This window comes from Scomber japonicus, chromosome 20 (assembly GCF_027409825.1).
Source record: "Scomber japonicus isolate fScoJap1 chromosome 20, fScoJap1.pri, whole genome shotgun sequence".
Taxonomy (NCBI): domain Eukaryota; kingdom Metazoa; phylum Chordata; class Actinopteri; order Scombriformes; family Scombridae; genus Scomber; species Scomber japonicus.
This window is the reverse complement of record NC_070597.1, coordinates 16,898,259-16,968,225: the sequence shown is the minus strand read 5'-3', so window position 1 is coordinate 16,968,225 and position 69,967 is coordinate 16,898,259. Positions and strand designations below refer to the sequence as shown.

Sequence of the window (69,967 nt, the reverse complement as noted above, 5' to 3'; positions counted from 1 at the left end):
CATTGTGAAAATAAAGTATTGTCAGACGTACCTTTCTCCGCCGGCTGTGCCATGTTAAGGGGAGAGAACAACAGCTATAAGAGAAAACGTCCAATTCTCATCCTGCAGTGTTGTTTACATGAACAAGCTGCAACCTCTACTCCGACCACAACAACCAAGCGGCTGGCTGCAGCAGTGCAGGCGCCCACACTTTTTTCACCTAGAAACTTTATTGACAAAATGTGGACGAGATTTACATTGTTCAGGGATTATTATAGAAAAGAAGTAAAATGATTTAAAGATTCAGATTCAGATTAAGACAACTTTATTTATCCCAAATGGACAATTCATTTGCAGCTTTCCTACGTACATAGACCAACAATCAATCCAACAATTAACAATTTTAAGAGACAGACATATGGACCATCAATAAAAGAATCCAATAGATGACATCTCAAATAAAATTCAATAAATAGATCCTCTACAAAATAAAATAAAAAATAAAAAGATAAAATAAATAAATCGATTTATCTAAAATGAGTGTGGTCTGTGTTTAAGAGCTTAGTAGCATAGGGAATAAAATAGCCTACTTTGCTTAATGACACATTAACCTATATAATTGTTTGTTACATTTACAGTTTTAACTTTCATTTTTAAGAAAAACAGAAAAGAAATTAGGTAATGTATAAATGTAAACATAATTGTTCTTTCAATAAATTGACACATTTGTGAACTTTCCAATAAGAGCGTGAAACTTATAATGTAGAAAGATATTTGGAGTTTTCAAATGCATAATAGGTCCGTGTATATATTTTGGTCATTCGATTTTCTTCTCAGGAATTAGTATTGAAAAAGGAAAAACGAGTGGTTTATAATAGCCTATATTCTGATTATGAAATATTTTAATTTCTATTTGGACTTTCAATTTTTATTATGACCAAACATGTCCTCCATACAATTCACATCAATGTAAGTGAGACATAAAAAAATGATTGGGTGTAAGAATTGTATAGGGATGAGTTTTACTCATGTTTTATCAATTCATTTTGGAGGCACAATTAACATGACTGAAATAAAGCACAAACTCCTTTCATTATTTACCAAGCCTCACTCTGTTTGATAAAACAACAACTGCATTGGCCACTTCATTATCTTCATATTCGCGTTTTTATTATTCAAAAAGACAGTAGCCCATTAGTCTTAAAATATGCAAACCCCGTATGCAGCGTGTTTTGATGATTTGTTCCTCAGCGGACACCGTAGATGATCCAAACAACGCTCTTACCTACAATATGGCTCTTACATTCTGATCCTTTAAGAGCAACGTTTCTTTTATAAATCATGACTTGTGGCGGTTTTGGCAGTTTTAACCATTAACAGGTGAGATGAATGTGTTGCGCAGAGCCAAGACATGGGAAGTATCTGAATCTGAGGACGATAACGAGGCTGAGACAAAATCTGCTTTAAAGCTCCACCATGACAGCAGTAAAACAGTGGCAGTCAGCACAGACCTAGCAGAGGAGAAAAGTTCACACTGCAAACACGAAAACCTCAAACCGTCAGCAACGAAAAGAGAGAAGACGTCTGCTTTGTCTCCTCCGCGGCCAGATGGACGTGGCACACCGAGTCCTGCGAGAAAACGCCGCTCCAAGGATGAAATGGAGGAGGACAGACAGAAAGCAAGGGAGAGGAAGGAGGACAGAGAGAGACAGAGAGCTGTCAAAGCCCAGGAGAAGGAGGAGAGGAGACAGGAGCAGCAGAGACGGAGAGAAGCTGCGGAACACCTCAAGAGTCTGAGACCAGAAAACTGTCTCAAGTGTCTCACTGTCTGCGTGGATCCAGGTGTGCAGTGCTGCTGGGTGTAAAGGGACAGTCTGGAAAAAACACATCACAACATAGTAGCAAAATGTATTTTTTGTGTTGGCATCCTTATAGATTATGATTTTGCTTAATAATAGGTTTACTTAACTATGTTTGGATGACATTTGCAAATATTCCTCCAGCTAATTTTTCATGTTTGCTACCAATGATGTAGGAAACACAAAAGTCTGAAGCTTCTAACAAGACTATTTAAATATACACAGCTTATTTTAACTGATAAATCACTTCAAACTTTAGGCACAAATTCTATTCTGTTCTCAATCTTCAATTTTTTAATTATACTCTACAGACTACAAAGTCTAACCCAACAAGTACCACTTAAATGCATCATTTGTCTTAGGTGGACAAGGTACAATTGATACATGTGCATAAGTTTGTCCATCTACAACAGAGGTGTCAAACATGCGGCCCGTGGGTCAGAACCGGCCCGCCGATGGGTGCAGTCCGGCCCACTTTCCTTCCTGTGTTCTTTTCCTTCCTTCCATCTGTACTTCCTTCTTTCCTTCCTTTCTTCGTTCCTTCCTCCATTTCTTCTTTCTGTTCTTCCTCCCTCCCTTTCTTCGTTCCTTCCTCTCTTCCATCTGTCCTTCCTTCTTTCTGTCTGTCCTTCCTACCTTTCTTCCCTACTTCCATTTGTCTGTCTTTCCTTCCTTCCCTTCTTATTTCCTTCCTTCCTCCCTCCCTTTCTTCTGTCTGTCCTTCCTACTGTTCTTCCCTCCTTCCTTTTGTCCGTCTTTCCTTCCTTCCCTCCCTCCATCTTTTTAATGATTCGGCCCACATGAGATCAAATTGGTCTCTATGTGGCCCTTGAATGAAAATGAGTTTAACACCTCTGATCTACAAGTCAATGTGTGCTTTTCTCCAGCTCTTTTGCAACAGGAGGGCTCAGATTTCTTGCTGGACACCCTGGCTAGCTTTGAATGGAGGTTCAGCGTTGAGAGCCAGCAGCTCCCTCACAGCATCACCTGGACCAGGGATTTACCTCAGGTTGAAACCTCCCACTTCTCATAAACAACAAGCCCTCTTCACAATGCCACAAATCACTGACTGATCATTTTGGTTGCAGTACTTTTACATTTTCCTATAGATTCTTACCAATATATTCTTTTTTTTTTTTCAAATTCTTTAGTGTGATCGTTACAGTTTTGTCTCCATCAGGGAGAAGACAGCAAGGGAACAGTGGAGGAGGAGCAGGTGGTGCTGGTGCTCAGTCTGACCGACTTCTTGGATGTGGTGATCTCTGTGAAGAAAGTAAGCAACTTTTGTCACTTGTGCTGAATTAACACTGAAGCTTATTCGATCAAGTCCGCTGAGTCCTTGCATGTGTTTAATAGAGCTTGTGCTGCACCTCATGTCCTCATCCATACTGCTTTGTGTCGCCACTACAGATGCTAGACAGTGAAGGGGACGAGACAGGGCGAGATTCTTTCCTCAGCCCTCTTCTGGAATGTCTCAACCGTGATGACAAGAAGGTGGTCTCTCTCTTAGTGACAGACTGTGAACCGGATTACAGGTTAGTGTGTAACAGTGATTGTGGCTTATAGAGAGATATTTTTATATGCTAACTTTAAGAATCTCTGATGGGATACAAGAAGTAAATATTCTGACTGACTCATTGGTTTAATGACCAACAGGACCGGGGCTTGTGGCGTGCATTTAATAGATTACACATTACAATCCAAATTGGGAATGAAGAATCTGGATACTGAGGAGGTCAGTTTTCTTTTTTTGTTTTACCGCTCAGACAGTTTTACAGTTAAATTCTCTTTAGTAACAGCAGGCATCTACATGTTCCTTATGTTACATTAAATAAGCCACAAAGTATATCTGATGAAATAATAGAAATAATCATTCTTGGACCTGCACTGTTAATGAATACCTTCAGGTTGGTGATATATTGTCCTTTGCTGCTGTCTTTATTTCCCCAAAGGTTCTTGTATACCTGCAGCTCTGCAAAAATGTCTCCCTGATTTTCCTGGATGGCTGGGAGGAGGTCACTAACCATGTGTGTGCTGTCACAAAGGCCTTGTCAAAACGCCCTTTCAAGTACGTATCAACTCCAGTTCAATTATTCCTTCAAGCCTTCACATTTGCTCAACGGGCAGTTGTGGAAATGTGATGATACCCAAATTAGTATTCTTTTTCCTCCGTGATGAAGCTTCCCTTCATGTCGTTGCAGGCTGCTGACAGAGCGGGCAGAGCTGCCCTTTTGTGTGGACGGTTCGTGGGCCAGCGGATTTCGGGTGGAGAGGGACGGCTCAGGCCTGAACCAGGTCTGGAGCAGGCAGATCCAACAGCTGAACAGAGTCAGTCCCGCTGTAGCCTCTACTGTGACTGCAGCCTATCCATCTCCTCAGCTGCTGCTGCAGGTACACCTGGGTGCACCTCAGTATGGTCCTATATTTTTTCTATTTTTTTTTGCAGGTGAAATATCAGAAAATGATCATCTAAAAATGTATTTTGCATAAATTATATAATACAGTATTACTAAAATGTTATTCAGAGTAGATTCATTACTTGATAGGTATGTCCTGTGGGTATTTTTTTGTTTTATATTTGATTTTCCATGTTGTTTTCTAGGCATACCAGAGCTTGGGATCAGAGAAGGATAGAAAGGGTCTGCTGGCTGGTCTCTTAGTCAAGAGCGGAGGTAAAGAGAGACGTATTGGACCAGAGATATCAGCCAGAGTCTACCGCTGCTTCACAGCCCAAAATCCCCAGCTGGTTCTGGACTAATTAGTCCAGTCCATTGATGGCGGATACATCTGGTTTCTAATGGCACCTCATTTCCACTTGGCTGCTAATATATTAATGTTGATGTTTACAAGCTAAAAATATGCCTTAGATATCATGTTCACCTTCCAGGAAGGCATTGTTTATACATATCTGAAGTTAGTCAGATTCAAAGAATAGAATATATTAATATATTTACCATCTGTTCATATGTGTAAATATTCAATTGTGTTTTTTGTTGATATAAAAATGAGCTGCAACAGATCTTTTCATTTTGATTTATTTTATAGAATTGCCTGAGTAAGAAAGTTCATAAACAAAGGGTAAATAGAAAAAACACAGATGAGTAGTAAACCCTGTGGTAAGCAAGAACACAACTGTTATATTATTCGAGTCAAATGCAAATTACAAAACACATTTACAAAAAGCCATTTCCACAGTATCAAAAAGCAACTCCCTCACCTCCCATGGAGTCTATCCCTGAGAGTAACAACTGTACACTTTCATAATATTTCCAGTATGTTTTTGTTTTTTTGGTCAGTTACCAGGTCTTCCAAACACAGTGACATATTTTACTGTAGCATATGTTAATAATGAAACAAAAGAGCAATATATATGGCTCATAGACCCATGATAGACATTGGCTAAAATGAGAATGAATATCTCAACTGCATTAAGTGTTTCTTAAGTGACTCTCTACATGCTCACTCCCCTCCTCCTGTTAATTGAAATAATAGATAAAAAGGAGAAGCAACAATCCACTTGAGTTTTGATTAAAAATGTTGGCTAAAAAATGTGATTGTGCTTTTCTCCATAATTTCTTACAGGAGACATTGATGGCAATGGTAGAATAGCTGCGTGTCAAACACGTACTGATTTGATATGACTACAAAGTCATGTCCAGCGGCATCTCTTACATTGATAATCTTCTGGCTCAGAGCAGCAGCTGTCATAGTCGCTGCTTTGAGGAGTTGGAGGGAAGTGGCAAGTGCAGGGTTGAGTTTGAGGTGATGTTTGACAGGGGCATTGATGCTGGGCTGTGTCAGGGATTGGACTGGTGCAGGGGCTCGGAGAGGCGCAGGCACTCAGGGTGGATACTGGGCTTGGGATAGGGCTAGGGCTAGGGCTCGAAGGCAGGCTCATCTCCTCCTGGAAATCCTCAGGCGAGTCTCTCTGCTGCTCTGGGACTTCAGGGCTGCTCTTAAGGGTGAAAATCCAGCCTAGCTGTGAGTGGAGGAGGGTGCGCAGGCCTGGGGGCAGCTCCAGAACACTGAGTACGTCCGGGCAGCAGGGCAACGTTTGGCGGAGCTGGGCACAGCAAAGGTACTGCAGGGAGGTGGGTGTATAACAGGCACGGATCACCTTCATACTGCTCTTGGCAGCTGTGGAGCATACCATGGGGTAGAACTTCTTGTTCCGCAGCCTAGTGGCAGCAACACCTGTTGAAACAGAACAGAGGACATGATAAACACACTGCTCATAGCTAAAATGCTGTTTTGCGTGACATAGTTAACAAGGCCTGCTTGAAGTACAGAGAAACACGTACCTATGCAGTGCCGATTCTTATAGAAGGTCAGGGTACCGTGCCAGGTGTCCAAGTGCATTCCTATGATGGAGCCTTGACCAAACCGAGAGGAGAACTTCACTTTTTCCCCTTTGTTCTGGAGGAGACCTTTAAAAAGATATACATAAGAAACATGGTTTTTCTTTTCTTAAATTACTGATTGACAGACTTGCTTTGAACCCTGTATTCTGACCCACTAACCTGTGTAGGAAAGTCCCCAGCTGTCTTCATCATGGCCCAGCAGGCTGCCAAAGCTGTACTTGAACTTCTCTAGGTTCATCTCTGAAGTTCCAATCCCAACCATCTACACAAATGAAAAAGTGGGAAACCAGTAAACATCAAAAGAGCACAATACTGTATCATTTGAAATAACTCTCAACATCCATCATTACTAACAGAGGTTGGTATATAATAGCTTCAACATTATTCAAGTAACTGCTACCCACCATATCAGTTCCATAGACAGGAGAGGTCATCTTGACTTCCCAGAAGTGTTGGCCCTCCGCAAGCTCCTTGGTGCCGCGGATGGCAGCTGTGCCACAGCTGTAGTCTGAGTGGAAGCTCACCTTCCTGTTGTCACAACTGAGGAAAGCTCCAGAGGACTTGCTGTTCTCATCCCATACCCAGTCAAAACCTGAGAACACACCAAACAGGAACTTGTTGTAATTATCTGTGTCAAGAAGGTCACATTTTTATCCTGTTTGTCTTTTACAATGACATCTTCACTTTATTATAATTTGATCACAATCAGCATGGGTGAAATTAGTTTTTGGTCCAGCATGGCAACAAGCCTAATTAATAATGACATCAACATTACACATTGACAAAAAACTAACTTGGATTTCATAAGATTTTTTAGATTAGATTAGAAGTTAGTTTTTTTCTTTGCCATATCTTTGAAACTAATAGTAAAAGCTGGGTAAAGAAACTGGTTTAAATTTGAAGTTACACATAACTTATGTGTTAAGTATGAAAGTATAAAAATCTATATTTCTATTCTTCAGTGTGTTTTATGAGGTAATTTCTGTGATCTGACTCATTGAATATGAATGGGGTCATTCCTCAATATGTAGTTATACCCTTACAAAAGCTATTATTAGCATTTTCCTATTATAGTATGTGTGGTATACTTTCAAAATACTGTATCAGATAATATGTTTATATAATTATGCCAGGTTTGAATACTACAGTAGTGCCAATATAGTGTACCCTGCTGTGTTCATGTTGTGTACTACTGTATTCATCAGCTTTTCCTCACCCTCATCCTCCTCCCCACAGAGGCAGTCACTAGTGACACAGAAGCCTGAGCTGAGCTCTTCCTGTCGGTCACACTGGCAGAAGGACTCCCCTATCACCGGTTCTGTCCGGGGCGACGCCACTGTCTCGACAACAGTCTGGGAACTCGCCAGGTAATCCACGTCAGACTCCAAGTCACTTATCTGGGTGACACAATCAGCACAAACAGTATCTTGTGAGTCCACAAATGTGGCCATGGCCAAGGTATGTTGGCTTGGAAGCAGGAAAAGGAATTAGATCCAGTGTAGAGAAAGCCTGATGGTTGTATTTAACGTTGTCTCAGGTCCTCTGATGACAGCTAATGCTTTTATAGAGGCAAGAATGAGCAACAAGTTGCCAGAAAAATTACAGTGTTGCACGCTGCAATCCCAAGAGCCAAATGAGAGTATCATCTCCCATATGACATGTTTGAAAGACTCATGGAGGAAGCCTTTTCCCTAAAAGCTGTTCATGCCTCCTATTGGTGGGAGAAGTCACGTGTGACAGTAAATTTAGACCCCTTCCAAAAATACTGGGCCTCGTTTCCTTTGCCTTTGGAGACCTGAGACATGTCTTACACATACATGACCATTTCAGACAAGGGGACAGTCCCAAGTGGAAAACTACTGGTATTCAGGTATAGATGTGATCTTTCATATGTGGTGAATTTCCCTGAATATTCACTATTTTACTCCACACTTCCCTGTGTTCCCTTTAGTTTTATCGCCACAAACTAAAATCTCACCTGTGTTGTTGTCTGGCTTTCCCACTCCTCCCTGTCCGATATCTGGATCACCGCCATGGCATCTGTCTCTTGCCTTGTTTCATTCCAGGCCACATGCCGAGCCCTGCTGTTCCGGCCTCTTCTCAGCATGGCAGCTCTGTAGACAGCAGACCCAATACTTTATGACCAGCTAGACCATCATGTTGAGTAAGGTCAGTGTTGAACTCCTGGTTTACAATTAAATAACTCTTTGATTTGTTTGTGGAAGTCAAACTAATTTATGACACATATCCGAAATGCACATTTTCCAGACCTAGCACGCTGTATTCAAGGAAGACACAGAAATGGCCTCTTGTGTCAGATTAAAGAGGGCTGTCTGGGAATTAGCAGCAAAATTAACATGACTCCAAAATTAGGTCTGAAACAAATTAAACAAATATTCATATACAAATAATGTATTGGAAAAGTACATATGACATGTATTTTGGAGTCTACTAAGTTTTCTTTTTTAAATTTAACTTCTGACATGTTATCCTGTGTTATTCAGCGGGTGGATTCTTTATTTGAATTAATTTCCTTGTATTTACAACTTGCTTTGCTTAGGAAATGTGACAGCCAATTCATATTTTCACCACATTTCTCACATCTCCTACAAACTTGTTGGATGACAGAAATGAGGAAACTTTAACTAAACAAAGCCACATTATTCTGTTCAAAAATGTGTTTGCTAACCATTAATTTCCTTATCAGCTGCTATCGTCAGTGTCAGTACCCTTCATGCTGAGCTTGTGTGCTAGCTTGCCTATTTCTATCTGTCCCATATCCCACAGTTGGCAGCAGGTAGTGTTTCCATGCACGTGTTGAACCTTTAAAGCCAACCCTCTGATTTGCCACTGTGGCAAGATTTCTGTTAGCCAGCGTCATCAGCAAATAGACACAGATAAATTCACCTAGCCATAGTGACTAAAGATGTGTAATTTGTAACACCTGTATGTTTACAGCTCTGGTTTAATTTTTATTCTGTACATACTTTTTTTTTTAAATGGTGAGATTTAAGAACAAGACCAGGCTGTTTGTCTCTCACACAGTGAGCAAAAGACAAGACAGTCAATGAAATTGATGCAGTCCCACTGACAAGAACAACTTTGACCTTTATTCTGCTTTGTATGCATAAAGTCCATATAACACATTGATGTATTCTTGTTTTTCTGGTAACCCTCCCTTGAGGTGCTTTGCCTTGAAAGACAGGTTATGTATTCACTCAAAACACAACTGACTAATATGTAATATGTTTTTTTTAAGGTACTGTCTGGAGTTGTTTACCACTTGAACAGTCAATGATCATTGCAATCAATTGCCTGGATTGCAATGTTTTGTTTTTTGGACAAGTGTCACTGTTAACAATTAACCAAGTTTAAATGTGTAGATGTAAAGTATTATCTTACTCTACATTGTAATTATTATACATGTACTACATGATGAAATCACATTGTATGTCTGAAGCTCAAGCAGAGTCTTTATTTCCTCAACATTGTATTTCAACCAGATAGCATGTCTAGGTTAATGCCACCAGCAGCTGGTGAGTGCTTTGTAGGCAGGTGCAGGAGATAACTGCCAATAATTTAGATTAGTTAGTCTGGAGCAAGTCTCACTTTAATTGGGCCTTACCCTAAATACTGCACATGCATCATCTGGACAACTCTATCAAGCAATATCATCAGCCAATGTTCTCATGGATGTGGCATGAATGCAATGGGACTGAGACAGGGAGATGAATAAGGTTTGTTTCAGATATTCAAATACTGAGAATCAAATCACTGTCAATGTCCAACCCAGAGTTCCTATTCATATACACCAGAATCTCATGCTCTTTTTTCTTTGCTGATCCACTTTACAAAACCTGTTGGTACCACACAAGTGACTGCATTAAGACTATCTATAACTCTCATTGTAAGTCGTTCTAGATACCCGCAACAGCTGAAGTTTAAATCTTAGCAAAAACTGTATGTATGTTAAACAAATGTTCCATTACAGCTGATGTGTTGCCCTTATTACTCTATGTTCAGAAATACCACAGAAACATGCCTATTTTAGAAGCAGTTATGGTCTTACCTTACAGTTGTCTTCTTATACATGGTCTTGCAGTGGCTCATTTGAATGTCAGTGTGTCTCTATGTCCAACTGTGTGACAGGTGCAGTTTGCACTCTGTCCCACTTCTCAGGAAGCTAGAAGTAAACATTACTTCTCCACGCCCTCTGATTGTGCTTATTGGATAAGACCTATATGGAGGAGGAGTTTCTGCTAATGTACTTAGTTGCCAGTGGGGTAATAACCTATGGGATAAAAACTGTAGCCTTTGAACAGGTGATGTGGAGACTTCATGTGTTGTCTGGGGACATGATAAGACAAAGAGAGGAATAACCACCTAGGACTCAAAAGCTTTTTACAGTATTACTTTTGTACACGCTATACATTCACAGGCCAGTTCATTAGGTACACATGTGCAATCTATTGCAATCCAATACAACAGATGTGTCATACATTCTTAATTAATAAAGCTTACATATTTTCTTTTCTATTGTCTTTGTTGACATTGTCAGAAAGGTAATAATTCTACTTAATCTTTATTATGGAGGTCGTAGTGGGTGGTGGTGGTGTTCTGGAGTGCATTATATTCAATGGTGCTCTTAATAAATATTCCAAACATTTGCTTTATGATTATTGCGTTCTTATACCGTTGCTCATTGTTTTGTTGAAGCAACTCTAAAACAGTGAATTCATTTTGAGAGTATCAAGATTTTGGGATAATTAGGCAAACAAGATCATGTTAGATATACACATATTAGCTCAGGTTGTTATCATCTTTATCTAGCAGCCAAAAACATAAACAAACGTAAATATTTAATTTACACAACAGCTAAACCAGTAATCTTGCATCATTTTGAGAATGAATGCGCCATGGTGCGCTCTGTCAACCTATTGGTGATTTTGGGGAGGAAGGCGGAACTTAGATGCACAATGTGATATGTGATTGGCTAAGTGGAAAGCGACGCTTTGCGGAAGTATTTGACCCCGGTGTTGCGTGCATGGATCATAATCCGAAGTATGGAGCAAAACAATGGTAGGTTACCGGTTAAATTACTAGTCAACCAAGTTACTCTAGGGGTTTCAATTTACATTGCGGGTTTATTCCTACACTTAAAAAAAACAGCAGTGTGTTTTATACTAGCCGTACAATGTATATGTAAGCTAACTGGCTAGCAGTAGCTTATTGGAAATCCGTTGTAAATATTGAACTCTGGAAGTTTCTAAAATGTCTAACATCTTTTACAGCTCACTAAATGATTACGAGTTACACGCAGACGAGTTAATGTGTACATAAAACCCGTTATTACATTGTTACTAGTGTGAAACGTTATTCAAAATGAACGGAAGCCTGCTTTTGTTAAACTTGTGAACTCGGCACATGAAATGTGACGCAATGTTGAGTGACCCTCGCTTCACACTACCTACTGTCGTACCGGTTGTGTCATAATTTACTGCAATTTACGCCTTTACTCCCCTTTTTAAAAACTATTTTTCATACTAGAAGGAAGCCTGGCCCAGGTCCGGCATGTTGTGTTGGTGCTGTCAGGCAAAGGAGGAGTGGGTAAAAGCACCATCACCACAGAGCTAGCACTGGCTCTCAGGCATGCTGGGAAGAAGGTGAGCTCAAGAAAAGTGTATATGCAAGAGAATACAGTATGTATATATTGACGTGATGGCGATATCCCATTCAAAACACACAGATGACATCTAGATATGATGCATGCACAGTATTCACCCACATATAATACCAGACTTGTGTTTACACTTATGTCCAGCCTAACAAAACTAACAATTCTCTTCTTTTCATCAGGTGGGTATCCTGGATGTCGACCTATGTGGACCCAGTATCCCCCGCATGCTGAGCGTGGGTCGTCCTGATGTGCACCAGTGTGACTCAGGCTGGGTGCCGGTCTACACCGATGCACAGAAGACTCTCGCCCTTATGTCCATCGGCTTCCTACTAGAGGATCCAGATGAAGCAGTGGTGTGGAGGGGTCCCAAGAAAACAGGTATTCTACGCTCCAGTTGTACACTGCTAGTCTGTGACTCCATTTTATAGACCTTAAACATTATCACAGAATTGGGGTAATAAGACTATTGTTTTTTGAAGAAGTCACACTATGATAAAATAAAAAAGTAATCATCATGATGCCTCAATATAGGATCTGAAGCAACATACCGAAATTTAATGATGTAGTCTACTTCAATTAAAATGTGATTTAAATTCACAGGTTGGGTTGTACAGTGATAGTAATATTTTGTTGAGTTCTACACTTGGTGCAGCACCACTTGGGCAGATTAATTCAAACATTTTAATTGACACTATTTATGGATTTGTTACTATCATTGCGCCTTGAAGGACTTACGATTGTCACACACAAACAGCTGCACTGCATGTTTTTCACTTGACACATCTTCTTCCCATTGTCCTCTGCCCCTCTTGTGTGTCCTTTTCCACAGCTATGATTGGTCAGTTTGTATCAGATGTAGCTTGGGGAGAGCTGGATGTGTTGCTTGTGGATACGCCACCTGGGACATCTGATGAGCATATATCTGTTCTGGAGAACCTCAAGAAACACAGAGTGGATGGAGCAATTTTGGTCACCACACCTCAGGTACATATTAGATTCATAGAGCCCAGTGTCTGGTATTTTTAAACTATATTAACCTCCTTATGCTGTATTATAGGCTGGACCCTACATTATATTCAGTGAAGGTTGTTCTTACTGGTCTTGTGTTGTCTTACAGGCAGTATCTACTGGGGATGTGAGAAGAGAGATCACCTTCTGTAAGAAGACAGGTGTACGCATCCTGGGCATTGTAGAAAACATGAGTGGCTTTGTCTGCCCACACTGCTCAGTGAGTAAACCTTCATGTTTGGACAGATCAAATGCAGAAATATTCACATCATACAGTAATGTTTGTATAATGTTTTAAATTAAAAAACTGCATTTTGTTACATTTTCTTAGTATCCAGGTTTAAATGACTTCTCTTCCTTTCCAGGAATGCAGCAATATTTTCTCAAAAGGTGGTGGTGAAGAACTGGCTAAAATGACTGGATCAGTTTTCCTAGGTGAGAGATCAGAGGTTGAATTACATGTGATGTTAACTTCCAGCCACAAGGTGTCACAACACACTGAGGAAGCTATCGTGTCACCCACCACTCGTGAGTGAGGAGGCATTTTACATCACTGCCATGCTGCTAAAATGGTCGATCCCCATATCAGCGTAGCAGAGGGTTTAAAATATCACTCACTAATCAATAATTCTGTGTCAAATGAACAGATTATTGATTGGTTTCCCTCAGCGGTTATCTACTTTGTTTAGATCAATCACTTGAGTAATGATGCAGCTAATGCAGTTCATCCTGTGGCAGAGAGAAGCCAGCTGTATGCCAGTGCTGTATTATAGTCTTTAAAGACAGGCACTTTATTGTAATCATTAACTAGTCATTTTGAGAGTGCTTCTTTCAGTCTAACAACAATAGTGCTTTTAATTGGTTCAGGTGTGTTAAGTAATCATTGTCCTCTGCATTTCAGGCTCTGTACCCTTGGATCCTCTCCTCAGCACCAGTATAGAGGACGGCAAAGACTTCATACAGTCATTCCCTGACAGTGCCACATTCAGTGCAATCAGCAGTATTTCTCAGATTCTACTTGACAGCCTCCAGTGTGAGCCATAGAATTCATTTTTACAAAACTCTGAATAATGTCCACATTTCAGCACTGTGAAAAGCATATTATAATGCAGACATATTAGTCATTGTGCAGATGTGATTATATCTATGTTGCACTTCCTGTACAGTTTATCATATAAAAGCTATTTACTATTATCTTGTTTTCTACATGTGATGTCAAATCAGTATCTGCCAATAGTACAGTGCATGAGGCTTTGTGTGCAGCAGTTCCTGAGGTCTTAACCACAGAGTGAAGATAACACGTAGTGCAGTATGAAATAACAGCTGAAATCTGTAAACCAGAATAAGTCAGCAAACTGAAAGATACCATTTTGTGATGAAAAATGCTGAGTTGTGCAAACTGTACAATGCTGAAAAGGTGTCACAGTAAAATAAACAGTACTGAAAACACTACATTTGGTATGTTTGTAAGCCAGTCACATCTAAGTTGGAATCTTCTTTAATTCGATTGTGAAAACATTCACGTCGACACATCAGGATTACTTCAATACCAGTGGTAATACAGGATTGTAGATTGGCTCTTTAGTAAATGCGTCAGCAGCAGTTCCATTTTCAGAAAAATACTCCAGATCAAATTGGACCAGTCCTTTTGAAAACTAGGCCAGACTTGGAACACTAATCTCACTGCATCCCTGCTGCTTGCTACAAACAATACCATCTTGCCTTCTTGTGTTATTTAAAACTTGATTTTTTGGATGATTTACGCCACATGAAGCTTTTGATCTGGATTAAATCTTCTGAAACTAGCCTGCTCTTCAGCTTCATATCCAACAGCAACAAAACACTGAAATCCATGCAGGATTTTAATGGCTGGAATGTGGAAGAGATGACGTACAGCTACAGATGAGGGGGAGGGGTGTGTGAATAAGATGGAGGAGATGGAATTTGGAAATTACACTTGTGAGACCCAACACGGGGCACACACCTTTAATGCAAACAGCAGTACTACAGGAAAAACACTGAAGTTTGAGAATGTTTGCGTAATGATTAGAATACAGCTACACACAAAACTCCCACCCACCAGCAACATACTAAAGGCAATCTTAATTATTAAACCAAGAGTTACATCCAGAGGAATTCCAACCACTTATCACAATTAACCAACAGTGCATTAAATCTATCTATATAGATATTTATATGTCTGTATATATGTATAATATATCCTGGGGAATTAAAGACTTTTGCTGCATTTAAACAGTTCAATGAACAATTTCTTACAAATAAAATCAGTGGAAAAAAATCTTAAGTCCATACACATTTCTCTTTACAAATAGATCCTCAAGATTAATGCAGAAATTGTGTCAACTCCCAAATCGATATGGGAGGAGAAAAAGCTGCGCGGCCCTTTGGTCAGCTCTTTAAGACCAGAGGCCAAGCTGCCTCAGCTGGCCTCAAGGCCTGAAATAAGTGGAGGGAAAAAAAAGAATCTTCATCATACAACTGTTTTGAAACACACACGCACACACACGCACACACAAGACGGACAAATCACTACATTGCGCATTTACAAGTTGACTATCAAATTGGGACGACTGTACACATTGTTGAGATAAGACCATATTTATGGAGCCATTTTAATTCATTTTTTCCCCCGCTTTCACTTCCTTCATCTTGTGTGGCAGAAATTTTAACAATTTTTTCCCGTTTTACACTTTTTCTCCAGCAGCAACATAAAGGACAGATCTTGTAGTGGAGATGTTTTGGGTGTTTATTTCGTGGACAGAATGAGGGCGACAATGAGCCCGTAGAGACCCAAGACCTCAGCGAAAATCAAGATGAGAATCATGCCAACAAAAAGCCTTGGCTGTTGAGCTGTGCCTCTCACGCCTGCGTCGCCCACGATGCCAATTGCGAAGCCTGCCGCCAGCCCGCTCAGGCCCACGCTCAGCCCAGCTCCCAGGTGGAGGAAAGCCCTGAACAAAAAGACAAAGTGTTAGTCAGCACATGAGGTGTAAATTATCTCTCTTGGATCGTTTAATCCTGGCTAACATTTGAAAAATACAACTGGTGCAGTATTTCCAGTATTTGTGCAGCCATTATTAAAGACAGGGATGAAGACGTGCACACATGTTGGGGGTTAAAGTTTGTGCGAGTCACCTCCAGATTTTCATCTCAGGATTTGGGATTTTTCCTTTTTGCTCCAAAAATGCAAAGGATGTGATTATTCCTCTGTGCCATGAGACTGTTACTTTCCAAATACTACTTGAAATGTCAGTATTTGAAAAAGATACGCCTTTGGAGATTTGCTGAAAAATGACTGAAAAGAAAACATATACAACAATAGGAGGTCTGTTGAACTCACCTGTAGAGGGGGATTGTCTGTGTAATTTGGTTGGCAATCAGCACTGCTACTACCAGGCCGTAGATGGCTATGATACCCGCCATGACAACGGGGATGATTGACTTCATGATGAGCTCCGGCCTCATCACAGACATGGCAGCAATACCTGTACCGCTCTTAGCTGTGCCATAGGCTGCTCCCAAGGCTGGTGGAGAAGACAAGAGAGAGAGAAATCAATTAAGTTAATTAAACAAGAAGTACACACACACACACACACACACACACACACACACACACACACACACACACACACACACACACACACACACACACACACACACACACACACACACACACACTATTATTAAAAAGGAACAATAAGCTAGCAGACAGACTACAGAAACCAGAGGGCACAGCTGAATAATGAAGCAGAAGTGAAATAAGAGATGCAGTAACAGTACAGTTCCTCTTCCTCTTTAAAAAATCCTGGATGGCTGCATTTGGGGAATTCTGCTTCAAACTGAAATAACCAATCACGTTGTCTTCTACTGACGCAAATGACATGCGACCAGAAATCTGCTTTGTCACAGTTTGCGTCTCTTTGAATGAAAAAACCGTTATTAGGGCAGACAGGGAAGTGCTGTCGTCACAAGGGGAGGAGGATGCCACATCTCCAGAGACAGCGCCAGCGCCAGAACAGGGTGCAGCTACTAGTCTCTGGCTGGCATCACTAAAGCAGCGAGGAAGGAGGAGAGCAAAACGCTTCGTCAGCATATAAGCTCCGTCAGACTGAGGCGCTGACCGAGGAGCATCGTGCCACCTACGTCACACACATACACCCAATTACATCTGACTGCAGGAGGAGAGCTTAAGAGCAAATCAATGATCCTTTACTCTGAAATCAGAAACAAACATCTGACTATAGAACAGCACCCATTCATAACAGCTGTTTAAAACTCTCCTCGACAACAAAGAATTGGATAGTTGCCGTGTATGATGAGCAAGGCGGTGAGTCATGAATCAGGGACAGGCTGGTTTGACAAGATTTCGTGCACATCAGAGGTGTGTGTGCACGTGTGTAAATATGTACATTTCCTCCTAAAGTCAACACGTTACAACTGTGAGATAGCTTGGACCAGAGCAAATGTACTGGCCTGTACAAGCGCTGGGAATTAAAGGCTGTCCCATTCTTCTGGAGATAATAGAAACAACAGCTGGGACACAAAATCACTTATTACAAATGAAACTACTACATCTGTGTGTCATGGTATACATATAATTTTAGGCGTTCAAAATTGAAACATGTGAGGTGTCACCTGCTATGTAAGAGATAACTGTAGTCAATCAGATGATACCAAGTCCAGCTGTGTGAAGAGTAGAATTAGCTAGTAGCTAAATGGGCTAAACAAGCCAGCAATGTCACTGAAAGAAGGAAAAAAAAAAAGTTGGCCCACCATAAACCAACTGAGGGTGAGGATGGCTTACGATAAGCTGGGAAATTACACAGGAAACAGGCGTGTGAGGCTACGGATATAGCACACAAAAGTAAATGAGCAATTAACAAAAAACTAAAGTGACAGGCAGGAAAAGGAGAGCCAGTCAGCCACCCTGAGCAGCAGTAGCAGCTTCAGTTAGCAATGTGTAACTGACCCCAGCAGGCATGTCTGATTTCAATAATGCAAGTGAATGGTCAGAGTAGATAAGACGTGTGTGCTTCAGAAAAGCATCAAGCCTCTGGACAAACAGACACACTATCAGGTTAATGTGTGGATGTACACTCTAAAGGATGAAGCTGAGGATAGGTTGAATGTTATAGTGTTAAATGATTATTAGGAGAAAAAAATCTTTTGACAATGTGAAACAGGCTTTTAGAAACAGTATAAAGAAAAGGAACATTATTGTTGAGCTTGCACAGCTCAACAGCGTGATCAAGAGGCAGAACAAGGCAGCGCTGAAGCGTTTATGACTGCCGTTACTAGCCTAGCTGACCATTGTGAAAAACTGTCTGAGTCACTGCAGTTAAATCCTGACCTCACATTAGTCAAAACTACAGCCGCAGTGTGTCACAGTGAGAAAATAAAGCAGAAGCAGCCAAACAATGACAGCTTAACTGAGAGGTAGCCAGAAGATTTAAATGTAACCAGTGCACGACAAAAGACCGAGAGGCAAAAAAAACAAACCACAAAATGATGAGCAGAAGATGTCACCTTTTTTGGAGAGGTTGTTAATTGAGATTGAGTGTTGAATATGCTCCCATTAAGAGTTTACAATGAGACATGTTCCATCTGCGTATACTGATCAGAAACGGAACTATATTTATTATGGAGAATGAAATAACTTTTTGGGGCAGTTGAAACAATTCGGGACAATTGCAGGACACCAAGGTAAAAAGTTCATTTCAAGCCCTGACTCATACATGCTTACTTCACTGGCAGTGCTTCCACCACCTAGCAGTATTTAGTTGCTTGAAATGTATTGTTAAATGGTTAGAAGACATTTCCTATTTCCACAAATGTACATCTGCTCTCAGTTTCAAATCTGTAGATTCTATGACATTAACACCAAAAGGAAGCTCTTTTCTCATTTCTAATCCAATATATTTATCTAAATACCTATCTGACAATCAACAAAATAAAATAAAAAGAGCAAAGACGCATCCATGTATGTATGAGGACCTGGCTGTGTGTTTTTCCTTTTGTCTTCACTGTTGAATCACACTGATGATGATTAAATATGAGACGTCCTCTTGAGAGACAGTCTTTTGCACACAGCCAAAGGCGCCCTGCCCTGTGTTTCCTCATTTCTTGGGGCAATGTGATGAGCTAGCATGGAGACAGAGCTGGTTAACTCTAAGATTGGCTGTGACGCTCTCTGGCAAATGGATCTGGAGGCAAGCAGGCCAATCTTCAAATGAGTGCATGGCAGCCGGCCACATCCCCGACTGCTTATATTGATTTATCACCAGACTGATGCCATCGATACAAGGTTAAATCACTCCTGCCCATCTACAGAGATGCGTCTGAGTATAAGTGGGCAGTGTTTTTGTAAGCTCTGACAAATGCACAAGATACTCTTACATTTTGTTTTGGCTATTGCTGTGCTCATCTCTTTAAATCCTACACAAACTATACAGGGTATCAAATCTAATAGACTTACACCTGCATAATGAAGTATACCTACTTCAACAGACGAGAAACAAACCTTGTACTTTAGCTATAAAAATGTTTTCTTTAATACAATATTCTGGAAACACTGAAACCTTTCTCTGGACAGTTTCTTTTAGTCTTTCATTCTTACATTCACAGCCAGTGTAAATACTACCTTCCTCTCACTACATTTTTCTTGGTAAGCTTCGCCTCCCTCCGGCTGACAGGTATGGGACGATAGAAAAACACTGACTTTGTGTTCTGACGATTAAAGGTTTGATATGTGGCAGGGCGGCTTCTGCAGTGGTGTGGAGGCACAACCTCTGGGTTTTAATCCTAATCCCTTCAGCTTAGGTAAAGAGCTTTTACCCCTTTTCTTTTTTTCTCCCTGCAGAATATTTGATGTATGGGATGCCCTTGTGACGTCTTGTGACGTCAGAGCAAGAGGTGCCTCCAGCCACGGATGATGGCGCCTGCAAAATGCCCACGCAACAGAAGATTGATTCACTGTGCAGTAGGGGACTAGGGAAGCACTGCGCTGGTTTTAAAAGAATAAATCACAGTATCAAGAAGGTTGTAGTTGTAAAAATGTGTTCCTCTATCACAAAACTGTAAAGATGTGAGGTTACATGTGGAATTTATGAGACATGCTGAAGCATGTCTGGACCTTATGCTGCAGTCACAAAACACACTGCTCAGCTGACGAGCGTGTGATTGAGGAGAGAGGGAAAGATAATGCTAGAGAGTAAAAAGTTCAGTGATTGAACACACTAGTGAAGTAGAAAGCCTATAATTGCACAGGGAACTGTAAAGGGAAGATAGAGCAAGAAATGCAGTTTTAAGCAGTAAAGCAAACATTTATCTTAGAGAAAATAGATCAAAACGAACTGTTAGTTTAGACAGAGAAAGCTGTCATGGAGCGGAGATACCAGTCCCATTGATAATGGCCACTTGTGAGTGTCACCTGTTCTGAGGCCAGGCATCACTAGAGGCAGTCCTCACAACACGACACCGTCACTAGACTACTGACACAATACATCATCATCACCTGACACCAGAAGATCACAGCAACTTACAGCCTGTAATTGATAATTACTGTAAACTGAATACATCTAGGGGTTTTTGGTATGTTGAACAGAGTGATGCATTTTAAACCAACCATTTTAGCAAAAACTTTTCCAGACTTAATGCCGGATCAAATAAGTGACGGTGGCAATAAGATGTTAATTGCAGCCATTGTCCTCAGCTTGTGTATACTACAGTGACTGATATCACACGCTCTCAAGCTGTAACTTCCTGTCTGCGCCTTCACACCTTAAAGCTGAAGCCTGAATCATCAAGTATCCCTGTCTACCCCACCACTACCCCCTCCCTTCTTTTTGCCAGTATGATTCCTCCCTACTGGCTAATTCCCCAGCTGTCAATGGTTCACCACCACAGACTACCACAACTACTACCCATGAGCCAGGGCCACCACCAAGCTGCTTTCATCTATCACTGCCCATTACAGCTGAGCTATGACAAGAACAGGTTTGGCTTTGGAATATACCTTCTCATTTTTACTTTCATTTTTTACACTGTGACCATTCACTGGTAATGTCAATTAAAGAAAGACTACACACCACCTATAAACATAGATGAGTCAGTTCTACCAAAAAGCCTCGAGCTACAGCAGGTTAATACGATCCCTCTGTAACATAGTCAGATACTAGCTTGATTTCCCATTTGAGCTGCACCCATTACACCAGTCAGTCTAGTAACATGTAAGCCTCAAAACACTATTGCCACATCAAGTAGCTCCTACCATGGATTAACGTAAGGCCAATAATAAACTAGGAAATTATCCATAAAACAAGAATGGATGAACAGGTCAATTTCAAAGTTCAAATGCTCAGATCAAATGCTGTGGTGCTAAATCAGTTTATCTTTTGTAAAAGAATGGCAAAAAAAAAATCAAATTTAAAAAGCCATACTTTCTTTTAACACATTTACATGTCTGTCTTTATGTTAATATTTCACAGATCAGTAGCCAAATGGTATTTCCAAGTCAGATGTCTCATCATGTGATAATCATGTGACCTTGTGTCATTCCTTTTAGCAATAAGGAAGTTAACCAGCTGTTCCTACTTTCAAATGGTCTATTAGGTTTTAAGAAAAAACGTTTTCAGCTAAAGATAATTTGTGTTAAATTAAATGTCACACCAACGAAATAACAGCTGTCAAATTGTTGCAGACCAGCAGATATTCCATGCAGAACGGTTTCTATTCAATCGTGCCTTGTCATTGGTCATCTCTACTGTCAAGCTACATTAGATAAATGTGTAACGTTATACAACGCATCACCTACTGCCAGCTGATAACACTCTTAAACCCTGCAGGATGTAATGTAGAAGTAGCAGAAAAGGTTGGAATCAGCCTTCAGTACTCCTGCTAAATACAGCAAGCTAGTCAGGAGCTAAATGAAAAACAAATTGACACTGATTTATGCTAGCTTCAAACTTATCTTCACTACATCGCAACAAGATGTTATGATCCGTTAGCATTTGATTCTTAATCTTCCTTTTCTATTGTAATAGAGCATTTACAGGTCCGGGCTAAGCTAACATTAACTAATGTAGTCGTCATCAGCTAAGTTAGCTATCTAGTGTTGGCTGGTCTTTGATGTCTGTCGTTGAAGCAGAAATATAACTTAACTAATTAACTAGTGCAAATTAGACATTAGCATGTTAGGAATAATACAAAGTCACTGGCTGTCCGGGATAACGCTAAATCTAACTAAATTACAGTTCAAGATTAGCATTGCAACGTTGACGTTAGCAAGGCTTTCGACTTGCATAGATGTTAGCTTCCATGGTTGGCAATTCATAGTAGCCTGTTGAGAATTATACAACTGTAAAAAAAAAATCGGTTAGCAGCAAATACACAATGCGACACTTAGTAACAAACAAACAACAATCTTAAATGTGTAAAGTGACCGTGTGATAGTTACCGCTAAACACCATAGCCGCAGAGGCGCCCATCACTGCGAAGAACGGAGAGTATTCGGGGCTTGAGGCCGACATTCTTTCTCACACAGTATAAAAATAAACTAAATATACAAAATTAATTATGGATGTCTACTCCAAAATCGCACTTTGCGAAACCTGTCGAAGGCCACTAGGTTGAAAATGAGAAACCGAGTACACTAGGAACCGTCTGACAACCTAACTAGCAGTGGAGACGGGATAGTCACGACTCTTCTGATAAATACCCGGCGCAGCAGCACAAAATGGCGAAGCGGAAAATATCACCTGACTGGCCGTACGGATCAAACCTATCATCGACTGGGTGTGGGGGGCGCACTAAACCAAAGTTCGTTAATGATATATTGTGCTACACAACGTATGTATGAAACAAGAAGTGCGACTTTGAAATGATACACGATTTATTCTGGGGAAAAGAAAGTGTTTTACATTTTAGTTTGTTTTGTTTTTTTTCATTTTTTTGAAGGTCACCCCTATCAAGCATCACTTTGGTGTGCTCCGCTGCAGGCTTTCCCTTTGATATCATTCGCCCTTCAGAAGCAGGAGGATGAAATGATGGGGATGAGCTAGAGATGGTGTGAAGACAGTACAAATTTGAAGAAGAAAATGGTTTATTTTATCCTATCTACCAAGGAAAGAAAAAAATAATAATCTAAATACATGAATGCATCACATTATTAACCAAACGATATCCATTATGAATGGTCATGCTCTAAGAGAACCTCATAATTAATCAATTATGAGGCAATTGTAATTGTCCTAATACTAATAGTCCTTATGTTAAATATGTCTAAAACACATTTCTGCATTTTACACCAGTACTCTACCATGCAGCGGAGGGTGGTTTACAGTCAGTTGTGATATGCAGCAACGTGAAGCGTGAGAGTGAGAGAATTTGAGTCTGAGTGTGTATGGTTGATTGTGTATGTGGTGGGGGGAGGGCCACCGAGAATCCCTATTCTACTGTATAGCTCCCAGCGAGTGCAGGCTCAGAGCTCCAGAGAAAGGAGGGGTCGAGAGAGCGAGGAAACCATGGAAAAGATAGCATGTGAGGCATGTGTGAGTCAGAGAGAGCTTGTGCAGTCCCCATGCCTCCTCCTCCTCTTCCTCCCTCTCCATCCATCCTTCCATCCTTCTCCATCTGCATTGCCTAGTCTAGTCAGCACTAGAGAAGGACCCCTCCCCCCTGCATCACTGTAAAGGCCCCTCACTCGTGATGCAATTTCTACACCAGCATCACAGAACTCTTTCCTTTCAAACACTTTTCCTTGGCCAACATCTTTACTCCAGCTGCCAAATACAAGGTTGCATTATGTAACTAAAATTCATCATTTTGAGACTGGGATGACGTGTGCTCAGTGGTGCATTGAAAATAAAAAAGGTCACAGCTGATTAAGATTAGACTTTTACTTCATTTTTGTCTTTCTCTGCTGACTGAATACTTACTGATCCAGAAATGCTTGTTTCACATGGATAGGGATGTATCCTTCCTGCAAACTTGGATTATGATATCCCTATCTAGGATATACACTCAGCAGGAATTTGCAACCAGCTCATACAACATGTGGTGATACGATAGCCTATGTTGATTTCCTGTTTGTTTTGTGTGTGTACAGCGACTATGACGTTCTTGTCTTTGAGTTGCACCAATCAAAGGGTTGAAATAGGTCAGAGTAAGCACACACCACATTTTAATGGCTCGTCTGATGCTGTTTAAGGAAGGGAAATGGAACTGAGAAATTCTCACAAGGACATGATTCATTCAAGACAAAATTGTCATTTGCTGCCAATTTCTTATGTAAAGTAGGTATAATGGGACTTTAGACATATGTAGACTACACTGTTGATGTGATTCCTACACCTTTCAGTTGTTCTGGTATTGATGAGGATTAAATTCAAGAACTCTTCCTTGAGTAAGATTTTCCCAGAATCCAAATAAAGGAAGTTACTGAACTTCTACTCTCCGGTTTGGTATTTGTTTCAATGAATGACCAAAAACACAACTATTTTTATTCTCTGTGGGATGAAGAAATCATGAATTTTCCAAATTTTCAAGATGCTAATGTGTAACTGAAAAGATGAAAAGGGCAGAAAACTGATTTCTACATGAAAAACAAATATTTGTTTTCTTAGATGCTTTTATATTGATTCTTATAACTCTCTTAATATAGTTTTTGACGGACAAATGTGAGCCCAATTTTTGGCCTGTATGGAGTATCACTGTGATCATATTACATCAATTGATCTGTGCATAAAAACTATCTTTGATCTCTTCTTTGCTTCCTAATCCCCTGTTCACTGCCCCTTGTTATCTGAGGTGATGGGGGCTGGTCAAGGAGACCCATCTCAGTGTAGGGTTAAATACTTAAGCATCTTACTCCTTGAGGCTGGAAAGCGTGGTTTTCAGGAGATGCGCCAGACCAACACCCAAAGGAGCAGCTAAATATAGAAGTGCATGTGCGATTAGCAAGTGTGAGTCCTGAATGAACAGCAGAGTCTTGGCAAGACAGTGTCAACGCCACTAACTGCAAAGAAGGAATTACTCTACCACTTTGCCATATAAGATACATTTCTCCAAATGCATTAGGCTGTGCTGCACCCACTGCAAATGAACTGGCTATACATTTGAGAAGGGCTATGATGTATTGACATTGATTGAAATGGAATGCATACTAACACATATAATGAAATGTCAATGGATAGTAGTTGCTGGTTGTGAGTTACTGAATCTATATTTTGCACAAATACAGGACAGAGTAGGGCTGGGCAATATATCAATATTATACCAATATTGTGATATGAGACTAAATATCGTCTTAGATATGGATATTGTAATATTGTGATGTGTAAGAAGTGTTGTCTCTTCCTGATTTTAAAGGCTGCATTGCAGTAAATTGATGTAATTTATGAAGCAGACTGTTCTAGCTGTTCTATTACTCGCCTTTCCCACTTAGCTGTTATATGCACATTACTGATGATTATTTATCAAAAATAGTCATCCCAACAATATTGTCGCAATATTGATATGGAAGCATCTGGTCAAAAGTATTGTAATTATATGGGATAACATACTAGTATTTGGTGCTGTCTTTATTGCCCAGCCCTAGTATAAATATACAGTTATATACAACAATATAAAATACTATCTGTAAGATGGTACTTCTTTTTCTGTTAGCTCTGATCCAACAATGATTTTAACATACCTTACAGTTAAATATAACAGGCTTCCTGAGATATATTTTTAAGTATATCCGACTAATTTCTGCCAAATATTTTCCAGTCATGCAGTTCAATGTCAGAAGCTTCCTCAAAGACATCCAAACAAAAAATAGACCTGCTGCTTCAAGCAGCATGTATGAGTCATTTAGTGGTCACACCAGTGTTTTAAATGCAGACCCACAGATATCAATTAGCTACAGTGTCAGTTCCTGTATCTATCATAAACTATTGTACATTTAAAACAGGCCCGAATTTGTAGTTTTAATATTAAAATCAAACTATAAGTATGTTTTTCTTTAAAAGGAGAGAAGGAGGAGAAAATGTAACTTAAACATGAGAAACACATGGTTTGAATTACATTCTGGTGCTAAAACGTTACAAAGACAAGAATCCTTTACAGCAACAATAAAGAAAGAAAGACGTGTTATACTGTACTATTGAAGGAAATATTTTCTAATGTAAATAGAAAAGAAGTTTCAGGAACTACAGTACTAGCTGTGACTACTAGGGGTAAAGAAAACACAAGATGGGGATTAACGGGTGGTCAGCTGACATTAAAAGGCATCTGGCACACTTCTGTGACAATCTGAAGAAAATGTAACCCTTTGTATGCAGTGATAGAGATGAGCCAGCAAGCAGCATTACAATGAAACAACAAAGAGGGAGTCAGTTGTTCTACTGGAAGCGTATTGCTGTATTTTCACAAGTAGAATACATCTTTAGTTACTTCATTAATATTTCACCAGAGCACATATTTGCACATACAAATACAAATATTCAAGGTTGTATAACCCAGAGAACACTTTGCCAAACAGGCCACAATTTTGGACTTCTTTTGTTACTATTTTAAGACTGGAAAGGACGGAAGTAACAGGGAAATGGTAATTGGAAGAAAGGATGAACAAACTGCATTTACCTTGATTACTTGTAAACCAAAAACACCTCGAGTTTTTTTTTCTTAAGAAAATGTTTGCACTGATATTCACCTGAATATTCATACGAAGGAGCCACTCACTCAAATAAAAAGCTTTGACATACATATGGTGCAAAATGGCAACACTCAAAATCACAACTGATATTCACAAACATTTACCACATTAACTCATTTCACAAATCTCCCAAATATGTACAATGAATCGAGAAGTTTGAGATAGTGTGATAGCTAGGACCTGACCTGATCTGGTGCAACTCCATTACTTCTTAATCTCTGTATTCCAACATTTAAAAAACACTTGACTTCACATATTTCATAGTAAACCTTAGTTTACAACATGGCCTGGAAAAGAATAATAATTTTTAAGGACTGCAAAGCTTTTTTTACTGTGAATTTGGCAGATTGAGCTTAACTACACGACATAGAAGACCAAATTTACATTCAGAAATTGAACAGTTTCAGCTCAGTACGCACATGTACACATCACAGCTGACATAAAAGACCCTTTAGATACAGAACATGTCTAGTTTATCCTGAAAACGTCCTTGATATTAGCAGACAACATAATTAGTGATAAAACATGATACAAATCTGTAAAATACAAAAATAAACAGAAAACAAAAAATATCACAAATTTGTTCGTATGCTGAAATCTGGATGAACTGCATTAATAAATAAAAAATACTTCTTAATCATATATGAATTTGCAGGACGGATATAGTTCTGATTGCATATCTGAGTTTTCAACCTCAAAAACCTTGCTGGACTTTTTATATCATAACTTTCTGCTTTGATGTGTTTAAGTGTTAAATTCTGTGTGCATTTCAGTGCACATATGTGTCCATGTCTGTATAGTGTATTGATGAACATTTATGTTTGTGTGTACAGCATTATGAAGCCATGGCATCCTGGAAGCCCCACACTTCTAGCAGAGCAACCTGGAAGCTCTCTGCACACAGGGGAGGGTTGTCAAAGGTGGCACACTTGCCAGTACGTCCATGGTTCAGCTCAGAGTCAATGTAGAGAGCGTTGCCTTCACCTCCCCCTGATCAAACAACAGAGCAGAGATTGTTTCAGTACAATGGCTGGATTTCTACAAACTATTTGCAGTATAAAGTATATTTTTATATCAATGTTTTCAATGTGATGAAAGGCTTCTATTAAAAATCCCATAATTTTCCATGTTTTATATGCAGTGTAACTAAAAATCATCAACATTTGGACAGTTACCTAATTCTACCTAAAAGGAAAACTACCATCCAAAAAAGGGAAACTAATGCATAGTACATACATATGTTTTCCACTCACCCACTATGATGGAATCAAAGTTTCCAGCCATGAACATGGAAGTATTCTTAGAGTTAAGGTTAAAGTGGCGGGCGGAGAGGAAGGGCGACAGCTCTCCGGCAGGTTTGTCTGGCTGCTGCAGGCTATTGCCATCTGAGTTTTGGCCCTCAGAGGGGGCTGTGTCCTCCTGGCCCTGGTTCTTGATGGAGGAGGCTAGCTCAGGGTGGCGGATCACCACCCACTCATAGCGCTCCATTTCTGGCTTCATCTATCCAAGCAAACAAAGCGGTTAGGCTATTACTGTAAGGCATCCATCATCCATCACACATTTGAACGTCACGTATTAAATACAGTTATAAAGTTCAACAGCAATACCTAACAGCTAACAACAATATTATGCTTAGGCAAATTATATACACCATTCATTCCTTTGTCTTCCCTGCCTATCCTCTAATGCACATCTGACAGACATCAGTCCAGGCTGATTCTCTCTTCCTCTGGTGTCAGGTGAGGACTGGGTCAGATACAACTGGATCAGGTTACAGGAGTTTCCGATCTGTGTGTGTTTAAGTATGAGTGCGTGAGGTGATGGTGTTTTCTTTTGTGCAGGTTCAGACAGCCTGCAGCTGTGTGTATGAACACAAATAGCCAAGTAAATAATTCATTCAGAAGGCATCAGAGACCAGACTGTTTTGCTATTTCTAGTCTAGGTGTTCTGAAGACTAAAGCTGAATGCTGCACTATGACAGGGAAGGAAGCATGACATGTATTTGTTTTTGCAGAGCAATATCAGTGTGGTGTGTGGTGTGTGGTGTGACCTGCTAGACAGACTTTTCAAATGGGAGTATAAGAAGCTAATTAAGGCCTGTGACACTGAAATCAAGAATAAGTGGAAATAGAGTGCATAGTGCCCTCTGGTGGCTGAAGTGTGGTACTGCTCAAAATGGGGGAAAATGCCTTGTATTGTATTTAACATATTTTTGTGCTGAATGGAAGCTAGTAAATTAAGAGAGTGAGAAATTAACCAACCCTGAAGACGAAGCACTCCCCTGTGCCAAAGAAGCTCAATTTGTTTCCTCCTCTCTTCCGCTCCTCCCAATCTGTGGACAAGAACGCTCCACATACCTAAGGCAAAAAAAGACTTTTGTCAGGCATGAATTCATCTCAGTGATTTATTCATCGGCATTGATTTCATTCTATAAAATCAATCTAAATTCTTGCAAGTGGAGGACTGGTATCTGTAAGCTGCCAGTGTTCGTGCTGGAATCTCTTTGAAACACCATAATCCAATCATACATGTAGAATCATGCCCTTCGACACCAATTCACAGAGGCCTGGACAAGAAGGCAACCTGAGATTATTTTGTAATGCACAAGGCGACTGTGGCTTGAAATTTTAAAAAAACATCACCAGGTGCCATGTGAAGGTCAGTATACAATAGCGTGTAGTACAGACCAGACACAGTGATAAGCTTTGCTACGGTGGATTTTGCTGGCCAACCATGAGTGCAGCTGCAGCCGGCAAGACACATTTACTATAATTAACACCATTTGACTGAAAGTAAAAGAGTTCATCAGGAAGTGTCAGACTATTTATGAGCATGATACTAATACGGTTCTTTGCACCTTAAATATCACAGTACTTCTGTCCCACCTAAGGCTGAGGCCATACTATAAGATTTATGTATTATTTTACATTTCTGATCTTCTGCTAGACCTCTCATGTCATTTGTCTGTTTTCTGTCCCAGCGTCAAAACTAAACATGGAGAGGCAACTTTCTGTTCCGTTGCAGATCTGAAACACACTCCAACAAAACAGCAGAGCTAACGCAACTCTCAGTTGTTTTAAATCAAGGCCGAAGACTTAAATATGCTGCTGCCTTTGGTTAAATCAACTAACTATTCATTTCTTACACTACACTGTAACTTTTATTTTATACCTTATTCTATTTTAGCTTATTCTTCTTTCTTATTCTCTTAATGTGCTAATTAATGACTATTTTTAATGTATTGAAATGTCTTTTTATGGTGTTTCTTTTATACACACACTTGATGCTCTTAATGTTTTATGTAAAGCACTTTAAAATGTGCTGTATAAATAAATGTGTTTTGCCATAACATTATAATTGGCTATCCATAACAATCAGGTGGAAAGACATGGATATTAAAATGGTTTACCAATCTGAGCTAAACAAAATATCTGATGTATCCAAAGTAATATCCTATTTTAAAATCATAATAATGCACATCCTTGATTTGCTCAAACAAAATCTTAAAGGGTTCAACAATTCTACACATCAGTTTGTTTACAGGTCATGGAGAGAAGTACTGCATATGTGAAAAAATGTTGTATAAAGTCTTTTGTGGCTCCAGAAGGAGCTGTGTAAAATCTGATATACTGCCTCAAGTGATCACTGAAAAAGACAAACATTCTGGGTGTGTGGACCTTAAGCAACTGAACTGACAGCGTTTGATTTGCATTGTGGCTTATGAAGTAAAATGCATCAAATGAAAACAGATGATATCTCTGGTTCAGCTGCATCGATTACAATCCTTTTTTTTTTTTTTTTTTTTTAAAGAACTGCCCACTGCGAGTCACAGGACTGCAATGCTGAATTAGTGACACTCTTTTAAAATGTAAGCTTACATCGCTATCTGTGGTCCGGATGAGGAGCAGAGTTGGTTCGTAGCCTTCACAATGTGAGTAGAATCTGGAGGAAAATGTAAAAGTTTAATTAATTGCAACATACTTATTAAACATCCAATACTGAATCTAAGGATGAAGCATATTTAATGGATCATAATAGCAGTCATGTCACACTTTGGATTGCTTGATTTAGTAAAGCAGATGCATGTATAGGGAGGAAGGCACTGGTTAAATATAGCACAAAACTCTGAACCAAAGGCTTCTTAATTACTTTATTAAAATACTTAATTACTTCTGTTCCATTATAGAAATAGAACCAACAGTAAGGTGAAAGAAGTGGTTAATGACAATATCTTTATATCCAGACATTCTGGTTACCACAGACAGAATTTGTTCTGTGTACAGAACAGGTTTAACCAAGAAAAGTCTGGAGTTTGAAATGTAGGTTAAAATTCAGGTGAGCATCGGTCAGTGTACCTGTTCAAGCTGCAGCCATGGTTGGAAGTGGTGAAGAGGAGCTGTGGTTGGCACAGGGCAAAACGCTCAGGGATCCACGACCAGATGTCCCGCATCTCCTTGGCACTGACAATCTCTGAGGAAAAGGTGTCCGGGTTAAGTGCCAGCTGCACGTTCCGCCTGGAGATACATGAGAGATACGGGCACAGGAGGAGATGGGGAGGAATGAGACACAGATCACACAGATGGCGATGCACAACTGTTAATCAGTAAAGCTTCAAAGCTGTTTGAAGCTTGTGAAAACTTGTCATTTCAACTTCATATTTATTCTGAGGATAAAATGTGCAATAATTGACAAAACTTAAAATGGATCTGGAGAGTAGCACAGAGAACAGAGAACAGAGAACCCACCTAGAACTGGAAAAAGAACCAATGTAGGAAACACAGGAGTGGAGTGCAGATGAAACAGAAGATGGTGGTTGGAAAAATGTGGCATACACCAAACAAAAAGGAAAAAAAGGACAGAATTTGAGACAAAGATACAAGAGCAACTAAAACCATTCGCAATATTGTGCCATACTAAATACTAAAACATTCTAGCCAAAGGAGCTAATGAAAGTGCTTGAGCAATGAATGTAACATGATCTCTCATGTATTCTGTTGTCCAAACATCCAAACAGGTCCTGTACTATTTTAACATTGCATTCCTCTCATTCTGTGCATACCACTGTGATTTAATTTATAGTCCAGGAACTGCATCTTATGTTTAATTATGTTCAACACTGTCCACTCTAACTGTAGTGACCACTATTTGGCAAGATAAAACTAATTTCATTTTGAATAATAAATCATTCTGTATTTGTCCTTGTCATCTCAAATCAGTGGATTTATGCGCTATATTCAAGAGCTTAATTTCCAAACATTGCATCCTGACAGTAAGTCGTGGCACCAAGACTGTGATTGGTCTCATTTTAAGAAATCCTAAGAATTCTCACTTTGTATTTTGAATAAAAAAACATCTCCTAAAGTCTAAAGCCTTAATCTCTTAGTTTGATATACTAATTCAACTGTATACATTTGCTAAATTCCTATCTGACCTGAATAGTTTTCATATGCAATAACACTAAGATTTGTCTAGAAGAATGATATCAATGTGATGGATTCAATGTCCTTACAGATGTCCGACATGTAATTGCTTTGCCATTTAAGCCCACAAGAAGTGGCCTAGTTATAAACTAAAAATTAAATTATTGACTATACCGCTTCTGCTTGACAGTGATTCCTTTCTGCTGCAGGGACTTTTCATTTGTGAGCTGCAGCAGGGTGATCTCCTTGCGGCTGAACAGACGGATGGAGAAGGCCTTCTCTAGTAATTTGTCGGGTGTGACGGTGGAGGCAATGCCTTTGACAAATGTTTGAATGTCCGCCCTGACTTTGCTTGAATCCTGCTGCTGCTGCTGCTGGTTCGCTTGCGCCCCCTGGGCTCCTGCCTTGTGCTTGCGATAGAACTTGAGCAAGGCTATAGCCACACGGTACAGAATCTTATAGCCCTCCACTAGGTAGACATCCAGCACCCTGACCACATGGCTAAAGGGCAGGTCACCGAGCACCCAGCGCTGCCAGTCTGAATAGACCTCCAACACATCCTGGGCTGTGGCCACGATCAGTTTGTGGGCAGCTGTGCAGTACTTGTTGGCCAGATCACCGAAAGTCATGCTGCTGGACTCATAAGCCAGGAAAGTCTGGTCCAGCAGTCGTTTGCCTGGTTCATTGCAGGCAAGTATGCGGCTGACATGTTCAAAACACTGAGCTTCATCTACACTGAAGTGCAAGAGCAGTGAAGTAACAGCCGGAAGTGATGGGCAGTGGGAGATGTCTGGGAACTGTCCAGCCAGGCAGTTGATAACCTGATGGGCTGAGGCTACTGCCTCTGCCTTCAGGCAGTAGTGCGGCACAGGACTTCCATCCACAAAGTCCGGCAGTGGGATGTTGGAGGAGGGTTTCTTAGTTGCTGCATTTCCCATAATGTCACGATATACTTCTGCATCTGGTGTTACTGTACGACAGGGAATAGATTTGATGAGCTGCTGGTAGACTTGCGCTCGCAGTTTGTGGTTCTTGGTCCAGTAACCCTGCCGAGCCATCAGTTTAAACTCTTTCAAGTCCTTGCAGTCCACCTTGGTGGGTCCGCTGCTCTTGGCCAGATCACCCATCTGGTTCCAGTCCACAAAGCTGCCATAGTCTTCTTCAGCCATGGTGCTGGAAACTTGTTGGACTGCCTGAGCGGGAATAGAGGAGGGCACCCCAGGGGTATCACTAAACTTCAGTCCTCCACACAGCAGATAACTAGCCTACTTTTCTTAACTGCCCATGATGATTACTGGAAAACATAGAGGAGAAAATGAAGAAATTAGTTCAGATCATCTTAAAAAAGCATCAATGATCACCATTGTGGCCTTTTGACAACAACAACAACAACAACACAAGGAAACACTTAATTACACTCAGTCAGGATCACTTGAGCATGATCAAACTTCAGTTTTCTACTGTGCGTTTCATACTGAGAAATATCAAACGTGTTCTAAAATATCCTATGGATGGGGGCATTGCCATCCTGGAAGAGACCACGCCCATTAGGAGACATGTTTCATCACAGGATAAAGGTAATCACTCAGCACAAATTTGTATTGATTTGCAGTGACTGTTCCCTCTAAGGGGCCAAGCGGACCCAAACCATGCCAGAAAAATGCCCCCTATAGCATAACAGGGCCACCAGATCCCTTTACTGTAGGGGTCAAGCATTCAGGCTTGTACCAGTTTTTCCTTTAATTTGTCACCCGTCTGTGTATAAATTAGCAAAGGATAACACATAGACACATAGGGATGAGTTACTTACTGGTCACAGTCAATCAGTGCTGCAAAACAACATTAGCCAATTTCACTAACCCAATTCATGCTCTGGCAAAGATCTTCCGATGCAAAATACTATGTACATCATGCATTTCTTACATCTGAGTGAAAATAAATCCGTAGCTTGAAAGGAATGCAGTGTGAAGATATCTTAGTGATTCCATATGACGGCCAGAAAAACAACTTCAGATTAGCTTTGATGCACAAAAACATCTAACTGGCGAAGTTTTATATGAAAGCAAAAAGCAACTGTTGGGAACCTTAGTGGTGAAGGAACTGAAAAACTTTTAAGACATGGTAAAAGTTCACTATCAATATACTTTTATTACTATATTATATAACTGACTGTCATACAAGCATTTTACAGTGACACTTTCCCAGAGGACACATCGAGACCCATGTCCAAAGATTATTTGCACTACACAGTATACCGAGAATGGTTGTCACACAATCATCAAATCTTTTCATCTTTTTTGCTGACTTTGAGGGAGTCACATGAAGATGCATGTCCAAAGATCACTTGCAATATACTGAAAATAGGAGCCATAAAATAATCTGATCGTTTAATGCTGCCCTCCGACAAGTCACATGAAGTTACACGCCAATGTGTTCTTGCAAGAAAAACATTTATGATAAGTCTGTATAGTATTTGAAGGCAATACATAGATAGAAGGTGTGTTTACCTAAACTTTCCCTTTTATACCAGATGTAATTATCAAAAGCAACCCAACAAGAATAGTAACCATGAGGTTTAATTGGTCAGCTTTTAAAGCTTACTGCTTATAATTAAATAACTGGGTCTACCTGTCTCATGATGGCAACTAAACATTGTATACTGTACAAATATTGCAATGTGCATTTGTGTTGAGATCAACACCACAGGCTGCTGTCTCTGACATGGTCCACATTGGAACCAAGAGTTCTGGTTTTGGATGAGAACTAGAGGTACCTTGTTAAAGGTCAACTCTGTAAGGTTATTAAAACACTAGAAGGTTTTGTGCTTTGCATCCTCATCTACAGGAATCTTGCACATTTCCCATTTCAAAATGCTGGCTGGTTTCAGGACAAGGATGGAGCCTAGCCCTAGACCATGACATATTAAAGGGGCATCTTTACTAAATCTTGTGTTTACCCTCAAAATTGAATAAACTTTTCAACAATTACTGAATTTAGCATGATATGACTGTGCCTTTAACCACTTTGCTCAAATATATCTGCAACCTACAGATGCAGATTAGGAATAACGGTTGGTAACACATATATATATCTATGACACTAAATTAGCAATAATAATAAGCTTTCATGCATTTTGTTCCATTTCTTTACCAAACTTTAAAATCACAAATTAATGCTGTCGGTTACTGATCCATACGTGACTAATATATTGCAAATTGGGTTTTAATACCAAGATAATGAACGGATAAGGAAAGTGACTACTAGTCCTAAACGAAAGCTTACTGGAGCTGCCATATTTAACTTAACCTCTGTAAACCTGGACTGACAGGTACCATTACTGTGGACGAATCAATTACTGACATTTTTCCTTACAGGTTGAGCAAATGGACATACAGTGGCATGAGCACGGAAATGGCTAACAGTGGTCACAGACTTCCTCTTGGACTGCAGCTGTGCCAGCACTCAGACAGACAGCTGCAAATGCATGCAAAGCTGTCTCACCGATGTTGACTACCGAATAAACTAGCTAGCTAGCTGAGGTGATAATAGCTAACACTGGAGGAAGCCGGTGCACACGGGTGACAGGGTATACATTACCGCCCGAGTAAATCTCATATACCCTTTTCCATTGACACTTGCCAAGTTAGCATTGCTAGTGTTAGCTGGCCGCAAGCTGCTCCTGTCATCCTGTCAGTGCATTTCAGCAGCTAATGCCACATTAACCAGATACACACACACAACTAGCTGCCCGACAGCACAACAAGCAAGACAGACACGAAGCCATGCAAATATTCACCGACAACCAAAAAATAACCCAGTAAAATAAGTAGGCTAACGCTGCAGCGCCAGCTAGCATCAATGTTACCAACCACAAATGAATTGTCCAAAGGCTGTTTTGGAGTTTGTTGATATGGAGCGATCTCAGCTTGAATTTGTGGAAAACCGACACATGCAAAACTGAACGCCGGTCACAGGAATAAGCATTACCGTCACTGCACAAGACTGAAGGCGGGTAAGCAACTCATACATAGCTGTCAACAAATAAAAAGAGCTTACTCCTACCTGGATGTGTGAGATGTCTTGAGACGTGAAGCAGCATTCATATTAAGTTGTCTCGGGCATGCGCAGTAGTTCTGCGCCCGGTCACGATCAGCGTGATGCTGCTGAACAGCATAGAGGGGCTCAGGTGGGCTGGTTAAATATATACTGATTATAGCCACGTCTCTTTACGCTTTGGTTAATTCACAAAAAGGGGAAGATCTTTTTTTTCTCAGGAAATTACGTCTGAGCCTTATTGTCAGGATTCAAAGGCTCACAATGAAGAATACCAACTAGATAATAATAATACACATAATAGTCATGATGTCATTTAGGCCTACACATCAACTACTATTTCACATAGCCTACAGATATTTATGCACTTATATACTCATAAAATATTATACCTGACTGGAATATTGTAGGAAACCCCCCAGATGTAAAAGCACCAAAAAAAAAAAAAAAATCACAGAGACAATAATTGTGCATCAAAGAAAACCCTCAAAACAAATATTTCAATTTGTGGTGGTGTTTCCTTTTTTGTAGAATTCAGGTTACACTGCTGTGGCCATGTACAGGCTGCAGTATCTGATTTGCCTTGTTTACTTCCAGACTCGCTATGAGTGATGGCACTGGGACAGGACAGGAAGTACCCTAGCAAGTCCAACAAACCCTGCCTTTGTGCTGTACTCAAAGCAACTGCCAAAACGCAACCGCCCAACACATGACAGTTATTACTGATAATTAAATTGTGGAAGCATCTTCCAGAACAACTCAGGGTAGAATGATGTCCAGCCTTGTCTTGTCCCTCCACAAGAAAACTCATGTTTTTTATGCCCTCATTTAAAACAACCTATTTTGTACTGATGCCACAGGAAGAAGAAACATGTGTGTGCCTGAGCTGCAAGATCTGTGCCAGTTGAACTGTTACTGTAATAATATCCTATGGTGCGTAATACTTTATTCTTACATTTTAATAAACAGTGTGTATTTATTGTTCAGCCTCATCTAAAGAAGCACTTGGCTGACGCATTGCTACCCACTCAAATACTACTATTGAAACCTATCCATATCACAGCATCAAATACAATTACATAGTGTTGATGTCCTGCATGATATTGATTGTGATTTGTCTCACTTGGAGCACAGCCAAACTAGTGTGTACAACCTGTAAGACAGTTTGTGTTGATTTATGTTGCACAGAAGTGGGCTAGAAAGGAGAGAGCGGCATGTCACATTTAAGTAGTCAGAGTATCCTTATTCACATGAACGCTATATTATTGGAATAATTTCCCATTTCATTTGTGCACATACTGAAACATCTGGGACCACAGCAAGACTGTGTGTGTGTGTCTGTGTGTCTGTGAGTGTGTGTGCGTGCGCATGTGTTGGCAATGTGTGCTGTGTGTGTACATGCATTGGAAAATCAGAAAAGAGGTGTGTTTGTGTGTGTGTGAGAGAGAAAGAGAGAGAGGGAGAGAGAGAGAGAGAGATAGATAGAGATAGAGAGATAGCGAGAGAGAGATAGCGAGAGAGATAGAGAGAGAGAGAGACAGATGGGTGTAAAGCCAGTAAGCCTTTAGGTCCTAGCTTATGGAGGTTTATGCTCATCAAATCCTTCCGCTCCCACACGCTGTGTGACATCACTCCAATGACCAACCCCACCCCATCCTCTATCTCCCTCCCACCCAACTCCATCTCATGTACACACACATGTGCATATGAGTGCAGTCTTGCACAGAAGCATACATAAAGATTTGTTTGTACATACAGGGCATTCTGTACACATGTATTACACAAGACTGGCATTTTGTAGAAGGACCATCTGTATGTCATGTGAGATTACATTTAGAATTCACTTACACAGGCTGGACTGACAAGAGCAGTGGTCCCTTGTCAGCTATGTGCCATTAAGAGAAGGGTTATGTTCCAACAAAACATAGATCTGTGAGATTGTTAGACACACAAAGAAAGCTCAACAATTAAATACACCAAGTGAGACTCAATAATTGGATTAATGGCTAGAAAGAGACCTTGTGTACAGGCAAAGAGAATGTGCAATTGTATCACCTTCTAATAGTCTTTGAGGAAGGCCTTAAATGCAACTGTTCCAGATGTAGTTAGTTTGTTGCACTGGGCAGCTGCACGATGGGAATGTATGAATAAATGATTATGAAATAGGGCAAGTACAGCAGGCATGATCATATTTATAACATAAAAGTATCAAGAGATAATCAATTATACAATCTTTAGTTGCACCTCTAATAGTCAAAAATCCCTCTCCATAAACAGTAGTTGATCTATAAAGTCTAATAGCAGCCAGAAAACAGATTCCCTGCAGCATTCCTTGTCAAATATGGTTTGATCTGTGTTTTGTGTAAGTTTGCTGCATGCATTTAATCTGGCAACCTCTCTGGAAAACCTCTTCTCACATACACGCATGTTTACCACTATTGACTTAAGAGGTCTGCTGCTATCAGCCAATCAGGGTTCAACGCTCTGGCTATTTACACGTTGTGATGGAAAGGTGTGACATATGGGCCTTTAAGTCAACTGCTAATTTACTCATGACCTATTTCGTTAGAAACTGGCAAGCTCCCTGTTCAGAGTGACATACCATGTATGTCCCACTCCGTCTCTCTGATCAAAAGGGATGTTCTTATTGAGTTAAGTGGTGTGGAAGCATCTGGCATGCTGTATGGGACTTTGATCTGTCATCGCTCTAATTATTGTTGCATGTTGGTTCTCATGATCTTTACAGAAGCGTTCTTGAAATAGATCACAATACCAGATTTGTTTCCTCGTCATTTTCTGTTCAATATTTTTGTGAAGTTTTTGTGAAGTTCCTCTGCTTTGAGTTATGTTGGAATTACTAAATTTGTCTGTCTCCTATGGAAGTCTTGACATAAATGTATGCAGTTATACTTTCATACATGTAGCGCACAGTACAGCATGTCACATCAGTGGAAACATAGCCTACTGATTATTCAACTTTAAAAACCGCAAGTGTTCAGCGTTTGATTTTTCACATGACCTGAAAAATCATTAGAGGATTAGCTATATCCTTTTCTCTTAGAGTGCAGTTTCTGGACTACAGGAACACCATAGCACTATGGTGCCCTCTTGAGGTATGTTGTGGATTCTGATCTGATTTTTGGTAAGCCAGACTGGACCCTGTCATCATGCACTGTATGTGAAGTCTTGTTTCCACCAAGTAAACCCATTCATATGATGACAAGTCAGACCCATCCATATCTTTGTGCAGCCTTGTTCCATAATATAACAGTGTAATATATGTAATAAAAACTGTAGATGCTCACTGAAACATATTTGCTAATTAAACAATTTAAGATCCTGAGATACCTTGATTTATTTCTCCCTTATAATAGTCAATTATTGCATTTAAAACCAAAACAATACCTCTAAAGAAATCAGTGCATTTATTCCTTTGTTCATGTGATGTCCAGTTGAATTATTTGACATCTGTGTTACAACACAGTAAGTCTTAGATAACTTTTTCTGTTATCTATGCAGTTTCTACTGGGTATTTTATTGAGTCGATTCTTCTTCTTCTTATTGTTGCTGTCATTAAATTTGTACTGTCTTTTGTCTGTATTGTGCCATTCAGAGCCAAAAGTTTGCACCATTTGAGCTATTTAAATGAGCTCCCTGGTATCAATTCACAACCAAGGCTTAAGTCTGGCCAGCAAGACTGAAAGAAACTGTGTCACCCAATAGCGTGGGCTCCATTGTATCTGTGAAAGGCCTAAGTAGCACTCTGCATATTGTTTTCTTTAAAGGGGAGTCAGGTTACCTTGACAACCACAGGATGCCTACCCATAGGCCCTTAGACAGAGAAAAGGCACGGCCAGAGAAGGAGGGAAAAAGAGCGAAAAGAGACAAAAAAGGAGGCAAGATACTTTCCAGCCCCAACTTTGGGGCTTTTCTTTTAGTTTCAAAGTTTTCAAAACAGGCCTGATGGTTGCCAGTGGGTTGGGAGGAAGACCCAAGGAGGTGAGGATGTGTGTGTGTATGTGTGTGAGTGTGTGAGTGCTGGCTTGTTATACGCTGAACTGTTGACATCTCTGTATCTGTCTCACACTGACACACAACAACAGTTTGGTGACAGCAGTTTTTTTATGTATGGGTTCATTATTATATCTAATGAACATGTTCTGCACAAACACAGAAAGACCACAGGCTGAAGAGCCTTTCATGGCCAGTCATGCTGGCAATAGCATTACTTTGAAATATATTAATGCCTACACACTTTAGTGGCGCAGCTTAAGTGGAAAGTGTGACCTACAATTTACAATTTAAAAGGATACCATATGAATCTTTTGTGGTCAAACCCAAATATACGAGTGAAAAAGGTAATTGTGTAAATGTATTGCAATAATATTTTTTTCCTGCCCAAAATATGATTGTATACTTATTACTAAGCATGTTGTATTTACATATTTGCAATGTTCTTGTTCTGGCAGTGAGATCCAACATCTGTAAATAGGGGGCCATGCGCGTTGCACTGCGGCCACGCAGGTAAGGCTCAGTATCATTACATCAGTGGCTCCCTAGCTTTGGAGTATGCACAGTTTGACAGCTAATAGGTCAGAAAGGAACCTTCCCAATGTCTATTGGGTTTGCTGACAAACCCCATCATAATGCATATTACCTTATTCAATGTAATGTTTAACAAAATCTCCTGAGCATGTGTACAGTATGTGATATGGTAGATATCAGTCATCTGTTTTAACATGGTTTCTCTTGTGCTGTTAAAGCTTTTCCATATACCTTCAACCTAAGACATGTGGTGAAGTGATGAGTGCTCTGACAATGATGAAATGTGGACTAATAGAACAGAATGAAAATAATCAGTCTAAATCTGAATCTGGAGCTTTACAGGCGCCTTGAGAGCCCTGAAGCTGTTTTTTCATGTACTTGAGCTTGGTCATGTTTTTTTGGATAAGGGTTGGTTGATTTACTGGCCTGATGAAAGAGAGAGAGAGAGAAATGATTGTTCTCTCTGCCCCAGTTAAACTGACGCTGGGAGCCCAGTGAGCAGACACATGCTATACTGGCACATCACGCTTCAAATATTCTTTTTGACACACCAGGGTCCTCACTTTAAGTAATGGAACAATTTAGTTCTCTATATTCTCTCAATACTTGGTGAAAGGCAGGGTCAGGCTGTATGATTTTAATGACATCAGGTCTGCTTGTAAAAATCACATCCGTGAAGTTCAAAGGAGATTAATTTAAAAAAAAAATTATTACACCAATTATTAAAAAGTTACCTTCTATGTCATGTCCAATATCTAGCCAATGAATATGCCAAGTAAATACAAATGACAGATCTGGAGTTGTTTACTCTTGCATATACTGCTGTGTCTGTGCTCATTAAGAAATTAGATGCATAAGGGTGAAAGGCATCATCTTCCATTTTCAGTGATTTCTGCAGAAAAGTTCCCAGAGGATTTTTCTGCAATAGCTAGGGGGTATGGGGAAAATTGTAAGTCGAATGATCTAAAAAAATCTAAATTATGATTTGATTAAAAAATATAACCCACATATTGAGTCAGTTGTAACACCTGGAATTGAATGCAAGCAAGCAGAAAGTCTAATCAGTAAGGTAAAAGTAATGAATAAACAGTTTGAATAGACAGCTAAAAGTAAAAGCTCAATGATTTAAATAGTTAGCTAAAACTAATGTCCCCCTTCTCTAAAAAAAATATGTTTTTTGTCATTTTCCTACAGTTGGATGTTTGAGTTTCACTGTGCAGAATGATGTATGTGCAGACTTTGACACTGGAAGGCTATTTTCACATTCATCTGCTAAAAGTGGATATTTTCTCTGTGCTCATTGGAAATGTTTAATGACAAACAGCCATATACATTTTGAAATTAATTTAAATGAGCACATTTAGAACATGACAGGTGTCACTGGGTACTAGAGTCCATCTGACAGGGTTGTGTTGTAACTCACATACTCCAGTATTTGAAGAAGAGGCATTTCTCTGTCTATTGTGTCCTCTAGTGGTTGCCTGGTGCTCTGTCTGTGCCTGTCTGTATTCACCCTGCTGCTACAGAGCCTCTGGGTGCCGGTGGAGATGACCAGAGAAGAACCTGATGGGAGGTCACCGGAAGAACAGGGTAACTCACACACAAACACAGTTTACTTTAGAGGATGCATTTACCCTTTTTAAATATCAAAAAGTTAAAGCATCCAGATATTCATATACTAACATACACTGTTGGGTAACATTGATTATGAGTCAATCAAAGGAAAATATCCCAAATAAATGAAATTAGTGAACCAATTAATCTCACTTAGATGTAATGTCCTCACACTAAGTTTTGATTGAGGATATGTGGCAGCAAAATTGTATATTTTGCAGAATTGCATTCAGTTTCCACCGTACAAGACCTGGTCTTCCTAGTGTTAGATGAAACTTTGTACACAATTCGCGGTGGGTCCTCCCATGTGTCTTACAGTTGTGGGTTTGCGGCCAAGATATACCCCTGTTCAGTTCAATTGTCTGGCTACACTGTTTCCCCAAAGGAGGGTATTTAAGGAGGCCGCAGACAAGATTGTTTGGGCAAAAGCTTTCTTCCTGGTTTACAAGGAAGAGACAAATGTTGTCAACAGTCTCCTCCAGATCCTTTTTTTCTTTCTTTAAAATCAGCTGTCTTTTATGTGGAACCCGATCGTGAACATTTTGTAAAGAAACTCAACAGGCTCCATTTGGTGTTTCCACTAATCCGATACAGAAGCTGATTCATGATACGTGAGCCTTTTTGGGAATTCGGTTCACCCCTGAACCAACTTATGCATAATATTCAATTCCACATTTAGTTAAGCTACAATCAGATACATAGGTTTAACTAAAGATAGAATGAAAAAATATATATATATCAATCAGTTTCGCAATGTAATGAAAGAAGATGATTTTTAAAAAATCCAAACATCCCCATCCATTACTCCTCAAAGCCTAGAAAGCAGACAATGTAGTCCATTGGTGCATCATAGCCACATACCCACAGTTACTCCGTGCTTTGAGGGACCCACCACAAGTTGTGTACAAATAGCCACCCAACAATGGCTGTATTGGAAAAATATACCACATGGGGGAAGCTGTTGGTCAAGGCACACAGTTAATCCATCTCAAATTTGTCACCAAAGGCTCCGTTTTCCTTCAGGCTCAGTGAAAAATGATGTGTCCTAGCAGTCATTTTGTTATATTGAATTTTAGGTTTCAGCCATTTCCCTTAACATTGAATTGTTTTAAGAAAATGCTTGAACAGAACAAATAGCAAAGACAGAAAACAGAGTATCATCATTCCACTGGCTGATTTTTCTCATGTGCTCCATATTTTATGAATACTCCCAATTTCCATGTGACTGTTATCATCTAGAAATGTGCAAAAACAGCATGACGTGACACGCACATGCTGCCCACCCACACCCATTACACACATACTTTAATAAGCTGCACACACACACACACACACACACACACACATAGACACACACACACACACACACACACACACACACACACACACACACACACACACACACACACACACACACACACACACACACACACACACACACACACACACTCCTTTACAAGTTTTGGAACGGTTTAGTCACATAGTCATCTCATACAACTGGCATAAAGCTGTTACAGGATTCCACCTCTTTTTTCCCCCCATTCATCTTTCATTGCTTATGAGCCCAAAGGACCTCAGGGCATACAAGTATTGATATACTGACAGCTGAGCAAACAGAGATGAGGTGACATCACCTGTCTGTGGGTTTTTTTCTCTGTGTATTGCAGGTTTAAGCTTAATCCCCAAGGAGATCCTTATTCTGACCTCAAATCAACCCCAGCTCCACCAGCATCTCCTCAAGTCACAAAGTTTCTGTCAAGACATCCTTGATCTGCCATCTCAAATAGCTCCTTTTAGCAGGCATCTTAAAACTCACGCTCACTGTTTTTACAATCATTATGTGTCTGGCAGCTGTAGCTTGCTGGCTAACAGAGGGCCTAACTGTGAACACCACTACTTCAGGACAGCCACACTTTACACTTTATCTGAGCACACATAAGAGGTAGAGGTTTCACATTTTAACATGGTTTTTATGAGCCAACAATAATAATATAAAATAAATGCAACCCACACTTTGTATACTGCTTTGGATATGTGCTGTATGTTTTTGACAGACCATCTTGTAAATGTTGGAGGTAATTTTTAACCCCCTGTAATTGTTGCTTTATTTCCCCTATATCCCTTAAATTTGGGAACCATTGGGTTAAATGATGCACAACAATGGCTGCAATCCCTATAAATGTGGGGTTTATGAATATCTTTACTACATGAATATGTGTGTATGTGTGTGTAGCCTTTCTCTAACCGCATATCAACAAAAGGTGACTGCAAAGTTCCACAAATGTTTGTCATAAAATTTTCCTTTTAGAAAGTTAATGATTTGATGCCATTATCCCATATAATGAATATGGAAAGTACACATAGTCATAATTGCTCATTCATTTTCTGCAGATCAAGTTAAGAAAATAGCATTACATAACCCAGCTGACACATAGAGGAAGATTGTTTTTTGACAGGATTTGGCACTATTATACAATTTTAAACATTATGAAAGCATTTGATACTGTACATGCATGACCTACTGTGTTGTGTATGATGCTTGTCTTAGGGCAGCGTGGACTTGGCTTTCGTAGGCTGGCTCTTCGCTTGGATGCTTTGAGTACTCATGTGCAGAGGCTGAGCAGAGAGATAGATACCACCAAGATGACCAGAGATGATCTCAGCCTGCTACTGCAGAGGTATTCAGCAGAACCCATTCATCACCTGCTGGATTGCAGTATGATAAAAATACAGACGCAGTATGACACAGTTAGTGTTGCTTATGGTATGCATGCAGTACAGTCGTCTCATATCGGCTTCTGTTTCTTTCCCAGCTTAAGACAAGATCAGCAAGGCTTGGCCCGCTTGGTAGAGAGGGAGCTGAAGAGAGTGTCCCAGAGGCTGGACCAGCTCAGCCATCATGACCATCAGTCTCACACACCTTCACCACATGATAACCACAAACTACACACAGGTAATTGTTAATGACTTCGGCTTCTTAGTGGTAATTTGTGTAGGGGGACTGGATACATTATATGGGAGTCAAGTATGTAATTGTTGTGTCCAATCTTGTAATAATGAACATTTTAAAGATTTTCAGTCCTATTTGGATAAGTGTGCATGTTTCTGGATTATTAGTTCAGAAAAAATCTCAATTTTAATACCCAGAAATGTCAGTACACTGCACTCAACTACCAGTCTCAATGCTGTGTGATATTAGGGATACTTAAAGAATGAGACAAACAAAAGATCTGTCAGTAAGCTCACTTTTATCTTAACTGAGTGTCTAGGACATACTTTTGTATTTTGCTTTTTAAGTTGAATTTGTAGTTTTAGTAGCATACAGTGCCACTGCTGGCCTTCCTCTAGCCCTATAGAGGTGCGGTGCTCTCAGGTATGTGTATTCTGGATGTGGGCCAGTTCTGGCTCATCTGTTTTTTCTTGGTTGACATACAGCATTGCTATGGCTTGCTTGTGGCCCAGATCTGGGAAACAGGAGTGGACCGCCCAAGTGCCATCATTCCACGTGGTATGCAGGCCAAATGAAAGTGTCGAAAGTGTCGGGTGTGTGTTTTACTATCTGGGACTGTATATACCCAAAACCAGAATTTGAATTTGATTTGAGACTGGGAGGATCTACAGACAGAGTTCATGATGAGATTTATTTACAAATCAGACAGGTGTGTTATGCTATTAAATAAAAACCTTGCTTAGTTAAGCTGTAATTTTAATGTGTGCATTACTAAATCAACTCACCCTCTAACATAAATCAGAGATTTTAGGGTTTGTTCCAGTTATAACATGCTTGAATGTTCTGGATACACCAAATAAATACACTCTCCACTCCCTGCTTGTTGCCAGCTTCAATAATTGGCCAATTGCAAGCTTTTCTGTGGTTGCCTGCAGTGGTAGCGTGATACTCCGAGCCAAATGCACGGTTCATAGCCTCAGTAGAGGTTAACCACACAGTGAAATTAACAAGCTGTGATAATGGTGGGTGTGAATAGGGGGGTTAAAGGGCAGTGGGTGCAGGTGGTTATGGGGGATGAAGTCCTTGAATAGAAGTTTAACAAGTCTCACAGAGCCAGTGCTGATGTACTGGCTGCGGGGAGAAAAAAAGTTTACGTCTACACAACGACCCTCCTGAGAGGTGTCAGGTGAGAGTCAGGTTACACAGCCTGGTGGTCACACAAGGGGTTTATATGTATGTGTGTGTGTGTGTGTGTGTGTGTGTGTGTGTATGTGTATTGGTGGTGGGGATGAGTGAGTGCACTCTCACCTCCCTATTTGAACAAGTGAATTCATAAAACTTGGGCCACACAAACACCACACTGTGCATACGTCAGGATACACACTTGTCGACATGCACACACACAACACACAAATGCCACCCGCACACAAACACACACTTCCCCGACACCAGATTTCTAGCCCCTCACCCTATTCCTCTCCCATTACCTCATACTAATAAAGTACAACTGAATTACCCAGGAGTCCTTTCACCAACTTGTCTACTCATACTCTTGTTTTTGCAGAGGGAGCACTTTTTTTTTCAGCTGTGCTCTTATAGCGTATCACTGTTTTTAGGTTTTCACACATCAGCTATGCCTACAAGTTTTCTTATCTTTTTTTCCCTCTCTTTTCCTTTTTACTAGGCTGTTTTACACAGTTAAGGACTGTGTATTTTGGCAAGGGCTGGCATTGTAAAAGGTCCTGTTTGGTAGGAGGCAGGTGGGTCAGGTGTGCAAGCGTGTGTGTTCATTCCAGTTGATTGACATTGGCTAGAAATGTTTAGGGGGGGGGGGGGGCTTACGGGAAAGGGCCTCTGAGAACACACTGCCTCTACTCTAATGCCACTTACACGCATGGCAGCACTGTACATGGTGCTGGTGGCTGCTGCTCATTATGCACATTTCAGTTGAGTGGCTGTATATCAAAGTTTTTATCGACTGTTCTTCATTATCCATAGTGAGTTAACTCCACAATGTGCTTTTTGTTACCAAAGGTCTATTCATGCATTAAAAATGGCCACATTAAGAAAATCTATGTGACTGCTGATATCTTACCCACAGGGCCCAATGATAAATGTGAGGTACCAAAGGATCCTGCATATCCAGTGTGTGCGGAGAAAGTGGAGGTGAGAAAGTGGAAATATATTTGGTTTCTTTAACCTCATGGTTGTATTATAAAGGGGACTAAATATTTGAGCACATTTGAGCTTGGAATGGAAATAACGTTCAATAATATCAGTAAATATCCACAGTGTGCATGACAACCCTGCTAGGCAAGGCACTGAACCACAAAAAGATCATCAGTATCTAGAGGTAGAGTACTAGTTATGTTGTGTAGAGTTCATCTGCTTAAAGGAATATTTCAACACTTATTTTCTTGCTTCATGGAAGTTATAATATAATTTTAAAAAATTATGCCACTCTCACATCTGTACAGTAAATACTTACAGCAGCGTTGTGAGGGGCATGGAATCTTTGGGACAATTGTTTTCTCTTATCTCAAATATTAATTTATTACTTTAAAACATATAACTTATAAGTTGAAACACGCCACTTCAGACCACAACAAGCTGGTTGTCTTAGTTTAGCATAAAGACTGGAAACCAATGGGCAAGAATGACAAATGGCATTTTTGACCATTTCTTGGCCAGAAGGAGTTGCTAGGTAACCACAAGATACTACAGGATGTTACTGCTCCTAGCAAAGATATCCAGCACATACTGTAACCCCCCTGAAAAACAGCAAGTTGGTATATTGCTATAACTACTAGCAAAATAATGAACGTACACTCATGACAGTGGTATAATACTGATCTTCTCAGCTAACTTGTTAATAAGCATAATCTCCAAGCGCTTTCTTTAATTGTATTATTAAATACATTTGAAGGACCATGGATGTTTACTCACAATCAAGTTAAAATTTGAATATAGATTTACTATAAACTCTTTCCAGTTTTGGACCTGGGAACCATAGTTAATATTCTAAACTAGGCAACCTAATCTGTATGATAAATTAGTATACTGTACAAGTATGCACTCTTGTTTTGGCCTACCATTATATTTAACATGCATCTTTCTCTTACAGTTTCTACGAGCCCACTGGCAGTCAGACCCCTGCTATGCCTTTTATGGAGTGGATGGCACCATCTGTTCCATATTGACTTACCTCAGCCAAATAGAAGACTTCTGTCCCCCTCCTCTTGGAAGGAACCACTCTGTACCACCTTGGCACCAGAAACCTCAGTCCTATACTGAGAAGGTACCTTTACAACATTTCCATGTCTTTGTGTTGTATTGTTGAATTAAGTTAGTATAATTAAATTAACCATCTTGTGGAAAATAAGCTACTTTTGCCACAACAATTAATACACAATCATACCTCTAGCAAAATTAAATTCTACACTATTTCTTCCAGACTTTCATACTATCTATACTATACTACTGTGTTTCATACTATTTTTACACAGGCTGAGATACGTGCAACCCTGAGCCCACTGTATGAGGTCATCAGCAACAATAGCAGTCCTGCAATAAGATTCATCCGTTCCAGAGTGGAAAGGATGTCTGAACAGTGGATACAGGCTGGCCTGAAGATGAGGCAGAGCAGCAACAAGACAGTTTCATCCCAAATGAGGGTATAACCAGCAGGTCATCTCTGCCAAGTGTCATTCAGTCTATTTTTCTGGATTTTAAAAGAAATGGCTAAAATAAAATATTCACTAAAATGTATTTTCAGTTTTCAAAAGCACAACTGTTTAAATGTTTGTATTAGAGTGTTCAGAGTCTTTCCAGGTGTATTTCTCACAACCTCAATGAATATAGTTTATTATATTGTACTTTTTAGAACTTGCTATCATGGTGTACCATGAATTTAAGAAAGCAAAGACAGTACAGAAATGGCAACTCGCTGCTCTATGTGTTGATTTTTCAGACTTTTTTTTTTTAACTAGGTGCTGCTTTATCCTGGTGCCCTGGCTGGGAGTGCTGGCCAGCGTTTTGAAGCCATGGTGGAGAAAGGGGGTCCTCTGGGGGAACTGGTCCAGTGGGCTGACCTCAGTGCATGTCTAACCATCCTGGGCCAAAATCTGACCCTCAGTGCCTCGCAGCAGCACCTCCACAGGTTGGTATCACTGTTGAATACCAGTAGCTTATTTTATTGGCTTAAAAATGTATATGTGAGGTGCGCAGGTGGTCGAGTGGTTAGAGCGCATGCCGCATACGCAGCTGACCCCGGTTCAAATCCTGGCCATAGGTCCTTTGCTGATCCCATGTTTCTTGTCTGTCTACTGCTGAATAAAGGTATATATGCTGAAAAAAATCTTTAAAAAAAAAAATGTATATGTGTGTTTGGAAAGTGATTTTTTGTATTTGAGTATTTTAATAGTTAACATTATAATTTCAAGTGAGTAACTTCAGGTGTATCAACCCAACTGGTCTGATCATTTTGTACTAAAGGCACAAGAAAGGCAGAATAACAATGCTGAAAGATGCTTAGTTATTGCTGGTGTCCTTTATTGAATGAGTCATGTGTTTGTTCCAGCTTGATAGGTGCTGCTCCAGGCCGAGGCAGCTGTCCAATTCAGAGGCCCCTGACCTTTGACATCATCTATACTGACTACCATGGGCTTGCTCACCTTCAAGGAGCCATGGGGCTGGCTTTTCTACATTACCAGTTCGTGCACATATTTCTAAATGCATAATAACTTCTCCCATTCTAGTAAAGATAGAAAAAACATGCCCTTTATGTTTACAAAGTTTTAGAAATTCTACTGCAAGTGTGTTTGTAACTTACAATATCACCTTAGAAGAAAGGGATGAAAAAGGTTTATTTAGCTTTCTACTGCTGTGGCCATGATATTTATCACCTAGGCCTTTGTAAGATTTTAAATATACGAGGTCAGCAGAACATGTAATCATTGCTACATTGCCAAATTTCCAGTAAACAATCTATTTTAATTTAAGATGAGTTTTAATATAAACATTTTTTTTAATCGTTCTAGGTGTCGCTTTAGAATCCTGGATTCATTTGGCACTGAACCAGCCTTTAATTTGGGGAGTTACGCACGCAGACATGGATATAAAACACTGTGGGGCAGTTGGGGTCTCCAGCCTCTGCAGTATATGACCATGTTCCGTAAGTCTCTGTGTGTGTGTATGTATTTGTATATGTTTGTGCATACATTTCTACATCTTGCTTCTATCTTGCAGTCGTATCACTGATCCTTCACATACGCTGCTCTAAGCATCCTAACAGTGAGGGGAATAATAGCTGAGGTTAAATAAACTTGGTGCCCAGACAGAAATTTCATTCCAACACCTCTCCCTGTCATCTTTCCCACCCTGCTGGGAGATGGAGACAAGCTGGACGCACTGGGCCGAGAGCCACTCTTCATCCCTCAGCCTGGAACATGTTTATTTGTCCTGCTGAGGAGGAGAGAGAGCGATAGCTGATGGTGGGGAATGGACAGAAAGTAGGAAAGAAAGTAAAACAGCAACAAGAAAAAAGACACAGGTAGGAGAAATACATTTTAAAAAGGAGATTGAGAAAAGTGTGGAGAGGAAGATAGATGACTGAAGATTTGTGCTGAACAGACAGAGACAAAGCGGAACTGCAAACACGCAGTGAGCACAGTGAGAAAGAAACAGAAGAAAATTCATTCCTTCACAGCTTTTCTTCGAACCCCCACACGCTGCACGATGTTGATCATATCTGTGTGTTGTTGCGTATCTGCTAATCTGATGAGTGTGTTTGGCAGTGAACCGACACAGGTGTTTGAGACAAGTGGGGACAAATGGAGCTGTAAAGGGGCCAGGAAGAAATTCAGGGAGACATAGTCTTTCAAAGACAGGCGAGAAAGACACACATAAGTAAACAAATGTTGTAGAATTCAAATCGATGCTTTCACACACACATACCTTTGCTGGCACATTCCTGTATCTCTTAGGTAAATACTCATCCCTAGCACCTTCATCAATGTGTCAGAGGGCAACAGGGTGGCAGCTGCCTATCCAAACAGCTGGATATATGTGGAGTTTTATTTCTTTTAACAGCTGATTTATACCGCACCACATGTTTTTACTCTCTCACAGAATTTTAATCTTTACTGTTACTCACCTTCAGTCTGGTTCTGTGTTGTCAGCAATGCCTGTCTGTCCAAAAGTAATCTCAGTGTTTTTTGCCTTGTCTTCAAGCATGCTTTGTTGAAATAAGTGGTGTTTTCAATATATAAAGTAGATCAGACTACTGACTGTAAAAAGCAGCATACAGAAGTGAACATACACGAGGACACTTAATCCCAAACTCTGAATAAAGCTTAAGTTAAAAAAAAAAATAATAATAATTTTTAATAGGCTACTCACTGCTTCATATTTTCATTTCAGTTTCCTTGTAAAAATGGAAATTTCATGGTGGGGGATTTGAATATTGTACGCTGGTTTAACTGAGACTAAATCACTGTCATTCTTAATTATGCTATATAAAAAAAGCATGGTTAATGTAACTGCTCTGTGTTCTACTGTTTCTAGCTCATACTCCTGATAACTCCTTCCTGGGCTTTGTAAGTGAGGAGGCAGCAAGGGCGGAGGTGATGGAGGAAGAGCTGGAGTCAGACACTTACGGGAAAGACAAAATTGCAGTTGTTTATGGTAAACAGGACTACATGTGGGAGGTAATGACCATTGCATTGTCTTGATTATAAAGTGAAGACCATTTGCTTCACTATCATTTCACAAGTTTGTTAAACAGGTTGGTCATGTCATTATCTTGCTGTTAACTGTTACCCGTTTTTTGTTCTTTATCTTACCTTTCTTTCTGTTTTTCTTCATGGGCTGTCTCCTCTATGTGTCTTTGTTTCTGTGTGTATGTACAAGGGTAAATCCGAGTATGTGAAGGTCATCAGTGAAGAACTGGAAACCCATGCCACAGTCTACCAGCCTGCAGGACATGCCTCTAATTTGCCCAGCTTCATCAGAAACCATGGCCTGCTGACTCAGGAACACTTCCTACAGCTTCTCCGCAGAGCCAAGGTCAGATAAGAGCTGATCTCAGAAAAAAGCTACAAACCTAGAGAAGGAGAAGATTTGATATTTTGGCTCCATGTGGATCACTATCATTCTTATCCTGCTTTGCTTATAATTAATAATGGGTAGAAAATAATGCCTCCTCTGCCCCCCTCCCAGGTGTTTGTAGGTCTTGGTTTCCCCTATGAGGGCCCAGCTCCCATTGAGGCAATAGCTCTGGGCTGCATCTTCCTCCAGCCACGATTTGACCCACCACACTCCTCAGACAATAATGACTTCTACAAAGGCAAGCCCACCACAAGACAGGTAGGTAACCCGTTAAGTTGAAAAAATAGTGTACATTCATTTTTAGTTCTAAATACAGTTTAAAAAACCCCAGAAAAACATTGGATCACAGATCTCGTCCCAGCATCCATATGCTGAGGAATTCATCAGTAAACCCCATGTGTGGACTGTGGACATGACCAACAGGACAGATGTACGGGAAGCAGTCAAAGCTATTCTACGCACAGAGGTAGGTCCCAAAGTATGAACAGAGTTACTATTTAAAGTTTATGTATTGATGTATTTGAACATATATGTAGACACACACCTTGTAATCCCTAAATAGTTGCAGTTGCACTTTGTGTATGTTTGTGCAGGTGAAGCCTTTCACTCCCCGAGAGTTTACATGCGAAGGAATGCTGGAGCGGGTCCATGGTTATATCACTCACCAGGTATTGTAGCAGTGTAATAGTTTCACAAAATGAACGTTTTTATGAGATGTGATAAACTGAATATTGTTTCTAAATGTTTTATTCCATTGCTGTAGGCTTAGTTCAAATGCCCCTACAGTTCTCTCACTCTGAAATCTTAAATCCTTCTAGAATTTCTGCAGTAAGTCTGTCCCTACGTGGCCACCAGAAAGTGCTCTAAGGGCGCATCTGGGTCCCTTGGGTCAGTCGTGTATGAGTGTGTGTCGACGCTCCTCCCTCATGTGTGAGCCTGCTCTGTTTCACCACCTCAACAGCCCTGCTGTGTTCACTAGGTAAGACATAAGGAGATAGAAACTGCAGGAACACACTGTACAGATGACTGATGCACCATAATGTAAATACACTTCTCACTCTCTCCCATTTTGTAGGCTCGGGCTAGGTTGTTCCAGCATGGTGCAGGAAATCAACCACCTGTTTCCTTCCTACAGCCCTTGGGGTCGGCGCTGTGGCCTTCAGCAGGAGCCACTTCTGTTCAGTTGTGCTGGTTCTGACCCTTCTCACCGCAGACTGTGTCCCTGCAGAGCTCACCTACCTGGACAGGTGGCACTGTATCCTGGCATCCTCTAACAGCACAGTAAAAAGACTCAGGAAAGACTCATGGAGAAAAGCAGGGAGAAAAGAGGAAAAAGCTAATATGATGAAGACAGGACCAAAGAGCCATTTACAATGCTTACTGTAGAGGTGAAGTGATCTCGACCAAAGAAAGCAAGCTGTCCTGCCCATGCTACTGAAAGATTTGTGGTGCACACATAAATAATTTTCAGTACCCCAGTATTCTGAAAAAATTATCTCAGCCAGCAACATTGGCATTTAGGTTTTCATAACAATTTTAGGGTTATGAGTTTATTACAAACAGAGGTTAATGGTGAGAGAGGCTGTGCCAAATGGTTCAAGTTGTTCTATGAAATTTCTATTGCCTGATTTGTCTGACTCAATTGGTCGGCCAAGATTTTGTTGTGTTTTTATCTAATGACAGTCATTACTCAGGAAGAAAAATGAATGATTGTTACTACTTGAATATTGACAGATGATAAATTCAAGGCCTGGTGGGTCACAGTGTCGAACTAAATCCCTGTTGTTATTTTAGCTTTTTCTTGATCCCTTGAGCAAATTGTTTCTAAGTGAAGGCAAAAACCCACTTAAGGGAGACGAGGTGTTTAGGTGCATTTGAATAAATATATTTCAGCTTTGGGAAGAGATACCAATGACTCTTAAGCCATGTAATTCTCAGTCTTAAACTTTTTTTCACTTCCTCCAAATCACACACAGTGCAGTGCACCCCAATATGTTTCACTTACATTAATGTATCACACTGGTCAGCGTTGCATGGGATTACTACCCATGTAACCCCTCAACGCATTGCTGGCTGCAAATATTAGCCTGGTCCTTGGAGGAGAGAGGCTGACAGCCTAAGTGATGAGGCTCATTATCTGAGTGAATCATGGATAACCTCTGTATGCCTTTGGGAGGTCACAGCTATAAGACCATGATTATACTGTCATATAAACCATTGGTTCCCAACCGTTCTTGGACTTACGAAACCCCCTCAGCTCTGTTTAAATCCATACCCCCCGCCTATAAAGGCAGGACCACATTGTTTGTCTTTCAAACACATATTTTGCGTCATTTAGACTGGGAAAAAGTCACTGAAGGCAGGATTAATTATGTTTTCTTGAGTTATTTTACAAGAAATTACACCTTAAAATGATTTTGATCATAACAGATGACTCATTTTGCCCAGAGTTCTTGCATTTGCGCCAATATTATGCTTTGACTGCCTCATGACCTACAGATCTTTAGAGCCCCCCACCCTAGGGTATTTTGCACCACAGGTTGATATGAACAAACATGGAAACTTTACGTACAGTATGTACAGTGATTTGGCACGACACACTCATAATGAGAGAGTTATAGAGGCCCTATGCTTGGACATTTCCATTTCAGAAGCCTCGAAAGGTCACACAGGCTTATCCCGTCATCCCTGCCTGCAAAACAGCTTGTGAAAGAAACAAATGATAACAACTAAGGACTAAACTACAGCCCATAATCAGTGTTAAGTGATGGGGTGCTGGACTTACATGGTGCAGCTGTTAGCAAAGATGGCTCCAACAATGGCAACAAGCTGCTATTTTGAAATGGATCGATGTGAGGTTTTTCTTGGAAATGACGCACTCATGAATGTTAATTGGCAGAAAAGGAGACCTTTTCCACCCTGATACACTCCATGTGACCAGAACATATTGTCACTCAGGGATCAGAGTATTCAGGGCTGTGACGACAGGATTGGTTGTCGATGTGATTGACTGGTGAATGGCTGTGAAACGGTCCATGAAAGCAATATTTGTGATGACTTTGGTAGATTCTGGTGAATTCATTTGGCCCTGTCAAATGTGGCTTTTGCTTAATTAGCTGAACGATGATGGAAATGAACTTGTGTTTATGTCAAGAGGCTGTTTGGAATAAAGGAAAATAAAAGTTGCTTTTGACTCAGAGGGACGTCTCTGAAACAAAGTTTTAGAAAAGTGATGTCACATTTCTGGATGAGTCATGTTAATACATATCATTTACATGTGTTATGGCATATAAAAGCTGTCACTCACTTCCCAGGGGGCGGATAGCAGAGGGTTCAAACTAAGGCTTCAAAAACAGCTCCGGGTATATATGTTTCTATATAAAGTATAAATGTGGACAAAGGTTTTAGTGTTCCATATGAATGCCTGCTGGCCTCATGCTGACTAGGTCTATGCAAAAAATGTCGTTTTTTGAAACCCATTTGATGTGATATGCAGTTTAATATGCTTTGAGATCTGGATAATCTAATTTGAATCATCAATGTTGTACGGTAAGTAATGAAAATCAGTTTTATGCCTACAGAGAAACCTCAAGATGAGTAGTTTAACTGACTTGAGTCATTATTCTTCTTATTTTAATTCAAATACCACAAACTATGTTTAATGTAGTTAGACCTTGACTGCGTTTCTTACAGAGAGGATTTCTCTGCTCGAAATTCGTGAAAATGTGTGTATGCTGTGTTTAAAAATGAGCGGTTTGTAATCACAATTAAATGAAAATTAAACTAAGAGTGTACAGTCATGCTAGCTGCTCCATGAGGCTGTACTTGGACAACTTGGACACTATTTTAGTTTAGCATGTTGGCATGCAAACAATTAGCACTAAACACAAACTACAGCTTAGGCTCATGGGAATGTAATTAGTTGTGCAGGTATTTTGTCATAAACCAAATTATTGAAGAAGCAAACTTTTTACAAAATGAAGATGCTCAAGAAGAAGTTAAAGGAAAAGTTATTCCAAACGTTATTACAAATTACATGCTGATATATATAGGTTTAATTCATAACCACAAATGTAAACCTCATGATGGCTCTGGAGGAAAAGTTAGTGGATCACCAGTCAGTAGGAGTCCTCTTCTGGGGACAATGAATGCCTGTGCATAATTTCATATGCATAAGTTAGTTGATACTTCAGTACACAACCAACTGTGTACTGACCGACCAATCAACCTACAATGTCATCCCCATGCAGCTATCATTGCCAAAAATACTGTCACAAGGGCTTGACAATCTATTTGACTCTGCACTTTCATGTGCCTGCTGCATGCCCCCTCTGCACCCTGAAATAACAATTAGACGGTTAGAAAACAAGGAATGATTGATGGGGGAGGAAAAAATAAAGACCCGTAGAGAAACCCAGAGAAGAAACATGAACCTGTGTCAGGGTCAGCCAGACATCGTGGAATGTTCATGCTCCAGTAAGGGTTCAATAATGTTTATCTGACTGCTTTTTAATTTTACATGAGAGACAGGAACTCTTTCAGCCACCTAGGTACTCTTTCTCCTTTACCTTTTAACAGTGGAATGTGGTGGCAAACTCAAACTTCACTGCCAAGAAAAATGAGAGATCTTATAGAAGAATGCAACACAGGAAAGTCTAACTTCACACTTTCAACCCATGCCATGTCAGTCTTTTTAAATAACAAATGGAGATTTATTTAGAGGAACTTTATAGAGAATTGAGATAGCTGGTAATTTTTCAGATGTTCCTATCATATCACATACATAATTTATTAGATGGGGAAGACAAAGCAAACATTAGGAATAACTTTACTTTCAGTCGGTAAACTGATTGCATTGCATATTGCATGAGGGCTCAAGATCAACTTCAAGTTACATCATAAGAGGGACACATTATTTTTCCATGTTTCTTTCTGATAGTTTCTGCAAAGTGACATAACCACCAAGATTTGTATGTATATGACTGTGTACTATCAATCAAACACTGTTTATACTGGGTCAAATGTTTCTTAGTGTAATTGTGGTGTCCAACATATCCTCCCTTTCTGTCATGTTATGTGGTCTACTTCTGCCCATGTGTTAGTCTTTTCTCATTACTCTTGTGTATCATTTTTGTAATGTATCTTTATCCATGCTATATTGCCATGTGATAATCGACAGTGACATGATCCAGATATGATCAACTTACCAATTTAAGAGTTCATTAAGTGCATTAAGTGTTACAGATAGGTGAGAAATTGTGACTAACCTGCTTGTTTAGTTCACTGCAATTCTTTGGATTAGCACCAGTTTACAATTTAATTAGTCATTAAACTCAGCATACATTTCTATATATGACATATGCATTTGAAATGTGTTAATTTTATGGCCTATCTTTCTCCCTGTCTACAGAAACCTCTGCCTCTCTCAAGCTTTTTTAATTTGCAACAGCAGGTAGTAACCTAAAGGGGGCAGTGTGGTCAAGCTAAACCAGCCAGCATTGTATTAAGTCACAGCATACCAGTTAAAATCTGAGCATCCTGTTTAAAGAGTGACAGTTTAAAACAGAGAAACAACATCAACAATAAAGTCTGCATGCTGTAAAACAGAGAGCTAGAAGGGAAGAGAAAGAAATGCACTGTTGATGTGTTAGGACAAATGGAGACACTTCAAGTCTTCTCTACAGGTAGCTCTTTATCTATTCCACCCAACACACTTGCAAAAGCGGGGAGGGAAGAGAGAGGCTTAACTACCATAAGAAAGCAGCTGCTTTTATTGAAACCTGTTATTGGCGTGCCAAGATTACACTGAACAACAACAACCCTCCTCCCTGGAAGCCAATAAAATGCAGACAACAAACACTTGGCTTGCCTACAGCGCTGTTAGAAGCCACAGAGGTTGGCCTTAATGATACTTGGTAACTATTACAGACTATTAAACTGAATGAATAAAAGAGTAAAAAGAACGAGAGAGTGCGAGAGGGGGAGAGGAGCAAACAGTGATCCGTTTAGAAGTTGTTTCCAGACATATTGTAGGTAGCTGACTCATTGTTGGGCAACCTCAAAGAGATGCACTGCTTTGGCGTGTGTAGACTGTGGAAGTTGGTTCAGTCGTTGAAATAAAAAACTTTTAAAGATAGATAAAATAGCTAAGGGTCCATCAGCAACACACACACACACACACACTACAGGCCAAAGCGCTGTTGTAGCTATGCTTCAATGGTTGAGGCATGGCACAGGACTTTCCATGATTTTCCCCAAACGTCTCATGTCAGTATTCCAGGGATCTCGTCACACCTGGGTAACTCGAAGGCAGACATGATCCGGTCCACATCTCTTGTGCCTCTGAGTGTGTATATGTTAATTCTATTGTCTCTATGTATGTATTCAACTGAAAGCATTTTGTGACTCCTGTGGGACAGAGGAGGTCATCAGGGCAGACCAAGAACAGTTGTGACAAGATAAAATATATATAAAATACATTTTGAAAGTCCTAGAAAAAACATGATGATTTTGGTCACCATATTTTTTAAAAGAGCAAATCAAAAAAAGCTTCATGATGCTGCAATTTCCATTTGTTGAAATTTTCTCATTTTGCAAAGAAATCTTGGGAATTCTTCATTCTTCGTTTCATTTTGTGCTGAACTGAAGAGAAGCACAGCAACAACAACAACATTAGAAATAGGCATAATAACAATAGATGTAGCAGTGATGACTAGTAATAATAGTAGCAGTGGTAAACATGCATCATGGAAAGTCCCCCGACAGTTTAGGTTTACAGCAGACTAACTAGGAGCTAGTCCAAGGCAAGTCTGGCTGGCCCTGACTATAGGGTTTATCAAAAAGGAAGGTTTTAAACCTACTCTTAAACGTAAAGAAGGTGTCTGCCTCCAGGACCTAAACTGGAAGATAGCTCCACAGGAGCGGAGCCTGATAGCTGAAGGCTCTGCCTCCCATTCTACTTTTGGAGACTCTATAGGAACCACAAGTAAGCCTGCATTCTGTTAGTGCAGTGATCTTGTGGAATAATAGGGTATGATGAGCTCTTTAAGATATGATGGTGCCTGGTCATTAAGGTAGGTGAGGAGAAGGATTTTAAATTATTTTCTGGACTTTACAAGGAGCCAATGCAGAGGAGCTAAAATGAGAGAAAAATCTTTCTAGTTTTTGTCAGTACACATGCAGCTGCATGCATTTGTGGGGGCAGGCTGATAATAAGGAATTGCAATAATCCAGCCTAGAAGTAATGATGTAAATGTGTGGACTCATTTTTCTGCATCATTTTGTAACAGCATGTGTCTGATTTTTTGCAATGTTGTGTAGGTAAAAAAGGCAGTCCTTGAAATTTTAAAATGTTTTATGTGGGAGTTAAAATACATCAATTAAAAAACTCATTAGAGATAACTTCCAGAGTCCTTGCGGTGGTGCTGGAGGCAGGATAATGCCATTTAGAGTAGTTATGTCATTAGATAAAGTATTTCTGAGGCTGGGCTTTGCACAATAAATCAGTTATATTTGACTTTACTTGCAGAAAAGTGCAGGTCATTCAAGTCTTTATGTCGTGAAAGGCATGCTTGGAGTTAGATTGATCGGTTGATTAGGTTAATCTGGCTTTATTCAAGCAGCATGTCATCTGCACAACAATGACAATTTATGGAGTGTTCGCTGAATAATATTACCTAAAGGAGGCTATATAAAGTAAATAGTAATGGTTCAAGCACAGAACCTTGTGGATCACCATGCTTACTAACTCTTGCATGAAGAGATGATCCATTGTTAATGTGTACAAATGGAATTGATCTGATAAACATGACTTAAACCAGCTCAATGCAGTTCCTATAAAGCCAACCAAATGATCCAGTCTCTGTAATATGACGTACGATTTGGTAATTTGTAGCTTTCACCAGTGCTGTCTCTGTGCTATGATGCAGTATAAATCCTGACTAAATCCTCAGATAAACTATTGTTATGAGGAAAGTCTACTGAAAGAAAACTGATTGATGATTGCTTTCTCAAGGATCTTGGAGAGAAAGGGAAGGTTTGATATAGGCCCATAGTTGGCTAAACCTAATCAGAGCCTTAATTGGTTACTTGTTAATGAACTGTGGTACATAACCTGTTACTAAAGACAGCTTGATCATATCTAGTAAAGAAGTACTGAGGGTAAGACTTCCTTAAGCAGTCTTGTTGGGTTGGGGGTACAGCTGTAGTTGGGAAAGTTTTGAAGAAACACAGAGCTACTAGCTAACGCCTGCTAGCCCCAAGAAAGCCCTTGTCATCTTTCATCCTACACCTCTGAACTGCCTTCATTTTCTAGGGGCCCATAAATTGGCTCTTATTGTCCCATAAATGACTCCTTTTGGGGTGGGATTTATAGTGAGGGGTGGCAATGCGGTGTGCGGGGGGGTATAAAACCAACCTTTTGATGTCCCCTCTGCTTAACAGGCAGTGCAGAGCGCCTGCCCATATGCTGCATGGTGCCTTTGCCACACACTGCTAGCGTGCGACTCTCTCACACACAAGCACATTAAAAGATATTAAACTTCTGCTTTCATTCACAGTCAAGGGATGTAACAGCCAAGCAGGGTGGTTCACGTTAAGCTGTGCAACTTCCTTAGCTGTAATTAAAGCCGCCCATGCAGGGGGTCTCTAAAAGTCTTGTTTTTCTACACCCCTGATCCTGACCTTTTAAAAAGGAGAAGGCAAGCCTTTTTTTTCTTCTTTTTTTGAAACCTGTGGAATAGCTTGGAATAGTACAGGCTGGAGTTTATTTCTGTGTGGTGATGTGGTTTTTCTGTAGTTTTTAATGATACATCCTCCAAGCAATTAGCAGTTGGTGATCATTTCATACGTAAACAAGCATCATTTACAACGTTTAAAACAAGTAGGGAGGATATTTTGGTTTTGACTTTACAAAATAATAACTTTGACGTTTACACTAGATGACAGATGTGGTAACGTGGTAACGAAAGCTAGACTATGGAGGCAGAACAAGTCTTGTAAAAAAACAAGAAAAAAAAAACACTCCACATGGATGACAAATTAAAGGAAATTCCAGAGGAAACCACCACAAACTTCCAATACTACTGCAGTCAACATGGGTTTTTCAATTTCTTGGTTAACTTAATATCTGAGCAGTTGCACTCCAGGCAAGTAGAGGACAACAACATGATTGTAGTGGTGGTCCTCTCTATTACACATTATAATGCACCTGTGCACCTGTGGTCACATTACATTTCCATTTGATGAACTTTCCCCACATACAGCCATGTAAAAAGAACAGTTGTTGGCTGGAAGTGTTTAGTTGGTGTGTTTTGATGGGAGAAACAACAGTTCTTACAACTCACATGCAATTACACTTAATTTGACTAATTTTGATGGCTGCAGCCTTACATTAGTTTAATATAGATTTGATTTGGTAATAGTTCCCCAATTACCTACAGTACATACTAATGGTCAGTATGAACAAGAGGAATGATTATAGCAAGTAAAATATCACTGTTCATATGGGTACCTGACCATACACACTTACACTACCGGAATTCCATAACTGATAGAACTACCACAGAGCATTCATTTTGACCTTTGATATACACAAATACACAATCCTGTGAATATAATAATGTACCGGATTCACTGCAATATAGCCTATACTAGACCTATACTAATGTACTAGTGTATATGCTGAAATATATTATTTTTAATTTTTATTGTGATAAGAATATATAAATATGCCTACTTGGTGGGGCTATTAGATTGGTTTTTGGCTTTCCAGCAGTATGACACCTTAACCATATGACTCTGTAATGCATAGTGGTCAATCTGACCACCTATGGGCATTCTAGGTAAAAATACTAAGACCTCCTTTGTGTTTTATCATTTTGATAAAATAGCAATGTTAAAATATACACATATTCAGGAGAAGTCAGGGTACTACAGGTAAATGGGTTTTATTTCAACAAAGTTAAGACATTGCAAGATTCAAATACACTCAAAATAACCGCCTTGCTAGTTCTAGTGTTAAGTTGAACTTTATCCTTTGAAATAAAGGATAAAGTTCTTCCATTCCAAATTCATCCATTTACCACAGCACTAGTTGGCTAGCTTAGCTGCTAAACTATTGTAGTGTTTGTTTCCACTTGGGCAATACAAAAGCTAACAACTAAACTATGCATCAACATAGAGTCTCTGGAAGTCTACCATTGGGATTGAGCATCATTCCTTCAAAAGATATTCATACATGTGGTATTTTGATGATGTGGTGGAGATCAAATTCAAGCCTGTGAGAATCTACAATACAGTAGGTGCTCAACAAGGTTTAGACCTGGTGACTGCAAAGGCCAGAGACTGATTCAGATTATTTTCATACTCAATAATTCAGCACCCCTGCACCTATCCTGTAGGTTCCTCTGAAGACCAAAGAGGCACTACAGAAATAACCACAAAGACAACATAGGCAACCTGGCAGAAAGTGATTGATAGCTGTCCTTTAAATCATGGCTGATGGAAAATGAAAAGCAGCTGAGTATGGGACAGGTGGTGAGATGAGGTGGAAAACTTAATAGTTGGCAACACTTTCCAATTAGCTTTTCATCTTGTTTTTAAGGTAATCCCTCACTGTTTGTCAATGTTTGTGTCCATAAATTCTTTTTTTCTTTTTTCTCCCTTTCTTTCTCTTAATCTCAGCCACATTCTCTCTGCTCTTGTTCTGCTGTTTCAATCTTTTTTTCCTTTTTCTGCACACTTCTCTCCCTCTCTCTCTCTTTGAGGGGCAGATGAGCCAGGTGATAGTGACACAGCCAGCTGCTATGCCAGTTACCACAGCGATGACAGCTGCCAGCCCAGGTGCACAAGCAGCTGTAAAGGTAAGGAATGTGTTAGTGTGTGTGTGTGCATGTGAGAGAGAGGGGGAAGGAGAGGGTGATGTCTGTGACACTGGCATCTGTGTGTATGCATGCTCCTGTGTGTGTGACAGAGATAGGGGGAAAGGGACCTGGGTGCTAGTAAGGACACAGGTGTGTTAGGGATGGAGGGAGCGTGGGAGAACCTTTGGGAGAGGAGAGGCGAGAGAGGAGCAGGGGTGTGGGGGGGCGGGGGGGTAAACTGACCTTTGACCCCTTGCAACATCCAGGCAGTTCCCAAGATCTATCTGCAGTGGCTTGCATGTGTCGTAACGTCTGCTCAATTGTCTTGACGTTTATCTGTCACTCAGTGCTTTGGACTGTCTCATCGAACATAATTGAGTCAAGACATGAAATCATAGCAGGAAACACGCAGAGAGTCTAGTTAGAGCTTGGATGACATCAGCTTGTTAAATTGGACCCTGTCAAATAAAAAAAGGTTATGAGATGAACTAGAAAGATAATGAGAGAAATCCTGACCATTCCCACACTGTTGGAAGTTTTTTCTTTGCTACTTCATTGATGATTCAAGCACTATTGAGTCATCACAGCAAAGCACATTCCTCCTGCGGTGCACCTGTGAGACATGTACAGATGATACAACTACCATCCTTTCAAACAACCTCTTTCTTTTTCTTTCCCTCCCTCACTCTCTTCTGGGAACATTCCAATCTACTCTTCTCCCGCACCTTCTCCTCTTCACCTCCTCCCCCCTCCCATCCTAACCCTGTTCCCTCTCTTGAGAGCGGGAGGCCGCGGCGCCGTCACTCACCACTTGGTGATAACTGGCACAAAGGGGGCCTTGGTGGCCCCGGCTGCGGCTGCGCAGCGTGCACCGCCACTGGGGAGAGAGAAGAGGAAAGTCCCCCATCTCTCCTGATTCCCTCCAGTCCTTCGTCGTCCCCACCTCCCCTAGATGATGAAAACCCTGTCAGTGCGGATTAGGAAAGAGCTGTGTGCATCAGCGGAGGGAATAGCAGTGATAAAAGCTGTGCCGCCGCACCTCTGTATGTCCATCCCTCTTTCAACTTGCTCACTATTTCTCACTTTATAGCAATTTTGGGATTCCAAACCTTTTCATGCTGTTGTCATGCTGCCAAACTATTAAACTAGATTTTTTTTGTGAAGCATTAATGTGCTCCTATTTAACCTTGTTAGAGCATTTTGATCATTAGATACGTTTTTTATGATAGTGTCACTGACAAGACGATCCCAAAGTAAACCTAAACAAAAAGTCGTTTTTTAGACATTCTATAGATAAACTCAGTAGTAAAACAGCTTTCACTGATTCAGTGTGTGGTCTCAGCTGTCTGTATGAGTTACATTTTCATGGCATTAGATGAATAATTAGGTTTGTTAGATTTACAATGACGCCACCATATGACAAATTAAGACCAAAATTTGGAATATACAGTGGAAAGATGAGGACTTTAGAGCCAGTTTGAACAATGGGTGATAGAGAGGAAGGATGATGACGGCGGGTGCTACGAGGGCATAGCACTGAAGGATTCTGGGATGGGGACTGGGGCATTAAGTTGGAGGTGGGGGGGCAGTTTAATTCTCAGGCTGGCACAGAAACGGTCTCGCTTCATGGTGAGAGAAAATGGGCGCCGAAGCAGGGTGGTGGGAGGGTGCAGGCTCCAAAATTGATTTCATGCCGGAGTCAGACACAGCCCCAAGGAAGGAATAATATGTGTGTGTGTTTGTCTGCGTGTGAGGACGAGAGAGCGAGAGAGTCCACTGTGAATTCCGAGGGGCACACAATGGCAGAAGGAGAGAGACAGAGACCGAAAAAGAGAGGGGCCGACCTGCATCAAAGGGTTTAGATCTACATGAGAAAAAGCATGTTGCTATTTTGCTGTTGACATCGGCAGAAAACAACACCACGAAAAGTGGGTGTTTGTTGTTTGCCAATTCTTTGAGTTGCACAGATTCCCAACCTACACCTCCACTGAACTACATTTTCAATGAGATTCCAACCATTATATTCACTCATTGTGTCATCTTGCACCACATACAGTAGATCTGTGGAGCAAGAAATTATATACAATATGTAAAGCCTCAAATGAAACTTAATTTCCTCTACTAAAGATAATTTCATTAAAGAAAATGTACATATTTTGTCTACTAAATGTACTACCAGTTCATAATATGGTTCCAGATAGGAACCTAAAAGGCAGCTGCAATATAGCACAAGAAAAAGTTTCATCCGTCTACATTTGCGACCATGGTCTACTTACCTTGTCAAATAGTGAAACCTTGAGGAATAAATTAGAAAAATGGGGATACGCACCATTTAACAGTCATTTGAAATTTCTTCCTCTTTTTGTCTCTCCCAAACACACGCTCATGTGCACAACTGAACACTTGCCATCTTTTTTTAGTTTAGTTTATGCACACACGCACACATACTGTAAGTATACATGCACACATATACACTCACAAAGTGCATACCTTTGAAGGGTGTTTTCAATCAGTCTGCTCCACAGACCACAGACCTGCAATGATGCCTTTATTCGTACTCATTTCATCTATCATGAACTCAACCACTTGCTTCCGCTCCTCTCTTCTTCCTTGGAGTTTTGTCCTCTATTGCGTGCCCTCACTTTTTTTTGCCCTTTTACTTTTAGTCCATCATTCCCTTGATCTCTCCTTCCTTTCCTCCCTCAATCTCACTTCATTTTCCCTCTCTCTCTCCTCTGTACTTTCCCCCCTTCTTGGCATCGGCGGCAGCATCTCTTTTAAGGCGCATGTCAAGGGAACTGTCTGCTGCTTTCAAAGGCCTTTGTGTCCGGCCTTTCTTCCCCTTAATTTGGTTTCCCCAAAACACTTTCCCATAGCATGGCCGTCTCGCCCCCTTTTCTCCCAGCTACCCCTCTCCTCTCATCTCTCCCTCCCTCTCACTTTTCCAACTGTCCTAAATACGTTTTTCTAAAGATGATATGTATAAAGTCAGGGTTTTTCAGGTTTTTCTGAGAATTATTAATATTTGTGTCAGGATTTGTGTCAACATCAGAATATGAGTTCTGCTTAATGCATTTAAGTGTACAATCTAAACTTTTTGAATTTAATTATTAGTTCAATTAATTGTTTCTCAGAAGAACAAATACATTTGTAAAAAAAAAAAAAAAAAAACCTGGAGCAAGCAAAAATCCAAAGCATGCTAGACATACCGGGTCCTCCGCTGGGTTCTGGGCATCCGGTTTCCCAACCGCCCTCTTCCCATGACTTCTCTGACCGCATAGGTTTATTCAGGGAGCTTCTTGTCATGGCAACGCTTACCAAAGTATTGTTCCGTTAGCAGACTGGGTAAGAAGGAAGATGACCTTGGAACAAAAGCGAGTATTTATTTATTTGTTTTGTGAGACAGATGAAAGACGTATTGGAGATGACACGTTAAAAGTTTAGTGAGCAGCAGAAAGTTGGCAGGAGAAATAAATTCTGAAAACAAGCGTGCGGCGCCCCTGGTGGGGGCAAGTGACAGCATACGTTCCTCACGTGTGTGTGTAGCATTGCGGCGTCCTCACCTCAGGCAGACACATGTGGTTTTAATCCACTGTATATGGACAGAGTCTTTCACTCTCTGCATAGATTTCTCCCCCCAAACCTCTCTTGTGTCTCTTCATCTATCCCATCAGTTCTGCCTTTGCTGCCATTTCTGCTTCTTTGACAGCAATCTTCCTTTCTTTCACAGTACATATTTCCTTTTCATATTTCTCATGTCCCTTGCCAACATCTTTTCTACATTGCTTCACCTTTTTTCTGAAGTCCTCTCTTCCTTTTCCCCTTTTTGTTTCTCCTGAAAACATCAGCTATCCCTGTACTTGTCATCAACTCTACTCTGAAATCTTTGAAATATTTTCCTACAGGAGCATCACAACGGTGTCACAGCCGGATGTATTACGTACCTCTCACATCCCACTGCTTTGAGAGAGTCATGCCAAAAAACATTTCTCTTTTCTCCAGAGATGGAGAATGTGTGAGTCAAGTTGGAGTTGTTTCCTAAACCATGAAGAGTCAGAGAAACATACCGTATGTTTTTATGACTGTCCAGGGACATAAAAAGTCCAAATCTGGAGTAGATAATCTTTTCTTTGTGGTGAGTGTGTATGTGTGTGTGTGTGTGTGTGTGTGTGTGTGTGTGTGGGCGAGTGGGTACATAAACACCTTTCCAAGAGACAGTTTTATAAGCGTAGTAGTGTCCAAATGTGAAGGAAACATGGCCTTTTGGCGCGTGAAGCATCAGGATGATAAGACATTGAAAATCAGATGTCTTTATTGACCTGTCCACCTCATGGAACTTATTTCATCCCCAGCTTGATTCTTGGATAATAATAATGCTCTATGTATCCACAGGGAAAATATGAAAAGACCCAGTGTAAATCTGGACACTGTCTTGTCCGGCTTGGTGCCTTTTTGAAAGCTGAGGGGGCTGTAGTTGGACTCCCTGTATTTCAGAATCAACAATGGGATTGCATTACTGGGATGATGGTGACTTTGTGAAAGTAATGGGGCATTAGATGCTGTTTTAAAAAGGTTTACTCAATTTTATGGCTTTTTTCAGATGGATGATGGATATTGAGAGTGATATGGAGTGAGAGTGATACGGTCAGGGTCAGATCAAGTCCTCCGGTGCACAACAAAACATGAGAGAAGAGCGCTACAATGGAACGATCATGATGGAAGACATTTGCTTCTAATTGACCTCCACCCCCTCGGCTGGGCCCCCCAGTAAGGCGTGGCTGGTTGCCCCAAGTAACCCCACGCAGCATCTCCGAGATCTCTGAGTGGTGAATAGGAACACTCTTGGTCTCCCACCTTCCGTTGACACGCACAGCCTTGTACCTTTGGCCTAAGAAGCAGGGGAGAGGTTGTTTTTGCTGTCTGAACTCAACCAACCATCAAACCGCTCACAGCTGGCATCCAGAACCATGACCTAGGACCAGGACTCTGAGGAGACTTCCCCCGATTTGCTTCCTCCAAAGCAACATCAGTTCTGTCAGTGGTGGTGGCGATAAATGTGATGTAGAACTACTTTAGTGGAAATAACTAAAATGTGTGAAGTTGTAGTACTTTGCTTTGTTTCAACAATAAAGTTTTACCAGTATAGACAGTTCAGATCACTACAAAGAGAGGCACTTGATATGATTACAGAATACTTTGGATTCTTGAAGTGACATAAAAACTTAAAATCATGGCTTTTTTTCCACAATCAGTTAACCTAATGTCAAACAACTCTGTAAAATTGGCCATTTATTTGGTTTCCAAATGAGACAGCCCACCACTTCAAAGAGATTGATTACTGCTGCCAAGCATGCATGAAATCACAAGACATATTTTCAGTTGCTCCTAAATTATTCTAAGTGCTGGAGGTTAGACCTTTCATGATAGCTGAAGAACAAGGCTGCGCACATGCCTCCAGACCCAACAATACTGGCAGCAACACACACACACACACACACACACACACACACACACACACACACACACACACACACACACAAACAAACAATGTGTTTCCATCACTTCAGAGGACATTACGTTGACTTACAGTAATTTCCTGGGGATTTATCGTAACCTCAATCATAATCACCACATGCCTAACCCTAAACCTTACCCACACTTAATCCAACCCTAAACTAACCTTAACTTTAAACAAAGTCTTCATCCCAAAATGAATGATTTACATTAAGGGGACTTACTTTTTGTCCCCATAAGGGCGATGAGTCCCCACAACACAGCAGAAACAGCTTTACGTCCCCACAACATGAGGAATACCTGGACCACACACACACACACACACACACACACACACAAACACTCACACACACACAGCTCAGACAGCCAGACTGCCCATACAACCCCCCTTTTTTAGTCTGACTGTTTGTGTGTGAGACTCAAAGTGGAGGGAGAAAATGAAGGGATGTGTGTGTGTGTGTGTGTGTGTGTGTGTGTGTGCGTGCGCATGTGTGTGAGCATGTGTGTGTGATTGGGGGAGCAAGGAGAATAAGAAGAAGAGAGGAGAGCGTTGGTGATCTGACAGCGTTTTGATGGCCACAGGCTGGAAACAATTTTGGGGTGGGGGGGTGGGGGGTGAATTTAATACAAATTCCTCCCAGTGCAACCATGTGTCCCGGTCGACCTGAGCTGCCCCAGCACACCTCTCTAGAAACTCACACCCTCTGCCCGCTTCCCTCTTCACCCGCCTTTCCAGCATGCTTAGCTGTCACTCACGGCCGGCTGTCACATTCTCCTCACGGTTGATGTGTCCGTGTTTGTGTGCATAAGTAATGTGATGTTTGAAGGGAGAAGCATTCGGGGAGTCAATCATCTCATGGCTTAGAGTGACAGTCGATGGCCCCTGCTGGAGGAATCCAGTTTCACAGTACCTGAAACTGTTTTGTCTCAGCAGATCTCACCACGTAGGTCTGAGAATGTAATCCTGTGGCGGCTCAGCTCCTGTCATGAGGTGCTGTGACTGATCAAATGATATATTGTCTTTAAACAGAGGTCTGCAGTATGGAGTTGGAAAATAGGGTAGAAATAAGACATTTTTCAAAAAGAATTATGCAAGTTGACATGCAGTAAGACAGCCTGAATGGGAAGCATGCTGTCTCAACCTGTCTGCCATTAGTGCATCATTTGTTCTCTTTTTGATCAAATAGGTCCTTTGCGGTGGGGATTAGACAAAGATTATACTTAGCAATCATTGTTCCGAAGCAGAGCGGCTGCTCCAACTTAATCATCCACTCTTCTTGTAAAGGGATACCCTACTCTTT

The 69,967-nt window shown here is 40.4% G+C and overlaps 7 protein-coding genes across 9 annotated transcripts in view; 3 read left to right on the top strand and 4 right to left on the bottom strand.

Moving 5' to 3' along the window:
- Positions 1-159, bottom strand: part of mfsd1l (major facilitator superfamily domain containing 1-like) — a 4,634-nt gene extending 4,475 nt beyond the window's left edge. The window contains exon 1 of the mRNA XM_053341302.1: positions 32-159. Within this exon, the coding sequence (XP_053197277.1) occupies positions 32-53 (22 nt within the window). The 5' untranslated portion in view covers positions 54-159. The remainder of the gene's footprint in view (positions 1-31) is intronic.
- Positions 160-1,258: 1,099 nt separating this feature from the next.
- On the top strand, positions 1,259-4,663 carry LOC128381348 (probable crossover junction endonuclease EME2). The gene is made up of 8 exons (XM_053341344.1): positions 1,259-1,821; positions 2,726-2,847; positions 3,019-3,111; positions 3,249-3,373; positions 3,495-3,573; positions 3,791-3,906; positions 4,040-4,229; positions 4,441-4,663. Exons 1-8 carry the CDS (start codon positions 1,365-1,367, stop codon positions 4,594-4,596), a joined length of 1,338 nt encoding a protein of 445 aa, XP_053197319.1. The 5' UTR covers positions 1,259-1,364; the 3' UTR covers positions 4,597-4,663.
- Positions 4,664-5,487: 824 nt separating this feature from the next.
- On the bottom strand, positions 5,488-10,350 carry spsb3b (splA/ryanodine receptor domain and SOCS box containing 3b). The gene is made up of 7 exons (XM_053341343.1): positions 10,269-10,350; positions 8,178-8,313; positions 7,416-7,596; positions 6,604-6,791; positions 6,359-6,461; positions 6,140-6,265; positions 5,488-6,032 (listed from the first exon to the last, which is right to left on the bottom strand). The coding sequence occupies exons 1-7, from the start codon at positions 10,307-10,309 to the stop codon at positions 5,488-5,490; spliced, it is 1,320 nt and encodes a 439-aa protein (XP_053197318.1). The 5' UTR covers positions 10,310-10,350.
- An 877-nt stretch (positions 10,351-11,227) lies between these two features.
- Positions 11,228-14,078, top strand: nubp2 (nucleotide binding protein 2 (MinD homolog, E. coli)). Of its 2 annotated transcripts, none has more exons than XM_053341567.1 (7): positions 11,228-11,278; positions 11,750-11,862; positions 12,056-12,254; positions 12,706-12,860; positions 12,994-13,104; positions 13,250-13,319; positions 13,786-14,078. In XM_053341567.1, the coding sequence occupies exons 1-7, from the start codon at positions 11,263-11,265 to the stop codon at positions 13,926-13,928; spliced, it is 807 nt and encodes a 268-aa protein (XP_053197542.1). In that variant the 5' UTR covers positions 11,228-11,262; the 3' UTR covers positions 13,929-14,078. The 2 variants fall into 2 exon arrangements, with proteins under 2 accessions (XP_053197542.1, XP_053197540.1); XM_053341565.1 differs by having other exon boundaries at positions 11,229-11,278; positions 11,747-11,862.
- Positions 14,079-14,366: 288 nt separating this feature from the next.
- On the bottom strand, positions 14,367-22,634 carry atp6v0cb (ATPase H+ transporting V0 subunit cb). The gene is made up of 3 exons (XM_053341569.1): positions 22,360-22,634; positions 16,246-16,429; positions 14,367-15,856 (listed from the first exon to the last, which is right to left on the bottom strand). Exons 1-3 carry the CDS (start codon positions 22,430-22,432, stop codon positions 15,652-15,654), a joined length of 462 nt encoding a protein of 153 aa, XP_053197544.1. The 5' UTR covers positions 22,433-22,634; the 3' UTR covers positions 14,367-15,651.
- A 4,163-nt stretch (positions 22,635-26,797) lies between these two features.
- Positions 26,798-36,150, bottom strand: tbc1d24 (TBC1 domain family, member 24). Of its 2 annotated transcripts, none has more exons than XM_053341560.1 (7): positions 36,084-36,150; positions 32,196-33,315; positions 30,957-31,115; positions 30,480-30,543; positions 28,863-28,958; positions 27,855-28,101; positions 26,798-27,591 (listed from the first exon to the last, which is right to left on the bottom strand). In XM_053341560.1, exons 2-7 carry the CDS (start codon positions 33,188-33,190, stop codon positions 27,437-27,439), a joined length of 1,716 nt encoding a protein of 571 aa, XP_053197535.1. In that variant the 5' UTR covers positions 33,191-33,315; positions 36,084-36,150; the 3' UTR covers positions 26,798-27,436. The 2 variants fall into 2 exon arrangements, with proteins under 2 accessions (XP_053197535.1, XP_053197534.1); XM_053341559.1 differs by lacking the exon at positions 36,084-36,150 and adding an exon at positions 33,945-34,037.
- A 4,422-nt stretch (positions 36,151-40,572) lies between these two features.
- On the top strand, positions 40,573-53,564 carry LOC128381530 (alpha-1,6-mannosylglycoprotein 6-beta-N-acetylglucosaminyltransferase B-like). Its single transcript, XM_053341558.1, has 17 exons — positions 40,573-40,598; positions 42,094-42,209; positions 44,782-44,911; positions 45,047-45,186; positions 47,285-47,349; positions 48,308-48,481; positions 48,690-48,857; positions 49,173-49,342; positions 49,763-49,894; positions 50,223-50,356; positions 51,748-51,890; positions 52,093-52,248; positions 52,402-52,548; positions 52,640-52,756; positions 52,884-52,958; positions 53,109-53,269; positions 53,366-53,564. Exons 1-17 carry the CDS (start codon positions 40,573-40,575, stop codon positions 53,562-53,564), a joined length of 2,253 nt encoding a protein of 750 aa, XP_053197533.1.
- The last annotated feature ends 16,403 nt before the right edge of the window (positions 53,565-69,967 follow it).

Bases quoted from the DNA above. Each gene is read 5' to 3' on its own strand.
- LOC128381348 (XM_053341344.1), top strand. From the start codon at position 1,365: ATGAATGTGTTGCGCAGAGCCAAGACATGGGAAGTATCTGAATCTGAG. The intron at 1,822-2,725 runs GTGTGCAGTGCT...GCTTTTCTCCAG, and splicing joins CACTGTCTGCGTGGATCCAG to CTCTTTTGCAACAGGAGGGC. The intron at 2,848-3,018 runs GTTGAAACCTCC...TGTCTCCATCAG, and splicing joins GGACCAGGGATTTACCTCAG to GGAGAAGACAGCAAGGGAAC.
- spsb3b (XM_053341343.1), bottom strand. From the start codon at position 10,309: ATGAGCCACTGCAAGACCATGTATAAGAAGACAACTGTAAG. The intron at 7,597-8,177 runs GTGAGATTTTAG...TGTGTCACCCAG, and splicing joins AAAGCCAGACAACAACACAG to ATAAGTGACTTGGAGTCTGA. The intron at 6,033-6,139 runs GTACGTGTTTCT...CTGTTTCAACAG, and splicing joins TAAGAATCGGCACTGCATAG to GTGTTGCTGCCACTAGGCTG.
- nubp2 (XM_053341565.1), top strand. The intron at 11,863-12,055 runs GTGAGCTCAAGA...TCTTTTCATCAG, and splicing joins TCAGGCATGCTGGGAAGAAG to GTGGGTATCCTGGATGTCGA. The intron at 12,861-12,993 runs GTACATATTAGA...GTTGTCTTACAG, and splicing joins TTTTGGTCACCACACCTCAG to GCAGTATCTACTGGGGATGT.
- atp6v0cb (XM_053341569.1), bottom strand. From the start codon at position 22,432: ATGTCGGCCTCAAGCCCCGAATACTCTCCGTTCTTCGCAGTGATGGGC. The intron at 16,430-22,359 runs GTAACTATCACA...CTTCTCCACCAG, and splicing joins TGCGGCTATGGTGTTTAGCG to CCTTGGGAGCAGCCTATGGC. The intron at 15,857-16,245 runs GTGAGTTCAACA...CTTTTTGTTCAG, and splicing joins CAGACAATCCCCCTCTACAG to GGCTTTCCTCCACCTGGGAG.
- tbc1d24 (XM_053341560.1), bottom strand. From the start codon at position 33,190: ATGGCTGAAGAAGACTATGGCAGCTTTGTGGACTGGAACCAGATGGGT. The intron at 31,116-32,195 runs GTATAGTCAATA...ATGTATCTCCAG, and splicing joins ATCACTGTCAAGCAGAAGCG to GCGGAACGTGCAGCTGGCAC. The intron at 28,102-28,862 runs GTTGGTTAATTT...TTGCTTGGATAG, and splicing joins GGGAGTGCTTCGTCTTCAGG to ATGAAGCCAGAAATGGAGCG.
- LOC128381530 (XM_053341558.1), top strand. From the start codon at position 40,573: ATGCGCGTTGCACTGCGGCCACGCAG. The intron at 51,891-52,092 runs GTAATGACCATT...TGTATGTACAAG, and splicing joins AACAGGACTACATGTGGGAG to GGTAAATCCGAGTATGTGAA. The intron at 53,270-53,365 runs GTAAGACATAAG...CCCATTTTGTAG, and splicing joins AGCCCTGCTGTGTTCACTAG to GCTCGGGCTAGGTTGTTCCA.